Source organism: Pinus tabuliformis, chromosome X (assembly GCF_031772625.1).
Source record: "Pinus tabuliformis cultivar Carrire ecotype Pingquan chromosome X, CPIR1, whole genome shotgun sequence".
Lineage (NCBI taxonomy): Eukaryota > Viridiplantae > Streptophyta > Pinopsida > Pinales > Pinaceae > Pinus > Pinus tabuliformis.
The window spans coordinates 653540530-653612618 of NC_142308.1; the positions used below are offsets into that span (position 1 = coordinate 653540530).

The following is a 72089-nucleotide window of genomic DNA, read 5'->3' on the forward strand; positions in this document are numbered from 1 at the left end:
CAACCCTATTGTTTTATTTCTTCTTATAAGGTTGATCCTTTTTTTTTTTTTCCTTTTTCACTTCAAGATCACCTTTGCTAATATACATGGTCCACATGATGTCCATCCCAATCTAATAGGATGAATGCATTTATATTTTATCATTTAAGCATAACAAATATTATGTAGTGTTGTTTTACATATATTTTATTCAATCTTGAAAAATTGAATCGTATTAATTTTTTGAGAAAGGGTTCCATAGAGAGTTATTTTTGAGTTCATAACTTTTGTGATTTTTGAATTTTATTAAAACATAAGGTCTCGAGTATGTGTCTCCTTTACCTCCCTATGAAATTAGTTGCATGAAATCATTTGAAGTTCTGTGCAAAGGACAATTGTCTTTATTACTATCCTTTTGTATTGCTTCAATTATTTCTTTATAAATGGTCATGATGAAATGGATGAACAAATCTACATTTTCTAGTTAAAATCATTTCTCTATTGTTTGTGGCTTACTTACTAGTCCACTCTTATTCATTGATATTATGAATGGATAAATTTATTATTCCGAATGAAATTTTGTTATTGGATTTAAATAGAGTATCACTTCTATCAAAATGGAGGGGGTATTTATATATCCCATGAGGTTGATTCTCTTTTATTACTAGCAATTTCAGGGAACAACAAGGGAAAAGGAGTGGAAGAGGGATAGGGTTCTACCAAATGATTTGTTCATAATCTAACAATTGAAGATGAAACCAATCATCTATGGTGATATTGTTTACTTCAAGTAGTCCCTTTTATAGATAAACTTCAACACCTATGTATGCACATGCAAACATTTTCATATTTTTCCTTAGTTTTCTCTATATTCTGCTAGGAAAAATCCTATGGATTCCATATATTCATCATCCCAAAAGTGGGGAGCTATATTATGAAGTTAAACCTAGATTAGAATAGTTGAGAGTACATCCATATCTAGGTAAAGTTCTAAGGATCACTAATTCATACACATTTCATGGAGGCGATAAAATATGGTCCACTTCACACTATTACATTTGGGTGCAAATTTCGATGTTATTTTTGAAGAATGATAACAAAAATTGGTTATGTTGTCATAACATTTTGAAATTATTGAAAAATATAATGTTTTCTACTTTTTCCTCTGATATCCATTGTAATTTTGATGATACAAACTTATTGTTGGAATTCAATGATATATCATCATAATTTTGATGATGCTATCTATGGTTTTATTTAGATGTTGCAATTTTTTGACATAGTTGACCCAAAACTAAAGTTAAAATAATTTACTATGCCAACTATCATATGAAATATATTTTAACCCAACGATATAAGGTGACAACTATATGATTCTTTTGGAATTTGTAATAGATTTTTCATACTTTTAAGAATCATATTAACATTTTTCTATTTACTTTCAACACCATTTGCATTCTCTAGATATTCAAAATTATTTTTAGGTAAACAATTTGAAAGCTAAGTTTGAATTATTTGAATATAATTTTATAATGTACTAAATTTCTTAGATGGATGTTGTTGTAAATATAGTTAACAATCCCAATATAAAAAGAGGAACATATCAAGGTTTTTGCTAGGTTAAAGCAGCAACTTGGTGACAATAAAGGTTGGTGCCCTTTCACAAAGTATAGTAGATTACAAAGGATAATAATTTTAATGGTTTCAATTAACAAATGTTGTAGGGATTCTGGGCACTTTGAAGAGGGAATAATTTTGTTTGTTGGTAAGTTATTCAATACATGTTTATTTTTATCATCATTGTAAATGCTTTTATCATTTTATTATTCACTATATAACTAGATATATTTGTTTGTTTCTAATTAAAAGAAAAAGCATCTTAGGATTGAATTACAAACTGAGGATGTGCCAAATATAGCAAAAATATTAGTGAACAATTTGATGGAAATCATAGAGTAGATGGAGATCATGAAGTTAATCCTATGGAAGAAAATGATTATATTGAGCTAATTGAGAATGAAAGGATAAATAGATTGATCCACCACACCTTTTCTTTGATGGATGATAATCTTGATGATGATCATGATGTACCTAAGATTGACTAGGAATGAAAACCCTTATATGAAGGCCCAAGAATAAATCTTATCTCTGCTATTTTTTTTGCTCATGAATGTATTAAATGGTTTGTCAAGCACCTATCTCACATGGATGCTAAGGTAAGAAATGTAATTATTCATACATGAATACCATTTTTTTCTTTTTATCTTTGTTGTTAATTATATAAGGGATGCGATATTGATGGATATTCCCTAGAATTAATGTTTTTTAATGTTATATATAGAAGTTTTTCTTCTACCACTATTTGAATGAATATTTAGGTGCTTTTCTCCTACCACAATCAAACAATTTACCTCAAACTTACTTAGAATTGTATCTCATATGAAAGATATAGGAATGGAATGTGAAACCATTGATGCATGTCCTAATGACAATATTATATATTATGAAAAAAAAGAAAAACAAAAAACAAAAATTTGGAATTCCCTCGATGTGGAATTACTAAATATTGAACCAATCAAATAACAAATAAGGTCCTCTAGTACAAGATACTTCATCATATTCCTATAATTCCATATTTATTTTGATTGTTTAACTGCAAAAACATAGCAAAATTTATGGATTACCATGTTGGAAGAGAAGTGAATGTTGTGTTATGAAAATTCCTGTGGATGGTACTGCATTTGCATCGAGAAATTTTGGACATTTTTTGTAAGTTAGGTTTTCATTGGCAACCAATAATGTCAATCGGTTTCCAACGTAAGGCCCATTTTAATTATGTTGCCTATTGTTTTTATAAACAATAACCTTCCTCCATGGTCGAAAATAAAGAGGGAGCAAATAATGTTGACAATGATTATTTTAGGTATATATTTAAAATAATGTCTTCAAGTAAACATTATTTCAATTGTAATTTAGTTGTTTGTTACATATTAATTTATAATATGATCAGTATAATAAAAATGTGTATTTCAAATAATTGGGTAAGTACCAAGTTAAAGTTAAGGATGTATTTATTGACCCTCTCATTTATCAACTTCTAGAGTTATGGGTTGGCATCATAATGTATGTCATTTCCAAATGAATAATCCTAAAAAAAATCAATTACAGGGAATACTTGCTTGGATAATTCATCATGATCGAGGGAAAACATGTATTTATGGTAAGTAAAGTAGCACATTTTAATAATATATTGTTTTTATCCATATTTTTTCATTTTTTGAATGTTTGTTTTGTATATTAGTATTAACTTGATTATAGATCTTATAGGTCCTTAAAATAAGGGTAAATATCCATGTTCATTATATGGTCCTAGAATGATGTCTTGACATTCAATAAGTTTAGGAAAGGAAGTGTTTAATGTGTATATGCACTTCCTCACTAAGAACAATTCGTATCAAAATACTTGGAAATATATGTTTAATTGGAAGGAAGAGACTAGGAGAAAAATGTGAATAATTACACCTCAATTATAGAAATTAGAATATAGTAAAGACTGACAAGGTAAGAAATTGGTTTCCATATCATATGTAACATTATACAATTTGTATTTGTATTCAATTTTGTTTGTGGTACTTAGCATTGAATTATTTTTCCTTTAAGTTTCAGAAAGGCCATTAATGTATTAGTGAGCTTCTATTGGGAGTGAAAAGATATTGCATGCAATTCAATAGGCTACCCTACTATGAGCACCTACAAGTAGTTGATTTGATGGATACAATTCATATAGAGAAGAATGTTATAGAAACATTATGGATAATCTTAGAAGGAAGGAGTAACAAAGATGAAATTCCCAAAGTTCACAATGACATTTAGGAAGCCATTAATGTAATAATAAATTTGATTAAATATTCTAGCTATGGATATCCACACAGTACTCCATGGTTGTTCACAAAGTAGGAAAGCAATATTGTAAAATATGTCATTCACAATTTCCCATTAATTTTTCTTCAATGATAAAGAACATGTTAATGAAGAAAGGTGAAATTGGTGGGGTAAAAACTCGTGGTTGGAATACCTTTATTAAGTTATTTTGGTAAATCATCATATTACTATTCCTTGTTTTAAGAAATTGAGTATTTTTTTTGAATTTTGGAAAAAAAGATAATGATTCCATCTATGTTTCAATGTGTTTTTCCTCTACCTTTCCCATTCATCTATCATAACAACATAAAACAAGTTATGCATGATCTTAGTAAGAAAATGAGGTAAGTCACAAGTTATAATAAAGAGTTATCTATAGAACTAGCATGCATGTGATTTTCTATTTTGTTTCATAAAAAAAAATTCACATATATTTATAGAGTGAAATATATAGATAAGCAGTTTGAACTAGCTTTGCTCGAGATTGCTCTCCTAAAAAATACTCCATTTTGACTAATAATTAAGGACTCCAATACGTCCTTTACTGACTTTCATATTCAGCAAAAAATACATCCAACAGAACCATACATCTTTAACTAATCATTGATAAAATTGAAAGAAAAAAAAAAGAAAAATACTTTTTAGTTAGAAGGAGAGGTTGGTCCCCATATATTAAACCTCATCCCCATCATATATGACATGATAATTGACTGAGCTAGTCAATATTTCAAGAGCTTCTTTGGACAAATTATCAACCTATGTATTCATCTCATAGAGGATGTGACATAATACAAAGTGCTCAAAAGAGTTGGCATCCTCTTGAATGCCAGCGAATAATGATTCCAGTCCTAAAATTCCTACCTCTGCCTTATCATTTCCCAATCTATAATTAACTTTGAGTCACCCAACACTTGTAGTCATGCTACACTTTTCTCCAAAATCTTCCCCTTTATTTTGTCCTCTTCTAGATGCATATTTACATTTTATCTAATGCTTATGATTGAGGTAAAGAATCACTCCCACCCCACACCTAGGTGAGAGGCCTTTGTTGCTCCATAAAAAAAACCTTGTGGATAACCAAAGTATAAAAGTGGCATTATCAAGTTCCCAGGAAAAGGTTGTTTTGGTTCTGACTTAAAATCCTGTGCTAGTGCCAAAATCTTAGCCACACACAAATCCAAAGGGCCAAGTTTACCTTGAAAGATACTTTGGTTTCTTTCCCACCAAACTTGTGAGATTAGGAGGCAGGGCATATCAACATAAGCCGCTACAAATTTATCCTGTTACCATGTTAAGTTATGGTATGTTCTATGCTTATAACAATTTACTTCTTTTTCTTATTATATTCCACCGATTAGCAATCACATGTACATAAAGTAAAGTGCAGATAGAACATTAAACGATCGACAGAAAACAAGCCAAGACAAGAGACACAAGATGTGGCGACTAGCCAGGGACAAACCCCACAATGTGTGGGGAAACCCTTTGATCAACTCTTCTTTTATCTTCAATAATTCAGCAGAGAGAAATAGTACAATAAATCTGATTCATATCAGCAGTAGCAAACCCTAGATCAGCAACATCAGCATTAGCAACTTCATTATCAAACTAGGGCAGACCATATCTCACAAACCGACAGTCGGATTGACTTCATTCCACCACCAAAAGTTTCAGCTTCGAGAGGAGGTTCAGATGAACCTACAACACAGTTCAGATGAGGATATCTTCTAGGCCACGCAAGTCAATCTTTACTTCTGCAGTTGCAGCTTCAGTTTCAGCAGTTTCCGGCTTCAAACTAGGGCAGTCGATATCTTGCAAACTGTTCGTCGAATTGACTTCATTCCACCACCAAAAGTTGCGGCTTTCAAAGGAGGTTCAGATGAACCTACAACACAGTTCCAAAGAGGAGATCTTCTAGGCCACGCAAGTCAATATTTACTTCTGCAGTTGCAGCTTCAGTTTCAGCAGTTTCCGGCTTCAAAATAGGGCAGTCGATATCTTGCAAACCGTTCGTCGGATTGACTTCATTCCACCACTAAGAGTTGCGGCTTTCAAAGGAGGTTCAGATGAACCTACAACGCAGTTCCAAAGAGGAGATCTTCTATGCCACACAAGTCAATCTTTACTTCTGCAGTTGCAGCTTCAAATTCAACAGCTTCCGGCTTCACATGTGTGAGAGAGAGAGACCCATTTCAGCGCAGTAGAGAAGAGACTCATATCTGCGCAGTAGAGAGAGAGAGATGTGATGAGATGAGTGAGTCCAAATGAGGAAAAGTCCTCTTATATTTATACACAACGTTGGTGGGTGAATAGATGCGACTGTTGGGCTTCTGAGCCTACATGAGTTGTAGGTCGGCTTGATAATAATTCCACAATCAAAATAAATTCATATCTCCATGAATACTTATCAGAATTGGATGATCTTTATATCAATCCTACACCTCTCGACGAGAGGAATCTAATAAAAATATTATTAGCCATGAATAAGATGACCCACATGAAGTTTTGCCTGGTTTCCAATTTTAACACTCCCTCTCAACCATGGAGAACTTCATCTGCAATCTGTCTATCGGTCGTTACTATTCATCCATCAAATGCACTTCCTTGTACAGCCTGACCCTTGCCTTGCTCTACTCTATTTTGCCTGTTCTGCTTTGTCTTGTTCTGCCCTGCACTGATCTGTACTATTTTGTTTTGTTCTGCTCTGCTCTTGCATTGTTCTGTTCTACTCTGCTTTTGTCCGAATTATGAAGAAGAAGAAATGATCGAGGATGTATCATACTGACTCAAAGTCAGTCTCAGAGTATGTACCACTGGTCCCAGACCAGTCTCAACCAACCCAAAGTCAGCGTCATAGTGAGTACAACTCCAATGGTCCCAGACCAATATCATCCTCCACTGACTCAAATTCAGTCTCAGAGTATGTACCACTGATCCCAAACCAGTCTCAACCGACCCGAAGTCAGCGTCATAGTATGGTACAACTCCTAACACTGGTCCCAGACCAGTATCATTGATCCCAGATCAATGGAGGTCATCCTAGCATAGGGAGTATGGTAGTTACAACGATGCGTCCATCAGTACTACTATGGTCCCTACCTTCATTTCCCTGCTCATTGATCAGATGAGAGGTACTTCCCATGAGTCCCAGACTACATGGGTAGGATGCCTCGACAGGAGAACTAATCAATCCTGTCCTCACAGGAGGACACATCAATCCTGCTACAATTGCCATGGAGAACACATCAATCCAGGCCTCACAGGAGAACTAATCATCCTGCTACACAGGAGAGCGAATCATCCTGTTCCACAAGAGAGCGAATCATCTTGTCCCACAAGAGAGCCAATCATCTTGTTCCAGTGAGCACCACTAGGGGAGGGTGAGTCACCTTGTGGTCATATGTTGCTCCAGTAGGAACCGCAAGCCGTCAGAGCTCCCAGAGCTCAATGTATGCAACATGCAGGACCCTTGTACAAGGGTTTCTTGCCGACTCCAAGTCGTTTGGGAAAATCACAGATTAGATCTTTCCTCGGGGCTTTGACAAGGTGTATCAACCTGTACATCATCTTAATGTGATGGAGCTTCCTTGCTCATCGACTTACCATATCCCAGATGATGTCTATCTGCTGGAGCAATTGACGAATACGGGATTCCTCAATAATCGAATCCCACCTCTAGTTGTTACAGAGAATCAGTGGTATCCAATGTAAATCCAAACAGCTCACTGAAGAGCTTTCGCAACCAGACTGCCTCACACAAGGTTATGCTAGCAACAATATATCTTGTTTCGGTGGTGCTCAAACCCACCGACTTCTGCTTCTTGCTCATCCAGGATATAGAAGCAGATCCCAAGGTGAAACAGTACCCGGAAGTGCTCTTATGGTCCACCACACTGCCTGCCCAATCAACATCAGTATATCCAAGTAGTCTCACATCTCCAGCAGTGTATCTTAATCCATGAGAGATTGTGTCCTGAAGACATCTCAGAAGATTCCTGGCACCAATCCAGTGTATGTGGTGGGGTTCAACCATATGCTGGCTCAACGTGTTGACTGCAAAGCATATATCTGGACGAGAGTTCACTAAGAACATTAATGCTCCGACGAGTTGCCGATACTGGGTAGCATTTTGTAAAACAAGTCCAGCAGCACTACCACTTAACTTCTTGAAGTCAAGCTCCATCAAAGTAGTTACAGGCTTGCAGTCCACCATTCCGAATCTTTCCAATATCTTCACCACATATTTTCCTTGAGATAGGAAAATTTCTCCTGGCTTTTGCCACACTTCAAGTCCTAGGAAGTAGTGCATCAGTCGTAGGTCTTTCATTTCAAATTCTGAGGCCATCTCCCTCTTACATTTGTGAATGAGAGGGTCTGCACCTATTAGAAAGAGGTCATCCACATACAACACCAGTATGAGAGGCTTGTCATATTCAACCTTAAAGTAAAGGTTAGGATCGACTTCACTCCTAGTGAATCCCAGCTTCATCAAGTAGCTATCGATCCTCTCATACCATGCTCGGGGTGCTTTCTTCAGCCCATAGAGAGCTTTCTTCAACCTGCATACATGAGATTTTCGATCATAAATTTCAATTCCTTCGGGTTGCTCCACGTAGACCTCTTCTTTGATCGAGCCATGCAAGAACGCAATCTTGACATCCATCTGATGTAGGTTCCATCCTTGTGAAGTGGCAAGGGCTATGATCGAGCGGATGGTCGTATATCTGGCAACAGGTGCAAATATCTCATCATAGTCTATACCTTCCTTTTGGGAGAAACCTCGAGCAGCAAAACGAGCCTTATACTTTTCTGTGCTTCCATCTGCTGCATGCTTTAACTTGTAAAGCCATTTGGAAGTAACAACAGTCTTGTCCTGGGGTCTGGGAACTACTTCCCAAACATCATTCTTTATGATAGACTCATATTCTTCGGTCATAGCATCCTTCCATACTTGATGCTTGACGGCATCTGAGAATGGCGAAGGCTCATTTTGTATGATCGTGCTCATGATGGTCAGGTATCCTTGATACCTATTAGGTTTCTTACTTTCACGAAAGGTTCCTCGGGGTGCAGCATGTCCTTCAGCATCATCAAGTAACCCCTTAAGCCATGAAGGCCTCTTCCTAGAAGAGGAAGGCTCATATGGAGGAGGATCAATCAGATCCATGGGTTCTTCTACATCAGGCATTGATTTATCATCCTTTTCTTTCGGTTCCCTGGTGTCGGCTTCTTGAGAGCTCCTCAAAGTCGGAAGATTGATCACCTTGCTGAGAGCCATATCTTCGTCAAAGGTGACATCATGACTAGTTATGACTTCCCTTTGACCGGCTACATAGATTCTATAGCCTTTAGTATTTTCACCATAGCCCACGAAAATTCCCTTCTTTCCAGATGCTCCCAATTTATTTCTTTTCTCTTTCGGCACATGAAAGTATACAGGGCTTCCAAAAATTTTAAAATGAGAAACATCAGGTTTCTTATCGGTGAATTTTTCTTGAGTCTTGGAACCCAATGCTTGATGAGGGCATCAATTTTGTACATATACGGCAGTGTTTGCAGCTTCAACCCATAGAAACTTAGGAAGACTTTGATCATGTAGCATGGCCCGGACAGCTTCCATAATTGTGCGGTTCTTCCTTTCGGCCACACCATTTTGTTCAGGAGTATATGGTGTAGTAGTCTCCCTCTTAGTGCCAACCTCAGGTATGCCTGAGTAAACCAATTGTAATATATCGGAGGTCTTGCTTTGGCTTGAGGGGAATGGTCCCCTTTTGAGCTTTCCTTTGGCACATTCCGGACATACACCTTCTTTCTCTACTTGGAATTCGGGCATCCCTGTTACCATCTGTCTTACATTGGGTAGAGCTTTGTAATGAAGGTGGGCAAACCTCCGATGCCAAAGTTCGGACTAAAGAGTTATGTCACAAGACATGACACCTAGCGGACTTCCATCAACCTGATATAATGAATCAACACTAAACCCAAGAGTAAAGGCATCTTTAACATTATTTTTCCATATACATACCTTGCCATTGTTGAAGGTTACCTTGTAGCCTCTATCTTCCATTGCCGAGATGGATACTAGGTTCTTTTTGAGATCAGGTGCATTTAATACATCCTAGAATTTCTAGCCTTCTTGAATGCTTGTCCTCTTCCTTGATTCCCAACTCTCCTCTTACCTTTGCTATTGAATTTGTCATTCCTTTGATTGCCATCAGAGGGATTTCGAGTTGCACCACTGCATAGTGTACCATGCTTCTCTAATCATGATTATCATCATGCTGCCCATGTCCATGATTTTATCCATCATAATGCTGCTCAAACTAGTGTGCATCATCATGATGCTATCCTATATGTCCATGATCTCATGTTTCCCTTTATGTCCATGATCCATTCATCATGATGCTCATGATCTCATACATAGTGACTTGCTTTATCGCAAATGTAACATCGTCATTTTCTTCTAGCCTTAGGTCCAGCATTTCCTTTTGATTTAGTCCCGGAATTATTTCTTTTCTTTGCATGAGAAGAAAAGGTAGAGGGAGGACCTTTAGGCATGGAAATTTCTTGCACTTCTTCCCTTGTTTCTTCTTGAATGCATCTAGCCATTAATTCCTTGAAACTAGGAATTACATTATAGTTCAAAAGAGTAGTCCTGAACACATGCCATTCAAATGGCAATCCTCCAAGAGTTGTGAGTGCCATTTCTCTGTCAGTAATAGTTTTCCCAATAGATAGGAGATCGTTCTTGATCTCGGTGATTCTTAAGAAGTATGCTTGCATACTTTCATCTTTACCCTTCTTGATTCCCTCAGCTTATTTCTAAGAAACAAAACTTGATTTGCATCATTAAATTTAAATAAACTCACCAGTCTGTCGTAGATTTCCTTGGAGGTGTCTAGATTAGAGATGTAGGCCACCAAGCGCTTGTCGATAGAGTCCCGGATGATCTTCTTTTTTTTGACTTCTCCATTTTTCCATTTGTTCCAGGAAGCAGCAGATGCATTTGATGAAGGCTCAACAATATTGCCTCTTACATGGTCCAACACTCCTTGATCTTCAAGGGTTAGATCGATAGACATCTTCCATCCGCCGTGATAGTCAACTTTCTCAAGGAGCTTGTCTTCAACAGGAAAAAGTGTTGAGGACCCCATAGTTCTTTTAGGATAGCCTTGCCAATCTTCTCTTCAATGATTGCTCTTGCTCTTGCTCGGGCTTTGTCTTCACCTCAGCTCTGATACCATGTTAAGTTATGGTATGTTCTATGCTTATAATAGTTTACTTCTTTTTCTTATTATATTCCACCGATTAGCAATCACATGTACATAAAGTAAAGTGCAGATAGAACATTAAACGATCGACAAAAAACAAGCCAAGACAAGAGACACAAGATGTGGCGGATAGCCAGGGACAAACCCCACAATGTGTGGGGAAACCCTTTGATCAAATCTTCTTTTATCTTCAATAATTCAACAGAGAGAAATAGTACAATAAATCTGATTCATATCAGCAGTAGCAAACCCTAGATCAGCAGCATCAGCATTAGCGGCTTCATTATCAAACTAGGGCAGACCATATCTCACAAACCGACAGTCGAATTGACTTCATTCCACCACCAAAAGTTTCGGCTTCCAGAGGAGGTTCAAATGAACCTACAGCGTAGTTCAGATGAGGATATCTTCTAGGCCACACAAGTCAATCTTTACTTCTGTAGTTGCAGCTTCAGTTTCAGCAGTTTCCGGCTTCAAACTAGGGCAGTTGATATCTTGCAAACCGTTCGTCGAATTGACTTCATTCCACCACCAAAAGTTGCGGCTTTCAAAGGAGGTTCAGATGAACCTACAGTGCAGTTCCAAAGAGGAGATCTTCTAGGCCACGCAAGTCAATCTTTACTTCTGCAGTTGCAGCTTCAGTTTCAGCAGTTTCCGGCTTCAAACTAGGGCAGTCGATATCTTGCAAACCGTTCGTCGGATTGACTTCATTCCACCACCAAGAGTTGTGACTTTCAAAGGAGGTTCAGATGAACCTACAACGCAGTTCCAAAGAGGAGATCTTCTAGGCCATGCAAGTCAATCTTTACTTCTGCAGTTGCAGCTTCAAATTCAACAGCTTCCGGCTTCACATGTGTGAGAGAGAGAGACCCATTTCAGCGCAGTAGAGAAGAGACTCATATCTGCGCAGTAGAGAGAGAGATGTGATGAGATGAGTGAGTCCAAATGAGGAAAAGTCCTCTTATATTTATACACAACGTTGGTGGGTGAATAGATGCCACTGTTGGGCTTCTGAGCCTACATGAGTTGTAGGTCGGCTTGATAATAATTCCACAATCAAAATAAATTCATATCTCCATGAATACTTATCAGAATTGGATGATCTTTATATCAATCCTACACCTCTCGACGAGAGGAATCTAATAAAAATATTATTAGCCATGAATAAGATGACCCACATGAAGTTTTGCCTGGTTGCCAATTTTAACATACCACCATCTATAAACATCAATTAGTAAGGGGCCCTCTTAGCTACACTTCAGCTTGAAATTAGACCACAAGCTTCTGCAAACCTACTTGGTATACTCAAAATGTATATGTAGGTTTTATGGTCCTCCTCATGTTGTTTACATAGAGAACATTGATTGGGGATGTTCCAACCTCTTCATAACAATTTGGACCAAGTAAAGAGTTTTCCTTTGAATTTCAGGCATAAACATAAATTAGATTTCAATATAGCTTTAATCTTCCATAACACCTTCCACCACCAGTATTTTGTGCTAGTGAAGTGTTCTTCCTACCAAGTGTTATATATGTGGGTTTTTTGTTTGGCATAGAGAGTCATTTATACTGTCCCTTAGATGAATTTGTGTCTCCAATTAACTGTCCATGAATATGTCCCATTCTTCCACCAAATCAACACTAAGGCCCAAGTCCCTGGTTGTTTTCTAACCTTCCCTACCCCTGGTTTGAGGGAGTTGAGCAGTTGCATCAGCCAACACCACAATATTTTGTTGAATCAATTAATGAACGAGGGGAATTCATAGCCTGTAATTATTCCTAGGTCCAAATCAAGGATCACAATCAATTCTAATGGCTCTACCATTCCCAACCTGCCAAGTTGTCCAATGTCCCACCAAAGGGAAATCCTTAACCAAGGATTTCCAAACAATAGATCTTGTATTAGGATTATAAGTAGATCTAAACTAGTTTGAGATTGACATTCCCATATAATATTTAGTTTTCATAACTTTAAACCATAAGGAAGACCCTCTAATTAAGTGCCATAAGTTTATGCTTGCTCAGGCCTTCATAAAGACGTGAGTCTCCTTAAGTCCCCAACCTTTGAGCTTTTTTTGAGCCATGATGCAATACCCCTTTACTGACATTATTCCCTTACAATCATCGGAGCCAAACCAGAGGAATATTAAGGAAATTTTCTGAATTTCATTGATAATTCATTTCAGAATAACTACTATAGAGTTCCAATGTATAGGTATTCTTTCGAGCACTACTTTTACCAATATCAGTCAACCTCCCCTAGATAGACACCGACTTGACCATTCCAATAATGCTCCCTTATATTTTCCTGACAAGTAAAGCTATTCATCTTCATAATATATGAGTGGTTCCAAATGGAATCCTAGATATTTAATGTTGTCCTCCAATGCTTTGATAGGAAAGGAGAAGATTTCTTGAGCCATAGCTTCCATGAGCCATCCATTAAACAAAATGTAAGATTTTAGCCCATTTATAACCACACTTGTAACTTTACGAAATAAATCCATCGTAATCTTCAAAGATGAGAGTTCCCTATGGAAACCGAAGGAACGAGCCAACAAGTCATCCGAAAATATCAAGTGAGATATAGATATAGAGTCCAAGATTTTTACTCCTCTAAAAATCCCCTTATTCCAAGCTTCAATCATTAGGTGATTAAAAGTGTTAGTGATGATAAGGAAAAGAAGAGGTGAAAGGGGGAAACCCCATCTTATACTCCTATAAATTGTGAAGAAACGAGAAGGTGACCCATTGATCATCACCACAAAATAAGTGATTTAAACACATTCCATAATCCAAATTGACAATATTGATACCAAAACCCAATTGAATAAGTATTAATCTAAGAAAAGTCCACAACACCCTATCATAAGCCTTGGACAAGTCCAACTTCAAGATCAACACTTTGGAATTAGCCTTCTTAACCAAGTGGAACACCTCCTAGGCTACAACTACCACATCATGAATGTTTTGTTAGTGGACGAATCCAAAATTTTCTTACAATATAAAAGAACTAAGAATCGTTTTAAATCTAACTACAATTACTTGGGAAAACATTTCAATAAGCAATAGACCTATAAAAGTTGAATGAAGAGCCATCCTGAGACTTCAAAATTAGTCAATGAAGGTCAAATTTAAAGAGGCAAGGATTTTACCCGAGGCTTGGGATTCACACACAACTTCAAGAAGGTCCTCCTTTAACAAATCATAAAATTTTAAATAAAATTACATCAGGAAACCATCAGGGCTAGGGATTTTTCCCCTTGCATCGAGGAAAGAATATCCCATAACCCTCGCTCATGATAACCTTAGAAAGGTGAGCATTCATTTCCTCGTTAACAATTTTAGAGAATTTTTCCAGCACCTACAAGATCTCCATAATTGGGCATCCATGCGCCTTCAAATAAATATTCTGAAAGTATCTTACACATTCCTCGACTTTGTCCCTAAATGACACCTTTTGATCCTCGATGGTCTCTTAGTACTCCATATATTATTGCCCTGTTTTCATCCATTCATGAAGTTATGAAACAATATGGTTTTATTATCCCCATCAAACAACAATAATGATTTTATTTTTAATCTCCACCTCAACCAATAAAGAGAATTCCTTTTTGCTTTGAAAGCCTTCAACCATTTCCATTGCTCACTCAAATTCAAATCTAAGTCTATCAAAGAAGCAAGTTATTTTATGTTTTGTTTAACTTCCAATACCATTTTTTCCCTTCCACTATAGAAATACCTACCCGATTTATGTGATTCCATCTTAACTACATCCAAGTTGTTGGAATATTACTGCATATATGAGGAGGAGTCCAAAGGAGAAAAGTGGCTCCAAACACCTGATACCAAGGAGAATACTTCTCCTCCTCAAGCCAAGCAGGAAGAAATTGAAAAGGAATCCATTTGGCGGGATTCCTATCTGAGACTTGTAGTGTAATAGGTTAGTGGTTCAAAATTCCTCTTGACCCAATCATTGCTTTGAATAACATTACCGAAAAGCCTCTTAAAACAAAAATAATTCCAAACATTTAGAAACCTATGATCCTTCTAAGTTCCCATTGAACCAATTCAGAAGGAGCTTAACTGGCTGCAAATCCACCAAGTGATTATTGGAGATAAATTCATAGAAAAAGCCATAAGTCGGATCCATGCAAGAATGATGCCCCCAAACTTCTTTCAGTCCTATAGTAAAATTGAGGCCACAACTAACAATTACATAATTGTTTGAAAAAGCACATGCATTAGACAATCCTTCCCAATACAATTCTCTATCAACATAGGGGCCATAAACATTAAGCAGGTAGAAACAATTGACATCATCCTTGAAAACAAGCTTCACCAATATAGAAAATGGGATAGAGAGGAAGAAAGGGATTTATAATCCCTATTCCACATAGTAACTAAACATCCTGAAAAAACCATAGAGTCCAAATGATAGTAGGTCCAATATTTTTGGATGATTTCCAAAAAAAATTGGGTTTTTGAGCCCTCATATATAGTTTGTTTAATCATCAGGACCTTTGGTCAATATAATTCCAACAAATGCTTGAGGGGATACTTTTTGGGGAGCTCCCCATAGCCCCCTTGCATTAAAGAAAAGAATTATCATGGATTCCCTATGGATATGACTTCCTTTTTTGTAAGTGCCCTAGCTATACAAACTTACTTGCTAATGGGAATCCAAATTAGGTATATCATAAGGCCCATATGACCTTTCCTAGGAACATTAGATCTCTCCTTCTATACTTAAATATGTTTCCTTAGCTTAAATAAGTTCTTAGGAAGGCTGGATATGTTTATCATACTTTGTGTGCATAATGTGCTTATGATGCAGGATATTGAGCAGATTTGGCATAGTTCACGAGGATATCTAGTCATAAATTTATGGAACATGACCCTTGCTGTAAGATTATCAAAATCGTCTCGATTAAACAACTAATTGCTCCTCCTTGTAGTTGCGACTTCATTTAAGGAGCATGATCTTGTTTCTTAGGGATTTTGGAGGAAAGTAGTACTACGTTCAAGGAGGTTTCCCCTCATTCATATTTTATAAATAGAGGGCTCAAGAATCCTATTAAAGTCAATTATAAGGTGAGAATAAGCTAGTGGTAGTTTAGTTAGTGGAGACTCTAGCTTAGAGGTTCCAATTCTGCAAGTTCTTATGTACTAGCACTTTTTCTTATCAATGGAATACTTTCTTGGTTCTTAGGATGTTGTTCCTTTAGGGATTTGAGCCTCCTTAGGTTAGGGCCCACCCCAGGTGTTGAATACCCCTCTTGTATTATTATTTTTCCATGCATTTGTTTATTTACTTATTTCTGTAATTTCGTTTTTGAGTATTGTTAATTTGTACAAAGTTAATCAACTTATCTCTTACAATATTTTGTTGTACAACAATATACATTAAATGGTAGATTTTTTACAGTAATATTTTGGATGGTTTAATATCTATCTTTATGCATTAGAAATTACTTTGGTTTTTGATCTTTCATTGTTGGTTATCATTTTTGTGTGTTGTAGTTGTATAATTTCCTATTTTGTAGAGTTGCATGAGACTTTATAGCCATCCACTCATTGAATAAACCTTATTTCCAGTGATCCAATGACATGGAAATGAATTTTGTATCATTCCATAGCTTTCATTAGCCTAATTCCACCTTCAAACCACATCCTCAATGCATTTTTCTACTCATTGGACTGTCTTCTATAGCAACTTGTATTTTGCATTTGAAAATCATCCAAATTTGCATATAATGAATGGTTAGTCTTCATTAATGTGTTACAACGTCCCCAACACCTTGAAGATTAAGTTTAGAAGCCAAGAGACCAAGTATATCCCTTAAACTAGTTTCTATGGAAATTTTCCTTTTTCTTGCAAAACTTGGGTTTGATATTTACATGTTTTGTTTCAATTATGAGCTTGCTTTTTTTGCACAATAGAATATGAATATATATATATATATATATATATATATATATATATATATATATATATATAATCTTATCATGGTTTAAATGGTTTGATTTTTTTTTTCTTCAATTAAGGTATATTTTCTTACTGTCCTTTACTTCCTGCAATTTTGAATTTTACCTATAACATAAACAATAGAATGATCTCTCACTGAACCTCATCTCATTGTTTTCACCTGCATAGAATCAACAAAATAAGAAGACACATGTTGCACACATAGTGTTGACCCCTCTTAAGTTTTTACAAATCTCGAGTTGAAAATTAAAGTCGATACCCTTGGGAGCTTCAATATTCTTGCTGCAATATTGAGGGCCATCACTTTTTTGCATCGTTTCCAGGGAGGTGTCAAAGTATGCACTATCTTCTTCTCTAGTTGATTTATTCTTTCACTCGTTTTCTATAAAAATAAACAAAATTTGCATTAGGCATTCTTTATTTCAAAAATAGAAAATTTCATTGCATTAGCATTCTCATCCAAAAAATTACAAAAACAGAAGAAAAAAATATTTCTTTCTCTGTACCTTGTAGGATCAGGGATAACATGATATTTTTTTTATTATCAAAAGCCCCCACTTCCACAAACAACCAACCTTCTCTTGTTGACTGTGAGCCCCTTACCCTATCCATAGAGGATATTGAGGCATTTTTAGGTGAGCAAGTGAGGATTTATGAGGTGCTTGCAGAAGGAGAAATACCTACTGTTGGTATCATCCCAAGACCCTTTTTCCTTCCCAAAAACATATCATTTATCCATACATTTTCATCATATATCCCTCAAAATCCTTGAATATTGATTATTAATCATTTTATAGTTATTAAATTGCATAGAAATTAATTTAGGGGTTTTATGTTCAAGAATTGGAAGTTTTTGATGACATGGTTACAGGAAGTACCCACATCCTGTAATGAGCTTATCGTTTGACATGTGGCGCAATAGATGAGCTAGAACGAAAGGCATGGGCGAAAAGCAGAATGTCCAAGCATGGACAAACACCTATCTCCCAGCCAAATCGAACCTCCTATGTATGCGGTCAACTCAAGTCAAAGCAGGGCACTCTAGCAGATAAAAGCAGCAACAGCATCGTTCCATTTTCATTTTAGTTTTTGTTCTTTTTGAAACACTTAGCATGGAAACATTTTGAAAAGGCTTATGTAATAAAAGCGGCAACAGCCGAATGTACATTCATTGTATCGATGACATGGCTGTGCGTACGCATATGTAAATACAGTCAAGTTAATGTTTGAAGGGTTAATCGTTGAATCGTTTTCTCAGAACAGAGTTTTAAGTTAATACAAAGACCTATTCACAGTCACGACGTGTGTATACCTCTTGCATTGATTTGATAGTTGATCGGTTATAGCCAGTGTACCCTTAGGACGCGGACGGGCCCTGCGTTCTTCGATTGGTATACTGTTCATTTGTTTTGTTACATTTCGGTTATCACATGTTCGCACAGTATTTATATTGGATTTGATTTATATAGCATATGGTTTGCATCACAGTTACGATTACATAGCTTTCGATTTACACAGCCTATGGTTTGCATAGCAGTTACATAGCTTTCGATTTCCATAGCCTTTGATTTTCATTGCATGTATATGGTGTGCGCTTATGAATGGTTTATGGTTATGTTGAATGGTCAGCACTAGGATCTGGAAGGGAGTCTTGTAAGGGATTCGATCCCTGTGTGACTTATAGAGACATTATCATAAACTCTGTTTTGTTTCACAGTTCATTTATGTTCTCTTTATATAGTTTGATAGTGTAAATATCTTTGCATGCTGTGTGTGTTTACCAAACAAGGGTTTTCTGGGTGATATCTCTGTAAGGAGGTTAAAATCATTGTTACAGTCATACATAGTACTTAGGTTCACGGTTTGATTTGATAGATGCATCTCATAACAAGCACTGTAATCAAGCATATCAGTAGGGTAATCTAGGTGTGTGAATGATAGGCTACATATTCCGGTCTTCCGTAAAGAAGCCTTGTAACCTACATCATAATCACTTGGCCAGAGATTCTTTATGTCTATATATTTTAGACCACGCCTCTAAGCTTATGCACCTCGGTCGATATTAAATATAGAGTCTAGTCTAGTACCCTAGCTGGAACCACTACATTTTGGCGCCGTTGCCGGGGAGGCGTACGTAAAGGATTCAAACAAAAAGAAAAAAATTTCAATACACAAAAACAAACAAAAACACAGTTAGAAATCATGTTCATTTATGCCTAGACTTAGGGACAATCAAGGGAGATTTGTAAGAACCCCCCACCATCTCAAAACTAACCCATCATCATCAGGAGCAGACTCTCCAGGGAATACAACACCATCTGAGGAGGATATTCAAACATTGGCAGAAAGATTTTATTCAGGACAGCACATTACTCTTGCTGAGAGGGAAACTCTATTTGCACATAAATCACAGCAGCAACCCTTTCCTAAATCTTCTACACAAGGGAAAAGTATACCATTACCAAGCAATCTTCCTTTCTCTCTTTTCCACCAAGAGACACCAAGAGACCAATTAGAATGGCTGAGGAGGGATCTAGATCAGTTCCCCATCAAGAGGAGGAGGAATCAACTTTTAAATTCCCTATACAAGAACCACAGGAGGATGAGGAGATCAAAATGAAAAATATACCCCCATCCGTGCTACCCAATTTCTATGGTATGGCTTCAGAGGATCCGGACTCATTCTTATTCGAGTTTGACATTGTATGTCGAACTTATGGCTATACGGATTGTTATCACTGAAAATTCTGTTGCCAAAATTGCTCAGACTAGCTTAAGGACAAAGTGCTTTCGTAGCGCATAAATCCTTTTTAGCAGTTTCGCAGCGCTACATGTTTAGGTGGTTTCGTAGCGCGCTACGAAATCGGGGATTTGTCCTAATCCATAGCAGACCTTACCCAGCTGTCATGTTTATGTCCACTGGTGAATGCAAGGCTAAGGTAACTGCAGCTCGCTTGTCATATTTTGATGGTGATTATTGGCCAGGCGCTGCAAAAGATATGATAATGCAACTTCAACAAGCGAAAGGAAAGACCAAGAAAACTGCAACCAAAAGAGCATCAGAAGCTGCATCACAAGCTGAGCTTGCAAGCAATGCCTCAAAGGATGCTTTATTAATGCAGAAACTTGGGGAGTCCATATCTCCAATGAAAAAAGACTTTATTATGGTTCATTTGCAATATGCATGTTCTCATTACTGTCATTTCATTGTTTCTGGCAAACGCTGGGCTTGCAGCCAATGTAAGAGTTGACAATTATGTGATATTTGTTACGAGGTACAACAAAAGCTTGATGAAAGGGAGTGGCATCCTGTCAACAGTAAGGAAAAAGCATTTATTTAATTCTGTTGAAGTGACAGATGTTCCTGCAGATACTAGGGATAAAGATGAAATTTTGGAGAGTGAATTCTTTGATACCCGTCAGGCCTTTCTTAGCTTTTGTCAAGGAAATCACTACCAATGTGATACTTTGCCACGTGCCAAGCATTCTTCCATGATGATTCTTTATCACTTACATAATCCTACAGCACCTGCATTTGTAACCGCATGCAATACCTGTCATCATGATATTGAAACAGAGGATGGGAAGCTACGGGTGAATGATAAGCCAACCCATACTTATCCTATACTAAAGCATTGCAAGGTTGGAGCAACTAGGAAAGCTGTGGCAGTAGCAAAAGACTAAAGATGCTTGACGGAGAATACAAAGATCCTTGAAGAATTGATCCAATTAAGGCATAAGATGGCACGCTTGCTGGGATATTCTAATTATGCAGAATATGCACTAGAGAATCAGATGGCTAAAACACCTTTTAAGGTTATGGAGTTTCTAGTGGATATATCAGAGAATATATCAAATTCAGCTACTAAGGAACTGCAAAGACTTAAGGATTTGAAGAGAGAGGAGGAAGGAGAAGCTGTATTGGGAATGGAGGATTTACAATACTATATGCACAAAGCAGAAGAACTAGAGTTTGAAATAGATTATGCGACTGTGAAACAATATTTTCCAGTGGATTCTGTTACATCAGGGATTCTGAAAATTTATGAACAGTTTTTTTTTGCCTAAAATTTGAGACAGTACAAGCAATCGAAGTTTGGCATCCTGATGTGTCACTATACTCAGTTTTTGATTCGTCTTGTAATCAGCTTTTGGGTTTCTTCTACCTTGATGTGTATATTAGAAATGGAAAGTTTTCCCATGCATGTGTTATCCTTCTTCAGGATGGCTGCTTGATGCAAAATGGCACTCGCCAGTTACCAGTAGCTACGTTGATTGCAAACTTCACAAAGCCTACGGCAGATAATCCTGCAGTTCTGCGATTTGCAGAAGTGGTTACATATTTTCAACATTTTGTCCATGTGGTACATCATATTTGCAACCATGTATCATTAGCAAAATTTTCGGGGATTAGAGTGGAAACTGATTTTGTTGAACCTTCTAGCCAGCTGCTAGAGAATTTGTGTCATGAAAGTGCAATCCTAAAAATGATGAGCGGATTCTATAAGGATATCCATAAACCAGTTCCAGATGAAGTTTGCAGGGCTTTAAAGAAGAAACGAAAATCTTTCTCTGGGCTGAAAACTAAACAAAAGATAGTCTTATGCCTTTTGATCAGATTATTCATACCAATGAAGTGGTGGATACAAAGGCACTTCTTCGAGATCTTTATCCAAAGGATAGCCCTTACAGTGTTGACAATTTGGTTTCACAGGTTTTGTAAAAGTTGTTTTGAGCCTGCTTTCCGAAGATATCCACTGGAGGAAACCAGGGCAAAGGATACTTTAGAACAGTTGAAAGAATTTTTCTAAAGAGGGTGGAAAGGATTGTTCTAAAAATAGAGGGCACAACATGTTATTGAACACATGTTTTTCACCTGTTAGATCTCCAGCAAAAGACGGAAAGAGAGCAAAGGAGCAGAGTGATATCCAAGAATTCAACAAGCATGATAAGGACTTTTTCAATTTACTTGAACAAGTTTTTGGCAATGGTAGCTGTGTCACTTCTGATTCAGATATTAAAAGACAAGACAAATCTGGCGCTCCTTTTTCAGGCAATGAAATTGAAGATAAGGTATACAAACAGAGGAAAGTCAAAGACTGTGTTTTTGAAATTACACAGCAGTTTCGTAGCGCGCTACGAAACTGCTGTAGGTGCTGTTTTTAACGCAGACAAACAGTTTGATGGAATAATCAGAAATTGGCAAAGAGAACACCTAGGTGACATGAAAGAGATCAAAGGAGGCTGCTACAGCCATTCAAAATATGCCAGGTGTACTTTTAACAAAAGGTGAAATATTTTAACCTAAGTTTAAATTTTTGGTTATAAAGCCACTTTATTCTCGGTGATTAGGGTTTTAAGGGAGCTGCATACGAGAAGTTTTGGTTGGCACACCTGTCCATCAGAGAAGCCTCCAGAATATCAGGAACATGGTGATGCCCTTTATTCTTGGGCTATTAAAGACTTAAAGTTCATGCTGCTGCATATTCGAAGTGATGGGGGACCAGAACCGAAAATTTAGGGATATTCTCAGCCAACACGGAGCAGATCAAAGCCTTCAGTATCCAAAGCCAACATGGGACATTAATTGCTCATCTCATGCCATCTCAGCCAAACGAAGAGGAAGCCAAGTGCCAAAGCTGCAAGGAGGAATCAATTTATGAAGAAGATAGAGTTAGAGTTATAACCAAATTAGAACTCTTTAGAACTTCTGTTAGTGGTTGTTGTATTAAATAGTTTGTTAAAAGCAGATAGGTGTCATTAGTGGCAGTCATCGAGCTCCCCTCATGCTGGAGGAGGAAGCTCCAAGTAGTTAGAGTCATGTTTCTATATATAGCTGAATCATCTATGTAACAAGGGTTGGATGTTTTTGGAGAAGACTGTTTTGGTTTATGTATAGCAGATTTCAGTAATGCAAATGACTGTTGTTTCTTCTCAGGATTCACAATAGATCTTATTGTTCAAATGTATGATGGTTTATTCTCTTTAATGTTCTTTTACAGTTTGGTTAATGCATAATCACTCAGAACTCATGAATCATGCTCTGACTTCCTATATGCCTAGGCAAACTGTGTTTCATGTAAGTTATGTTTGAACATTAGATGTAAAGTGCCCTGATTTCTATGAAAGGATAGTGTTATTGTTTACTGAGATATTAGTGACTCCATAAGCCCAATGGGAAGCAATTCTGTCCAGCCAGTACATTTTTCATGTGTCTTGTAAGAGTTAGCCATCTTGTTCAATATCAATAACCTATGAGAGAGCCCTCTCAGACTAAGGAGGCTAAGCCTTAGTTAAAAGCCTGGTTTGAAACAGTTACACAGAGTCTTGCTGATTAGCAGCCTTCAGTACCTGATTTTGTGATAACACGGATGATGCTCATAGACTCAGATTGTTTCCAGCCACATTAAAGGCAGCAGCCTTGAAATGGTTTATGGGGCTAGGTGAGCATGCCATAGTAGATTGGGATGGCATGAGGAGAATATTTCTGAGGAAATATCAGCCTTATTGCAGATCCAAAGACTCTAAAGATGACATCTTTAGAATGAGTCAGCAGGAGGATGAAACCTTAGAAGAATATCTAGAACGGTTTGTCTATAACTTGCAAAAATCTAAACACCGAACAATGCCTCCTGATCTAGTCCGCACAATATTCTTGAAAGGTATCCGGGAGAATACATGGATGATCTCAACTTAATGGGCAAAGGTGACATCTCTGCCTTACCCTTTGAAGAAATAGCTGAACTGTGTGAAAAATATTCAAGAAGTAAAGCCAAAATGGGAAAGAGAACCTTGTCATCTAGGGTCACAAAAACTGCCTCTGCTAGTGTCACCCGGGCTGAAATTGGTAATCTTTTAGAAGAGTTCAAAACAGATTTGTTGAGCACTCTAGGAAACCAAATTGATACCTTAAAAGCCAAAAAGAAACAGGAGGAAGAAGACAATATCATGGCTATTTTCTGCCCCAAGTGTCGCAAGAAACATGCATTAAAAGACTGCCCTCTAGAGAATATCCAAGTATGTGCTTTCTGTACTGAGCATCATGATATGTTTAACTGTCCTAAAGTTAAAATTTTGCAGAACTGTAACATGGCAGCCAGCACAAAGATGGAGAACGTGTACTACATGGGTGCAAAGCGACCATGGCAGCCAAGGCAAGCACCCCAAGGTATGTTTCCTAATCAAAATATGCAATTTCCTATGAATGATCAGATGTATGCACAAAACTCATGGAATATACCTATGCCATGGCAGCATGGAAACCAACAACAAAATCAATGGAGACCGTCTCAACAGTATTCCCAATCCTACCATCCATATCCTCAATCATACCCACCTTACTCACAGTCATATCAGCAGTACCAACAGCCATATCCATCACATTCACAGCCATATCAGCAGCACCCTCAGCAAGTTGTTTATCAGCCCCAACCTGCTCAACAAACACTGCCTGCTCCTCCACAAATAAATGTACCACAACTTCAATTTCCAACTAACCCACAACCTCCCAGACCCACACAAATACCTGCTCAAACTGTCCCAAATCCGAACAATAGAGCAGAGAGGCCAGCCTATAATGTAGAGGAAGGAACCTCCTACTCCACACTGCCTTTGCAAAACATTAATCTGAGGTCTGGTAGGGTGCTTCAAAAGGATTCTCCAATAACAGATCAGCAAGAAAAAAACTTAGAAAAAGAAAATGAAATGACAACTCAAACAAAACCAAGCAGTGAAACCAAGGACAAACAGATGCAATCACTGCACCCACCTTTTCCAGACCGTTTGGTCCAAGTAAAACCACCACTGCCTCCACCACAATTTGATGTCTTGGATGAACTTAAAAATGTCTACATAAAAATCCCTTTGCTGCAAGCTATAAAGGACATTCCTATCTACACCAAAGCCATCAAAGACATGTGTCTCAAGAAACCTGCTAGAAAGAGGATTGATCCTCAGACCATTCATGTTTTAGGAAATTTAGCAGGCCTTATGACCAATACCATCTCCATGGAGAAGTATGTTGATCTGGGCATTCCAAAAGTGACCACCATCATTAACAACATACGGATTCCAAACACCTTGATAGATCTAGGAGCCGCAATCAATGTCATGACCCTTGAAACCATGAGAACACTCCAGCTTATGAATTTGCAACATACCACGATTGTTCTTGAACTAGCTGATAGGTCCAAAGTCATTCCTGAGGGGATTTTGGAAGATATCATTGTCTCACTGGACTCTTGGGAGTATCCAGTGGATTTCCTAGTCCTTCAACCCAAATCCAATCTAGGAGGACATCCTATCATTCTAGGTAGACCATGGTTAGCGACTGCTGATGCATTTATTGGATGCCGATCAGGTAACATGATTATCTCTAGAGGGACCGAAAGGAAACAACTCACCCTCTATCCATCGGCACAATCACCTGCAGTAACACATAACTTGTGGCTTGATGATAAATTTAATGACAAAGAGGAAGTACAATCTATTTTTAGCATTGACCAGATCTATGATTTCCACGAAGACAATAATGATTTGGTAGAACTATTTTTTTCTCAACCTGATGTATCTGAAAATTTGAGAAATGAACAATATAATGCTGCAGATGTACTTCTGGCTCAAAACTTTCAAGAAACATGCACTATCCACTCCTTGCAATCTACATTTCATGACATCTTTCCAGTTCAATCCATCACCAATACACAGAGTCAAGTCATAGAGATCAGTCCAGGGAAAACTTTGAACATAGGCAACCACCTAGACTCATCTCAACAAGAGAAATTGATTAGACTCTTGACGAAGTACCAAAAAGCCTTCGCTTGGGATTACACTGACATGCATGGGATTCACCCCGACACATGCACTCACCACATCTACACCGATAGCACCATTAAACCGGTGAGGCAACCACAAAGAAGAATGAACCCCATGCTCCAAGACATTGTCAGAGAGGAGTTGCAAAAACTTTTGAGAGTCAACTTTATATATCCTATTTCTGACAGTCAGTGGGTATCCCCATTGGTTATTGTGCCCAAGAAAAATGGCAAGTGGCACATCTGTGTTGATTACAGACAGCTGAACAAAGCAACGCTCAAAGACTACTTCCCACTGCCATTCATTGATCAAGTGTTAGACACCCTAGCCGGAAAATCATCATTTTCCTTTCTTGACGGTTTCAGTGGCTACAACCAGATCCGGATTGCCTCTGAAGACCAGGACAAAACCACCTTCACCTGTCCTTGGGGCACCTATGCCTACAATGTTTTGCCATTTGGACTTTGTAACGCTCCAGCTACATTTCAGCGAGCTGCGTTAGCTATTTTTGCTGATTTGATTCATGATTGTGTTGAAGTGTATATGGATGATTTTTTAGTATATGGCAATTCGTTTGAACATGCATTAGAAAATCTAGAGAGAGTTTTGAAAAGGTGTATTGAAGCTAACCTGTCCCTCAGCAACGAAAAGTGCTTCATGATGTTAAATGAAGGGATAGTGTTGGGCCATTATATCTCTTTTCAAGGCATCCAGGTTGACCCAGCCAAGATCCAGATTATTGCCGATTTGCCTATTCCACAGAATCAGAGAGAGGTAAGAAGTTTTCTTGGGTATGCTAGTTATTACCGCAGATTCATTGAACATTTTAGCAAGATAGCCTTACCTTTGTTTAAACTTCTAGCCAAAGATGTACTTTTCAATTGGACTGAGAACTGCCAACATGCATTTGAACAACTCAAAAACAAACTATCTACCGCACCAGTCCTGAGAGGGCCTAATTGGAGTTTACCATTTCATATTTTTACCGATGCATCTAACACTGCAATAGGTGCATCCTTAGGCCAAAAAGAAGAATCTTGTACATATGCAATTTATTTCATTAGTAAAAATCTCACACCTGCCGAGCTAAACTATACAGTTACAGAAAAGGAAACACTTGCCATCATTTATGCTGTGAATAAATTCCGCCATTACATAACTAGTTATGAAGTCTTTGTACATACTGATCATTCTGCCATTCGACATCTCATGAATAAACCAATAACTAGTGGCAGAGTTACCAGATGGTTACTATTGTTACAGGAATTTAACATCACAGTGTTAGATAGACCAGGCAAAGAAAACCAGGTGGTAGATTTTCTGTCTAGACTGCAAAATCCAGGTGAGATTGTTCCTGTTGAGGATTCTTTTCCGGATGAGCACTTATTTGCAATTTCCATAGTAACTCCTTGGTTTTCTGATTTAGCTAATTACTTGTCTACAGGTAGAACACCTCCACATTTCACTGCAAAGGAAAGGAAAAGACTGATCAAACAAAGTGCTAGATATTCATGGCTTAATGGCGATCTCTTTTACACTGGTTTTGATATGATCATTAGGAGATGTGTACGAAATGATGAGGTAATTGACATTTTAAAATCTTGCCATGATGAACCATGTGGTGGGCATTTTGCAGCGAAGCGGACAACCTTCAAAGTTCTTACTCTTGGATACTATTGGCCATCCATTTTCAAGGATGCCAAGAAGTATGTAAAGAGTTGTGACAGCTGCCAAAGAATGGGCAGACCAACAGCTACCGATCATATGCCCCTTCAGCCCCAAGTTCACTTAGAACCATTTGATAAGTGGGCTCTGGACTTCATAGGACCTATCAACCCAGCCTCTAATGGTAAGAAGTACATCCTAGTATGTACTGATTACGTCACAAAGTGGGCAGAAGCAAAAGCACTGGTAAGAGCAACCGAACACACAATAGTCAATTTCCTTTTTGAGGAGAACTTTGTGAGGTATGGAGTGCCAAGAGAAATTGTCACTGATCAAGGTACTCAATTCACCTCAAAGGTCATGAAGGACATCACAGACAAGTACCAAATAAAGCATAGGAAAAGTACCCCCTACCATCCACAGGCCAATGGGCAGGTGGAATCAACCAACAAGACTTTGGAGGGGATCATTACCAAAACTGTTGCAATGAACTGGAAAAACTGGGAAGAAAAGCTCAAAGAGGCACTCTGGGCTTACCGGATTACTTGGAAAGATACCACCGGATTTACACCATACCAATTGGTGTACGGTAAGGATGTCATGCTTCCTATTGAATTCCAAATTCACACTTTTAAATTAGCTGCAGATTTACTAATTGATTTGGATCAAGCACAAAAAGAGAGAATCCAGCAGTTGAACCAGCTGGATGAGATGAGGCAGCAAGCAGAACAAACCACCATCCTCATGCAAAAGCACAGGAAGCAATGGCATGATTCACACATTAAGAAGAAGCACTTCAAGGAAGGTGACTGGGCTCTGCTTTTTGATTCAAAATTCAAGGATCATAAAGCTAAGTTCACCACCCATTGGATGGGCCCCTATGAAATTGTTCAGGCTTATGACAATGGTTCAGTAAAGCTCCAAACTATTGATGGCGAAGGTCATTCCTTCATAGTCAATGGTCATCGCCTGAAGCTGTACAACAAGCCCATCAGCAAGCAAGATTTTCTCCATACACTATCTCAGCAAGAAGAGGTTGAGATACAGCCCTCAGCTGCAGTATCACTGCCTTAGTTTCATTTCCTTTCAATTTCAAAATCAAAAAGAAAAATAAAAAGAAAAAAAAAAAAAAAAAAAAACAAAAAACAAAACAAAAACTACAAAATAATAATGGGTTAGATGTGAAAACCAGTATCTGGCACAATCTAACCCCGAATTCCTACCTGAAAACCAATTTATTGGCGGGTATGAATTCTCTTTCTTTTGTTCATTGTTTCATTTCTCAGTTGAATCATGACTTGAGGACAAGTCAAACTTTAAGTCGGGGAGAGAGGCATCTGTTTTGTTACTTTTATCTCTCCCTTGTAAATTCTTCAGATTTCTTATTCTATATTTCACTGTAAATTTCCAATAGCAGCTTGTTACCAGCAATAATTCCAGACTTTAACAAATAAGCTGTTCTGTCATGATTTTATTTTAGAGGGACCTGGTTATAAAAATTTTGCAGGGGGACCTGTTCTGTTTAGACATCTATGCTACCAACACCAGTATTCCAACACCAGCAGTCATGGGACCTGTTTAAGATTTTCAGAAGGGACCTGTTAAAGCAATTGACACCTGTTAAGACATTCCAACCAGCAGTAATGGGACCTGTTAAAAAAAAAAAAAGTTTTTGACACCAAAGGCTACTTCAACAGACTTCCACCAAGCTTTTACAAGGATTTGGGCACCAACACTTCAGCAAATGGCAAGCTCAGTGAACCTATAACAATACAAAGAGCTGCATGAACATCTTCAGTTTTCTCAAAGGACCTGTTACATTCAGTTTTCTCAAGTGACCTGTACATTCAAATTTTCTTAAGGGACCTATTACATCTTCAGTTCTCTAAGGGACCTGTACATTCAAATTTTTCAAAGGGACCTGTTACATCTTCAAAAAATTTTCTCAAAAGACCTGTGCATTCAATCTCCCTCAGAGGACCTGTCAAAAAGAACAATAAAAAAGGATTAGCAACTCAGCATGTCAAATGATCAACAAAGGAGTAATGTATTTCTGTTCTTAAACATTTAATTTCCTAGATTGGTTTTTAATGTAACTTTGGTGACTATAAGCTGTTGTAATTGATTTCAAGGACACCTATATACATCAATCTATCACCCTTATCCCACCAATTCTCATCATTCCCCTACATTAACCTATTCATATCCCTAAAACCCATTACCAACACATCCACCTTGTCATATACCCTACAGGCATACCAACATTCTCTATATGACCGAATACTAATTGAAAAGGGCATGTGGTGAGCTGTGTATTTTTAAATACAAAGGATGAGATAGATGTGGAAGTGGCCTATATATATATTTCACTCCATACAGTCAAATCATAATAAGCGGCCTATATATATTTTACTCCACACACAGCCGAATCATAACTTCGCCACCCAGCATTATAGCCCAGCACTATGGGTACGCTCTCAGCGTTCTTGTGGTAACATGCATGCAATCGTACAACACTCTGTTTTTTAAATGAATGATTACATTGTGAAGTGAGTACAGGGTTATTTCACCATCCTTTCCACCCTCGATTCCCATAACTTCCAAGGTGAGAATCAGAAGCAAGGAGCGCGAGGAGATTATTATCATTTGGGTGGAGTTACAAAGTGAAAATCTGAAGCAAGGAGCGCCGAGGAGAGTATCACCATTTGGGGTCGGTTTACACAGTGAAACCAGTGAGCGCCGAAAAAGGAAAGCATCACCATTCTATTTCTAACTCCCATCACAGTCATATCGATCAGCCAAGCACCATATTGAAGACTGAAGGAAGCGATATATACCAGGTAACCAACTCGACATTTCTGTGTTTAAATTTTAAAGAGTATAGACAGAGAAGGGTTAGAGGCACAACCCTCTGCCATCACCATGACTAATAGGGTCGAACCTAGTATATTCGACAGCTCACAATACCATGAGGATTGCATTGAGATTCTTAGAGAAACACAGTGGTTACCTTTTCTGGAAAAATTCCATGGGAGTAATGAGGAAATCACCAAGCAATTTGCCTTCACCTTTAATGGAGAAAAGGCCCTAATAGGCAACTTCTCCTTCAGAATCTCAGAGGATACTATAGCTCAAGCAATTGGAATTAGTCCTGAAGGAGAGAAGTACTTTAAAACCAAACAATTTAAGGAGAAATCATGGACACAGTTCATGTCCAGATCTAGAGTTTCCTCAGTAAACTAGAAGAAGGGTGTTCCAAGAAGCTGGTTAGTTCATCCTTGGGATGAAATGGTTTACATTCTTCAAAAGTTCATAACCTGTGAAGGTAGGTATAGTATTGTTTATCTATACCACATCAAGCTACTCCTCCATTTAAAGAAACAATGTGTAATCAGTGTGCCATATTTTCTGCTGCAAAGTTTAACAAAGATGGCCAAAACTATCCAGAAGCAAAAGGGGAATGAAGACAAAAGCCTGTACCATTTTGGCCTAATTAAAATCCTCATTGAACATGAGTTGCAGAAGCGAGGGAAGCCATGGAAAGAATTCTTAGCTGTCAATCAAATCAGAGATGAGGAGGAAAAAGAGGAAGTGCAAGAAGATTCAGGGTTTATGAAGGAAATTGATGAGGAAATTCCAGTGTCCAAAGCCAGCAGAGCACCTCTACCTGTGGGCAGCATAAGGACTAGGAACATGCAAAAAGAGGATGCCAAGAGGGCTGAGAAAGACAAAATTTTTACCACCTACTCACGAAGAACAAGGAAGACACCAAAAACTCAGTTGCAAGAAGACCAGTTTGAATCTCATGCACCTACACAAATGGATGTTGAGAGTGGTGACCATTCACTACCAGCACCAGAAGTTGACATGGAGGTAGAGAGCCGTAACAAACAGGAAAAATGTTCACCACCTCCCACCAAAAGACAGAAGAAATTAGAAAAACAAATTGAAGAATTGAAGGAAGAGCTCATGGAAGCTAACATGTTGGAAAAAGTTATTAAAAGGGAAAATGAAATGCTCAGGGCGCAAAGCAAAGAAACACAGAAAACAAATGAAAAGCTAAAGGAAAGAATCAGTGAGTTGGAGACTGAGCAAACTGAGATTTCCAACTGGGCCACTAAGTGGTACAATCAGAAGAAGGCTCTTAAAGAAAAATATAAAAAGTTAAAGCAGGAGCTCAAGGGACAAAAAGATCACCAGGTGAAGAAGAATGTAGATACCTTGCTCAAGGCAGCAGAGATCCATGCAGGGACAGAGTTCAAGGGGAGTACTTCTGGGGTAGCATGAGGACATGCTAAGTCCTTAAGTCGGGGAGAGATGTTGGTATCATCCCAAGACCCTTTTTCCTTCCCAAAAACATATCATTTATCCATACATTTTCATCATATATCCCTCAAAATCCTTGAATATTGATTATTAATCGTTTTATAGTTATTAAATTGCATAGAAATTAATTTAGGGGTTTTATGTTCAAGAATTGGAAGTTTTTGATGACATGGTTACAGGAAGTACCCACATCCTGTAATGAGCTTATCGTTTGACATGTGGCGCAGCAGATGAGCTAGAACGAAAGGCATGGGCGAAAAGCAGAATGTCCAAGCATGGACAAACACCTATCTCCCAGCCAAATCGAACCTCCTATGTATGCAACCAACTCAAGTCAAAGCAGGGCACTCTGGCAGATAAAAGCAGCAACAGCATCGTTCCATTTTCATTTTAGTTTTTGTTCTTTTTGAAACACTTAGCATGGAAACATTTTGAAAAGGCTTATGTAATAAAAGCGGCAACAGCCGAATGTACATTCATTGTATCGATGACATGGCTGTGCGTACGCATATGTAAATACAGTCAGGTTAATGTTTGAAGGGTTAATCGTTGAATCGTTTTCTCAGAACAGAGTTTTAAGTTAATACAAAGACCTATTCATAGTCACGACGTGTGTATACCTCTTGCATTGATTTGATAGCTGATCGGTTATAGCCAGTGTACCCTTAGGACGCGGACGGGCCCTGCGTTCTTCGATTGGTATACTGTTCATTTGTTTTGTTACATTTCGGTTATCACATGTTCGCACAGTATTTATATTGGATTCGATTTATATAGCATATGGTTTGCATCACAGTTACGATTACATAGCTTTCGATTTACACAGCCTATGGTTTGCATAGCAGTTACATAGCTTTCGATTTCCATAGCCTTTGATTTTCATTGCATGTATATGGTGTGTGCTTATGAATGGTTTATGGTTATGTTGAATGGTCAGCACTAGGATCTGGAAGGGAGTCTTGTAAGGGATTCGATCCCTGTGTGAATTATAGAGACATTATCATAAACTCTGTTTTGTTTCACAGTTCATTTATGTTCTCTTTATATAGTTTGATAGTGTAAATATCTTTGCATGCTATGTGTGTTTACCAAACAAGGGTTTTCTGGGTGATATCTCTGTAAGGAGGTTAAAATCATTGTTACAGTCATACACAGTACTTAGGTTCACGGTTTGATTTGATAGATGCATCTCATAACAAGCACTATAATCAAGCATATCAGTAGGGTAATCTAGGTGTGTGAATGATAGGCTACATATTCCGGTCTTCCGTAAAGAAGCCTTGTAACCTACATCATAATCACTTGGCCAGAGATTCTTTATGTCTATATATTTTAGACCACGCCTCTAAGCTTACGCACCTCGGTCGATATTAAATATAGAGTCTAGTCTAGTACCCTAGCTGGAACCACTACACCTACACAACCCATTTATACCATGGATGGAAATAGAAAACTTGAAGTATTTATATTCTTGGGTGTTTTAATCCATTCATAGGCGGGTTAAGCATTATGTAAGGAGCCTGGTGGTTCACATATAAAATAGGTGATTAAAGGCCTGTGTCATTCAGGTGAAAGGTCTGAGAGGGTTCGACCATTGATTATTCATTATTGAGGCAAATGGAGAAGCCAAAATGAAAAACATCAGCCCAAATTCTCTCCCAAAATTCTATGGTTTGACTACTGAGGACCTTGAAACTTTCATGTTTAAGTTTGTTGTGGTTTGCAACACATATGATTACACAATAGATGAGTGGAAGCTCAAACTATTCCCTTCTACTCTCAAGGATGCATCCTTTCATTGGTTCATAAGCCTATAAGGGGCTAGCATCACTTCCTAGGGTCAGATGCAGTAAGGCTTCAACACTAAGTACCAAGACTATTGCATAGCAAGAGACACCTAAGATGAGACATTTAGAATGTCTCAAGGAGTGGATGAATCCCTAAAAGATTTCAAGGAAATATTTTAGTTGAGATACAAAATAGCACACAATTTCACCCTAGACCCAAACTCCTTGAAGTTAGTCTTGCTACGAGGGGTTAGAGAAGAAATAATGGAAACACCCAACCTTCTGACCAATGGAAACATTTATCAGCTCTGTTATGATGACATCAAAATGGTATTCAGAAATCATTCTAGAGTTGCTAGGAAAAGAGATAGGGTGAATAAAGGTTTGGCAAGTCCCTCTTCCTAATCTACAATTACTAAAAATGAGATAGGAGGTATCTTAAAGGAACTAAAAACCAAGATCTTACACACCTTTTCCATGTAGATAGATACACTATAAATCCAGATAAAATAAGAAGAAGCAAAAAAATCATTAGCTATATTCTACCCTAGATGCACTAACATACATCCTAGGAATAAGTGTACTTTAGATGTCACTGATATATATTTTATAAGTGAAGAAAATAACTCTATTAACAAATTTCCATCTTTTCTAGGCTTTAAGTTTTTATACCAAGGAACATAAGCGAGCATGGAGTAGCTCTGCTTGGTCAATCAAAAGAGGCCACAAGGCCCCAATCAGTATCAACAAGGTATGAACTTCCCCCTCATTTCAATACAAATTACAATGCACATTCTAAACCTGGGCATCCTCCTAAAACTCCACCCTAGTCTATGCCCACTCAATGGTCTTATCCACCCCAAAATTCCATTCCTCCTTTTCATCCATATCAACACCAACCTCCTCAATGGGGTAATCCATCTTCTGGATGGAGGCCTCAGGAAATCGAACCACCTACCTTGATTCCTTCTCCTCCTCAACCACTAGTACCCCAAAATAATCCCCCAAAACAACCTTAGATGCCTACCCAACCAAACCCAAATCCTAATAACAAGCAAGCTCAACCAATGTATAGGGAAGAAACCTCCTATCCAACTTATACTGTAGAAATTCAAGAAATAAACTTTAGGTTGGGGAAGGTCCTTCTTGATGCTCATCCAACTTATCCAACAAAAAATTTAAAATAAGAGACGGAAGATCATGTACCTCAAGCCACCAAACCTCTCTATCCTAAAAGTTGACCACTCATAAAACACACACCCTAGAAGAAGATGTAGCTATGGGAGAATTGAAAATTTTGTGTGTAAAAATTCCTCTCCTTCAGACAATCAAGGATGTTCTTATAAATAAAAAATTCATCAAAGAAGAATGTATTAGAAGGCCATAAAGACGAAAAAGAGACGCCCCTACTATTAATGTCATAGGGAAGCTAGCCGATCTTATGCTTACAAAGGTCATCATCCCCAAGTATTTAGATCATTGTAGTTCAATAGTAGATGTCCACATCAATGATATTGTAGTTGCTAACACTCTCATTGACTTAGCAGCTACAACAAATATCATGACTAAGGAGACTATGCTTAAACTCAATCTCCAAGAATCCCTAAGGAAGATCACCACAATGCTACAACTTGTTGATAGATCTAGAGTAACACTTGAGAGCATCATTAAGGATGTCATAGTCTCTATTTATTCTTGGGAATATCCTACTAATTTCCCTTTTCTACAGCCCAATACCAAGTTTAATGGATACCCTCTTATTTTAGAAGACCTTGCTTGACCACTGTTGATGCTTACCTCAATTGTAGGGATAAAAATATGACTATCACTAATGGGAAATCTAAAAAATGATTGTTTACTTCCACATTCCCAACCCCTCATCGAGCATGATTTTGCTGTGTTGGTAGAAGAATAATAAGAAGATCTATATCTATCATCACCCTACCCCATATGTACATTAGAAACCACCATTGGCAACATACAAATGGATGAGGATAATATTATTGATAAGTTTCTACAAAATAAGAACCCTACTACTATGAATGTTGATGGCTTGAAAGATGAATCCATAGGACATCCTGGCTATTATGAAGACAATTCATAAGAAGTTATTAGAACCATTGGTTCTAAAGAAAATAATATGAAAATTGTAGAAATCAACTGCTGCAAAACCTTGAAAATCAACCCCTTTCTTTCTGTTGAATAAGAGGATAAATTGCTCACTATTTTGAGACAACATGTTGATGCATTTGTGTGGGAATATAAGGAAATGAAGGGATTCCATCCTTCTGTATGTACTTGTCATATCTATATCAAGGAGGATCATAAACATGTTCATCAACCTCGGATGCAAAGGAACCCTGCACTAAAGAACATTGTGAAAGATGACTTGCAAAAAATGTTGGATGTAGGATTCATTTATCCAATCTCAGATAGTGAATGTGTGTCTCCCTTATTCATTGTCCCAAAAAATAATGGAAAATGGAGAATCTGTGTTGATTACAAAGAAGTCAAAAAAGCCACCAGAAAGGATGATTTTCCATTTCCATTTATTTACCAAGTTTTGGATGTTCTTGCAGGGAAAAGGTTCTTCTCATTTTTGGATGGGGAACCTTTGCTTACATGTTTATTCCATTTGGTCTAGCAATGCCCTTGCTACCCTCCAGTGGGTTTTTCTTAGCATTGCGCATGATTTGGTGGAAATCTACATGGATGATTTTACACCCTACAGGGATGATTTCCAAGAGGCTCCCTCCAACCTATGCAGAGATGCAAAGAAATGAACCACTCCATAAGCCATGAAAAGTGTTTGCTTTTTATGAATGAAGTAATTATTTTAGGGAACTTTCTCTCTGAAAAAATAATCCAAGTAGATCCTAACAAAATTTCCATCATAAAAAAGGTTCCTACTCCTAAAAAATAGAAAGATGTTAGGAGTTTTCTAGGTCTTGTTGGATATTATCAAAGATTCATCAAATATTTTAGCAATATTTCTTCACATTTTTTTCTTTACTAACTGTGATGCAGGAAAGTGTTCCCTTTGTGGACAGAGGCAACCCCTCTAGCCCTAGAGTGGGTCTAGTCACAAACAAGGACGAATCAACAACAATTCTACTTAAATAGTTCAAGTTGGAGGCCTACCTCAACCGATGGTCGATGGAGTTCCGTTGCGCTGCACCAACTTCAGCTTCCTTCTCCTAATGAGTGATCAACCTGAAACAAAGCAAAGCAAATACATCAAAGCATGTAACCGAAACAACATGATCTATTTACTCATAAAGTCAAGAAGTCATGAGCTATCTAGTACATTGCATACAAGACATAGGAAAACATCATTGATTGCATTAAATATGAAATAGAGTAAGCTTACAACCAAGGTCTTGACTTCACAAGCCTTCTCAGGAGGGTCCAGCCAGCATGTTCTTCAAGCATTCACTCTTGAAGATGGATCTCCCAATACAGAAGTCTCTCTCACTCACAAGTTTTACACAAGATCAAAGGTACTTCACAACCTTCCTCAAGCTCTCAACAAACCCACACTTGTCACACTCACACCAACTATCTAGCAAACTCACAATACTATCAACAACACTCCAAAAACTAAGAATTCCAAAAACTAGCAGCCCATAGCAATGGTGAGAGTTTAAATAGGAGAAGGAGTCTCCATGAATGGTGGGAGGATGAGCTTATCTCCAAGGAAAGTAGCACAGATGATGAAACGGCCATGCCAGAGAAAGGAGGGCGACATAAACAAGGCCAACAACCAGGTCTGGAGTCATCTGGAAGGCCGACTATTGGAACAACTCACCCAAACTGGATCATCGCGGCCACATAACTGGTCTGCTGCATTGACATCGCTATTACATAACAGAGATAGTCATGTCATCGCAGGAAACTACAATCAATAGTAGTGCTGGCACATGAAATTCGACCATCGCGGGAATCACGTGTACTTCCACGATGGCAACACTTCTGGACTATTTTGGAGCGCTCATCAGCGCGTTTATTTAGCCAATAGACGCGATGAGGCAGAAACTTTGGCAAAGTGGGTCATTTGGCAACATTAGAGAGCATGAGAATGAATGATTTTGGACTCATGACACAATAGGAAGACTGGAGTGAAGACAGTGACAAATTACTGTGTAACAGATGCCCCCTAAAGTATGAAGCCCGAGAGAGAGGGAGGGGTGAAATGCTTTATGAACTGACTGAACTGGAACACCATCCGGAAGGACCTGCACGCAAGTACAATTGATATCTCTGATAATAAATTACATGTAGTCTAGGCATGGGCGCAGCCATCCAAAAGACATATGAAATAGGTCTGTGGTATGGACGCAACCATCCAACTAATGAGACCATGATGATGATAAAGGTATGGTCACAGCCATCCGTGAAGACTCAGGTATGGTCGCAGCCATCCATCAATGAGTCATGTAATCATAAAAAAAATCCACACAGCCCAAACATGTGTAATCTGAGTTCGGGGTCTTGAACCCATCTGATCAAAGTAAAAATTCTAAAATGCGAATAGATGTGTTGAGGTCGAGCATGATAGAAAATCACTTGATTACCGGTCAATGATGAAAACCGTTAACAAGCGCGAGAGAAACCACCAATAATGCCAATGGCTCTCAAGGTACTGGCCAGCACAATCCACGAAGTGTGAAAAAGGAGCTGAAGTCGAACACCCATGGAATCACCCAATCGCTGACCAATGATGAAATTCGACCGTTAGGTGCGAAGAACTTGCCATTGAGGCATGCAAGCTCTAAGGTACCAAAAGGGATATCTTGGTCAATCTCCTGGATAATGAGCTGATGTCGACAGGAGACGACCCATCGCAGGAGGGCCATAATGTTTCCCCCGTCAACGACACGAGATAAGGAACAAGAGGCAAATGGCGAAACAGAGTATCAGAGGAGAAGATGAGGGCGTAAATTGCAGAAGGATTATACTCTTGAACATGTCGGCGACACGACTCCGGAGGGGGGGAGTGGCAGCATTTAGGCACCAAGGGATCAGAGGCTCGATGGAAACGGCATGAATCATATGGAATGAGGCTAGAATGATAACCCAACCCGCGAAAGGCCAAATTACGATGTATGGATGTCCCAACCCAACAAGAAGCAAAAGTGTCGATGTTCAAGAGTGACTAGCTGCCATAGACAATCAATGATAAACCTATTGTTAAGTCCAACCTAGTAATAGTTTAACAATCCCTAGGAAGGAGAAGCTCAAGTCTCGTCATGGTGATGAGTCCAATGTCGTCAGGGTTTAATGAGTTCAACATAGGTAAAACTCAGAGTCTTTTTCATGTTTAGAGAGTTTGAAAAAGACACGGAAAAGAAAACTCCAGGGGGGTCCTTTTTCGTAGAGTTGTGTCTCTCGAGCCTGAAAAAGTATAAAACCATACTCAAAAGAACCGCCTGACCATTACGATTGAGGAGTACTTTTTGTAAGTAGTAACTTCGACCTAAAAAAGTAGAAAAGCGATCAAAAGCACGTCGTTTCGCAACCAATAACGAGCCTGAAACGACAAAAGCCCGACGATCTTTTTGTGTTTAAATGGTCGGAAAAAGAGCTTGAAGGCGACCGCCTCCCGTTTCTTTTAACGAGCCAAGAGGAAAACTCGGCTATATTTTCATGTTTCAAGTCGGAAAAGAGCTTAAAGACGACTGTCTCGGATCAAGTTTATATGAAATTGTTGTAATTCCGCTCCCTGAAGCTCTGCACAAGAAACACATCGCATGTAAACCCGTTCGAGATAAAATGAACAATATTCATAAAAACATAGTTAAAAACATGTTTTGACTCTGCATATGGTAAAACTATGAGAAAAAACTCACATTTATAAAAAGTAACTTTTTAATTTTGCAAAAATCACTATAAAAAGAAATTAACCCATTCATTTTTACCATAGCACTGTTCAATTCACCGTGGAGAAACTTGGAGCACTAAAGTTGGCGAGCGAAATTCGGCCCCGTCCGTGCATCATTCATCCCGAAACTTGTTCCAGGTAGACACACGTTGCCTTGTGCTTCATTTTAATGCTTTTTTCATGTGTTTTGATCGTTCCAAGTGTTAGTTTAGGCGGATTTTCAAACCGCATTCCGCCACTCGGTCATCGTGGGTTTACCTTATCGGGTCCGCGATGGCTGATAATTTTTTTCACTAGGCGCGCCCCGATCATCATGGAAGAGTGACGTACTTCCGTGATGACCGCGGAAAAAATAAACTAAACACTTCGCGTCATCGCGTCTATTTTTAAAACAGATGCGATGAGGACGCAAACTCATGTTTTTTGCAAATTACGCGTTAAAAATTTCAAACGAGGTACTAATTCAATTTTCCTCATCCTGCAGGGTATAATGGCATTCGTTTGGCAAGAACGAATGCATGATAACAACGATATAGAAGCTTTTGCCGATGCAGGGTGTCGAAACGCATTACGAGCATGCGGATTGCTCAAATTCTTCCTAACTCCACTCTTGCGGTCGCAGCCTGACTTGCTAGAGCTACTGATCAGGGCCTAGAATCCCACAGATGGGAAATTTATCATCTGAGGCTGGGATATTGAGTTTGATTTTACAGACATCTATTTTTTGACCGGGCTGTCTCGTCGAGGTGAGAGGCCCATTCTAGAGGGGCAACGATGCGGGGGTGATTCCCTAGATATGTTGATGGCTCAAGTGTGCCCAGGGGCACGCAAGACAAGGAGTGGGAAGTGGAAATCCCAATAGTGAATGATGTAGTCCTTCGTGCTATGCTTTTCATGGTGACACGGGCAGCGGGCTCCTTAGCCCAACATGAGGCTTCGAAGACTCAGCTCCGGCTGGCTCTCAAGTGTCTCAATCCCACCATGTTTAACTGGGCGGAGACGGTGACGACAAACATAAAGAGGCAACTCACCAACTGCCATCAAGGAGAGACGAAGCAATTTGGTTATGGATCCATCTTACTCCTGCTCATGCTGGAGCAGGTGCCGGCATTACAGTTGCAAGACATGGATTTGGACTTACCCAGGCCACGTGAGACGAGGGCCACGTGATGGGCTCACGTCATGCCACGAGGAGGTGGCGGACGACCAGTGGCGTGGGGGAAATTTTTCTGAGAGTGGCTGGAGTGACAGATGATCTTCGTGGAGGATTGGCCATATGCCGGCGTGGACTTCCATGAAGATCCTGACATGCAACTGCCCGCTGGAGAGCATTGGGATGATGGTTTTAAGACATTTGATCACATTTTTTTATTTTTATTTTTATGATGTTTTTGATTTTTTCATGTACATGTCTTAATGACGAACGCTATGGTATGCAGATGTAGGACCAGTGAGACCCCTTAGACTGGCTCCAGAGGCGCGGAGGGACGCGCAGGGCATTGCAGCACTAGCCCTGGCTCCTTCGGAAGATGATATGATGGAGACAGTGATCCAGAACCTTGAGGGCCTACTAGCAGGGATTCCAGATTACATGGGGATCGAGGAGGTCCCCAGAGCATCCCAGATCCACACAGTAGGAGTGGAACCCAGGATGCACCGCCTGTTAAGGCGGTGGCACGAGCGGCGGTGTACTATAGGGAGCACAACCCACCGCAATAGACACCTAGGTTTTTATTTCCTGCTGGTGATTTTTGAGAGACATGTGTCTCAGATGTACAGAGAACACAGACTCTATTTGGACATGTACACTTATTTTTGAGCGCCTCGGTGCACCACACGATATATATATATATATATATATATATATATATATATATATATATATATATATATATATATAGATATATATATACATATTCCTATGGTCTATTATTGTGCTTTAAATGCTTTCTTGTATGACGTTTTGATTATATGTTACGCAAATGTCTGTCTAATACATGATTAGCCAATGCATCAGTTAACGTGTTGAATCGTCGTGGAATATGCTAATATGTAATGAAATCAAAATTCCTCTCTAACAATTTAACACGTAAATACAACCTTAAAATGCAATGGTCTCTGACGGAATATCGCCCATTGAGCTGGTGGACGACAAGTTGAGAGTCCAAGTTCACAACCAATGCACGAATACCGAGATTAATCGCCTCGGCCAGTAACTCAATCACAACACTATATTCAGCGACATTGTTTGTGGTACAACCTAAACACACACCTTGAAGATCTATCAACTCACCATGAGGATCGTAGATCACCCACGCCACAGAGGACAAATTGCGGGTACTGTGGCAGGCACCATCAGCGAAACCAACGTAAGGTGCACTAGACATCTGCACAAGAAGCAAAAGACACAATAAGCGGCAATCACGCCTTCACACCAAGCCAAAAACATGAAAACACACACACACAACACACCTGCTAAAACACACGTATGTACAAAGCAAAGTGCATGGAATTCACGCATAATACTTTTTCAAGTACAGCCCGTTCCGGGGCTAATCCCTTTGTGCCGCTGTATGATCGTCCTAGATAATGTAGGTGTCGTCTCAGCCCATTGTGTAAAATAATCAACATCACCGATGATATGCCCATGCCCCCCTGCCAAGCGAGGGTTACAGGCTATATAATCAATGCCCCGTTTAACAAAAGGGCCGATCGTGTCAACAAGGTGCAGGGGGGAACTAGAAGCAAAGGGTTCAAAACAAGGAGCAAACCGCTCGAGATAGGTAAGCAATTTCCGATGGGCAGGGAGGGATGAGGAACGATGGTGATGATTAGACCAAGGAGGTTCTTCGAGAGACATGGTCTCGATAATGGCTTCATCAGAAGGAAATGTTTCCTTTAAAGGATCCGGAGAAGCGTCATCTCCAAGACAAGGGGGATGAGTGTATGAGTTGGGAGCCCTGCTCGAAAGAGCAGGTTCAGAAGGGGAAGCCGATGCAGAAACAATTTCGACGTAGTTGAGCTCGGAAGGACTCAACGGCATCTCATCGCCCCAAGATTCTACCTGATCAGCGGGGGGAAGAACCCACGGATCAGAGAAAACGGAAATCATATTGATAGGAGCGACGTTAGGAGGTGGGAGTGAAAAAAAACCCATCAGAGCAGGAACTTTAAAAAGCCCAGCTCCCACACTCTCATATGGTTTGGAGGTATGCTCCACAAAAGGCACGTTGCCTTCAGAAGAGGAGGCGAAGAAGGACAACTGGTCTACAGTGACAATCTTCCCTTGATCAGGGAAACGAATGACACAAAATAGAGATGAAGCGACGGCTCACATGGCGTATGTCCAGCTACGTCCCAGAAGGAGGTTGTAGGTAAGATTAGCATCAACAACTTCAACTTCCACTTCAACCGTCTTTCCTTCCAAAGAAATGGGCAAATGTTGGAGTATATGTTGGGTCCCTATAATACTAGTGATTACCCCATTACTATTGTAGTTATACCCCCTATTTATATTGTTGTGCCCCTATTACCCCCATATTGTTATTTCTGTGCCCCATAGAATCCCTCTATTGTTATTTTTGTGGCTTTATATTATTATTGTTAGGCCGGCTGGATTATATTGTGACTCCTTAGACTCCTATATATAGAAAGGAGGTTTTGTCATTTGTATCATCCAAGAATTGTTCATTTATGTAATGTAAAGGAGGTTGCCCCCTCGAAGAGGCTGAATTATAAGGCGTGGATCTCTCTTTTCTATCTTTTTGTGAGCTGGTTTCATAACATTTGGTATCAGAGCTTTGGATTCTAGGGTTTCGCTGCTCCAAACAGGTCATCGTGGCATTTTCGCTATAACTTTTTTTCTGTGATGTTTCAGAAGTCTAAAAAAAAACCCATTTGAGAAGAAATCGCGCTGAACCTTGGGTCCGAATTTCAGAGCTTTTTGCGCGATATTTGCGGAGATATGATCTGAGTAAGTTGGTCTTTTTGCAGACTCCTGAATTACATTCAAAACAGTGACCTGGGGAAAATCGTCATAACTTTCTCTCTGGGGATCGGATTGAAATTTCGTAAGAAGGTACAGAAAGAGGACAGACTGTAGTTTCTTGTATGTGTGTTTCAGATTCAAAGGTTGAAACAGAGACTCGTGGCACGTCGTACAAGTTCGCTCTACTGAACCAGTCTTAAAGCAAGTCACTGTGGGAGATTTCACATAACTCTTCCTTGGAGAATCCAATTTGGCTCAGACTTGTGGCATTGGAAAGAGGACACAGAAGGCTACTACAAGTAGCAATTTTAGAATTGGATGATCCGAAATTACAGAGATACATCAGATTCAATATCAGGCTTCTATAAAGTGAAAAAAGGTGTGTAGTTTTTTTTCTTAATTTTTGTGTAAGCTTGGTTTAACGGAATTCAAAGGGCATAGTAAAGCATTATTATCGGTAACTGATGCCTCGAGGAAAGAAAATGCAAACACCTAGTAAGGAACCTGAAAGCTCTAGCATGACTCATGAAGAAGAGGAAGAAATGCTACATGATATATCAAAATTACAAGAACAAGTGCAACAAATGTCACGCTCACAAAAGCTAACAGAAGCTAAGGTAAATGGCGTGGAATCTAAGATAAAGGGCATGGAAGCTAAGATGGAGGATTTGATGGCAAATTTGAAGATAGATTTGAAGACAGACATGGAAGAATTGAAGAAGTTGCTACAAGAAAGGGTCACTAATGGTGAAAAGGTAGTAAAGGAAACTCATGATGAGAACAAAAGAAATGTTAATCATGATTCCATAGACTCTAATGTTGGATCGAAGACTCACCATGTTCCAAAAATCGATATGAGGAAGTTTGATGGCAAGGATCCTGCCACATGGATATTACAGATGGAGCAATTCTTCGATCTCAATAATGTGCAAAACACACAAAAGGTACGTATGGCAACTTTATATTTGGAACCAAATCAGTTTGTATGGTATCAATGGCTTTGTTCTCGTAAACAATTTATCACTTGGGCAATTTTTACGGAAGAATTGATAGCACATTATGAGGATACAAAAAGCAACACTTTTTTTAGCCAATTGATAAGTCTCAAACAAAAGGGTTCAATAATGGAGCACATTGAGGAGTTCCAAAAATTGAACATAAGGGTAAAAGATATTCCAGAGGAGCATAGGATTGATGTGTTCATAGGGTCTTTAAAGGATAATATCCAACATGATGTGCGCCTTTGGGAACCTGATTCATTAGAGAAGGCATTCAGGTTAGCAAGAAAAATGGAAAGCAAAATTATGGCAACTAGGAAGCATACCATTCACAACTATAAAGACGGAAGTGTTGTTGCCCATAGTCTTCCACAACCTACAAGGTTGACACCACAACAATTGGAAGAAAAAAGAGCAAAAGGGCTTTGTTACAATTGTGATAGCAAATACACAAAAGGTCATAAGTGTGCTGAGAAGAAATTATTCTACATAGATTGTGAAGAGGAAGAAGAAAAGGAGCAAGAAAGGTCAAAAGAAGAGGATATATTCCAGGAACAAAGCCTAGATGAAGAACAAATAAATCCGACCATATCTTGTAATGCATTGGCGGGAATTACCACTCCTCAAACCATCAAGATAGAAGGACAAATCAAGAAGAAAAAGGTAATAGTGTTGATTGATTCAGGAAGCACCCACAATTTTATTCATTGTAGGGTAGCAAAAGAATTGAATTGCTTCCTATATCCAGCACCAGAGTGTCAAGTGATGATTGCAAATGGAGGAACAATAAATTGTTCTGGAAAGTGCCATAATATCAAGCTATCCATGGGAGAATATGTATTGACTAGCCCAATGCTTTCCATTCCAATGGGAGGTGCTGATGTTGTACTAGGAGTCCAATGGCTACAATCCTTGGGTACAATAGCTTTTAATTTTCAAGAACTTTTCATGAAATTTTCTGTGGAAGGAAAGGAAGTTGAATTAAGGGGTATTGCAGGGAAACCAGGAAAGATAATCAGCTCTAATGGCATGACAAAGCTTCTAAAAAAGGAGCAAAGAGGTGTAATTGCACAATTATGTTCGCTAGATGTTTCCACATTGGAATCATCTATTTCTCCAGATCTCCAAAAAGTCCTGGACAATCATTCCAAGGTATTTGAGACTCCCAAAGGTCTCCCACCTATGCGTGATCATGATCATGCTATTCATCTGATTCCAGGAAGTGTTCCTCCAAACATCAGGCCGTACAGATATCCATATGTCCAAAAAAGTGAAATTGAACGTATGGTTGCAGAAATGCTAGAGGCTGGTATAATTCAACCGAGTCAAAGTTCTTTCTCAGCTCCAGTAGTATTGGTGCACAAGAAGGATGGATCATGGCGCATGTGTCCAGATTATAGGGAGCTCAACAAGCTCACTATTAAAGATAAGTTCCCCATTCCTGTTATTGATGAATTACTGGATGAATTGCATGGATCAATTTACTTCACCAAGTTGGATCTTCGTTCGGGATATCATCAAATCAGAATGAAGATTGAAGACATTCCGAAAACGGCATTTAGAACTCATGAGGGTCATTATGAATTTTTGGTCATGCCTTTTGGCCTTACCAATGCACCTTCAACATTTCAAGGTTTGATGAATTCAATTTTCAAACCATTCCTTAGAAAATTTGTGTTAGTATTTTTTGATGATATACTAATCTACAGCAAGTCTTGGAAGGATCATGTTGAACATGTTGACAGGGTGCTACAACTATTGGAGGAGAAACAATTATATGCAAAAAGATCCAAATGTTTCTTTGGAGTCCAGGAGGTGGAATATTTGGGTCATATTGTATCTCATGAAGGAGTTAAGGTAGACCCTAGCAAAATTAAAGCCATTAAGGAATGGAAAATCCCCACATCCATAAAGCATCTGCGAGGATTTCTTGGGTTGACAGGGTATTATCGCAAGTTTGTTAAGAATTATGGGAGAATAGCAGCACCTCTAACAACATTATTGAAGAAAGATTCATTTTCATGGACTTCGGAAGCAACAAAGGCCTTTGAACATCTTAAAGAGGCAATGTGCCAAGCACCGGTCTTAGCTACACCGGACTTCACAAAAACCTTTATTGTGGAATGTGATGCTTCAGGAAATGGAATTGGTGCTGTTCTAATGCAAGATGAAAGACCCATTGCTTTTGAAAGTCGTCCAATCAAGGGAAAGTTTTTAAGCAAAGCTATTTATGAGAAGGAAATGTTGGCAATACTCCATGCACTTAAGAAATGGCGACCCTACCTAATGGGAAGACACTTCAAGGTAAAAACGGATCATGATAGCCTTAAATACTTTTTAGAACAAAGATTATCCTCTGAAGAGCAACAAAAGTGGGTCACAAAGATGTTGGGTTATGACTTTGAAATCATCTACAAAAAAGGGAAGCAAAATGTGGTGGCAGATGCACTCTCAAGAAAGGATGAGGATGTGGAAGCATTGTTGTGTGCCATTTCTATTATCCAACCAGATTGGATAAACGAAGCAAGGGAGGAATGGAAGAATGACGAAGAAGTGTGGGCACTTATTCAAAAGCTACAACAAGATTCCAGTACTTCTGATACATTTAGCTGGCAAAATGATTCGTTATGGTACAAAGATCGCTTATACCTCTGTAAGAATTCCCAGCTAAAACAAAAGATTCTTATGGAATTGCACACTTCTCCCTTAGGAGGGCACTCAGGATTTTTAAAAACTTACCACAGGGTTAAGAAGGAATTTTTTTGGGATGGCCTTAAATCAGATATTCAAAAGTTTGTGGCGGAATGTTTGGTTTGCCAGCAAAATAAAGTTGAAACAATTAAGACACCAGGTCTATTACAACCTTTATCCATTCCAAGCCAACGTTGGGAGGAGGTTTCAATGGATTTTATCACAGGTTTACCCAAGTCTGAGGGAAAGAGTGTCATCATGGTGGTAGTTGACAGACTTACCAAGTATGCACACTTTTGTGCATTATCACATCCATTTAAAGCCAGTACAGTTTCTACTGCATTTATGGAAACAGTTCAAAAGCTACATGGAAACCCAAAGATTATTGTAAGTGACAGAGATCCCATTTTCACTGGAAATTTTTGGACAGAATTATTTTCTTGTCTTGGTACTCAGTTAGCTCATAGCTCATCTTATCATCCTCAATCTGATGGGCAAACTGAGATAGTAAACAAATGTTTGGAAGGATATCTTCGTTGCTTTGTATCTGATAAACAGACACAATGGGTCAAATGGTTGCCTCTGGCTGAATGGTGGTATAACACTTCCTTCCATACAGCAACAAAAATGACCCCATTTATGGCACTTTATGGGTATCAACCACCATCCATCACATCATATTTAAGAGAAAATTCTAAGGTTCAGGCAGTGGAACATCACATCGAACATCAACAACAAGTCCTCCAACTCTTAAAGGATAACCTCGTGTTGGCACAAAATAGAATGAAACAACAGGCAGATCAACATCGCAGTGAAAGAAGTTTTGATGTAGGTGATTGGGTATTCCTACGGCTACAACCATATAAGCAAATGTCCCTAAAGCAAGCTAAGAAGGATAATAAATTATCACCAAAGTATTATGGTCCGTACAAGGTGTTGGAAAAGATTGGTACTATGGCATACAAATTGGAGCTTCCTGCAGCTTCTCGATTGCACCCAGTTTTCCATGTTTCATGTTTAAAGAAGGTTATAGGTGACAAGCTCCCAATTCAAACAATATTGCCAGAACTTGACGAGGAAGGAAAAATTATATTGGAACCGGAAGCAATCACAGAAACAAGAACTCGACAGCTACGAAATCGATCAATTTCAGAGTATCTTATCAAGTGGAAGAACTTATCCGCTGAAGATTCCACATGGGAGGATGAGAATTTTATGCAGAAGTATCCAGAACTGCTCAAGCGTTGAGGACAACACTTTTTTGAAGGAGAGGGGCATGTTGGGTCCCTATAATACTAGTGATTACCCCATTACTATTGTAGTTATACCCCCTATTTATATTGTTGTGCCCCTATTACCCCCATATTGTTATTTCTGTGCCCCATAGAATCCCTCTATTGTTATTTTTGTGGCTTTATATTATTATTGTTAGGTCGGCTGGATTATATTGTGACTCCTTAGACTCCTATATATAGAAAGGAGGTTTTGTCATTTGTATCATCCAAGAATTGTTCATTTATGTAATGTAAAGGAGGTTGCCCCCTCGAAGAGGCTGAATCCTAAGGCGTGGATCTCTCTTTTCTATCTTTTTGTGAGCTGGTTTCATAACAGTATACCATAAGGACGAGATTCTCTCCCATCAAAGGCTTCCAAGGTTGTAGGAGACTGGCTCAGAGTTGGAGAACCAATAGCCTTCCAACAGGCAACAGAGATGATGCAAGTTGAAGCACCTTCATCAATGACTGTACGATGAATCGTTTTGGAATTAATAATGACCTGTATGAGGAAGGTAATTTGGTGAGGCAGTCTCGGTATATGGCTCTCAAGGTCAAAAGTAATCAGATCCGAGTCAGCCAGGTCTATGCCACCGATGGCCGATAGCAAGGACTTCCTCTAAGAGGGGCAGCTCTAGAGTACTTCTAAGGCAGACATAGCTGACGGAGCCTGGGCTAAGTCCTCAACAATGTTGTAGTGCTGGGCAGCACGAGCATTAGGGTTGTAAGAAGATTTCTGGAGTACACCTTTCGGAGGGGGTCGGATGGGCGTCTCAGTGCTAGGTCTCTCGATATGGAGCAGACCAGAGCTGGACGGAGAAGCGCTAGAAGGGACCTTAGGGTCTTTCCCGGAAGGCGATGGATACTCTTTTGCCTGAGTACTGATGTGGACGGGAATCGTCCCAACCATAAATACTTGAGAACCAAAGGAAGAAGAGGGTTGAGATGGATTAGCCACCATTCGGGTTTGCTGTGAGGGGAAAGGTTCTTTGAGCACAGCAGGAGTCCCAAGAGCACCTTTAAACAAACGACTAACTTCAGACTGCCTTGGGCAGTCTTTGGTATAGTGATCCCTATCACAGATAAGACAAGGGTACTTGGGCTTGCGTTTGGCGCCTTCCTCAGGCGGAAGTTTAGGGGAATCTTGCTTAGGTTGATCCGCTTTATTCTTTCCTTTTCCCTTTTTCTTTCCTTTCGAGGCTTTGTCCACCATGGTGGATTGGATAGCGTTAACCTCTGAAGTATTACCGGAATTGGATACAGCCTGAGAAGTATTTTCATACGGAGCATTCGACTTTTGCTTCCCAGGGTTCGTGGAAGTTTTCTTTGAGGGCGGATTAACAGAACTAATGATACCGTCAATAGATGGTGTTGGCGGGGCTTTGGAAGTTCCTGGTCTAAGGGCATCAGGAAAATAATCATATAACATACCAGACTGGGAGTAAACCAAGTCAAGGTACTAAGCACGTGCAATAGCTTTCTCTTCAGTTACACATGCCCCCATAGAAATGTCACATGCTATCGGACCGACGAATGAAGTCGTGAACTAGTCAATAAGAAGCTGATCGAGAATCCAAAACTTAATCAAATGATGATGCCATCTCCATTCATGGATATGATCAGAGATATGCATAGCTGTTGTCTGTTTTAAGGATGTCAGGAGGTATGTGCCCGTTTCATATCGAATCGGCAACTGAAAATGAGTTAAAAATGCCATAGCCAACGAGTTAAAATCCTGAAAAGATCCGCGAGATAACTCAATATACTATTTAGCAGCAGAGCCAGTGAGAGTCCTTTGAAAGAGGCGGAGCCGGATTGAATCATCAAGCCACGAATTTGATGAACACCATAGATGATAAGTCATGATGTGAGCTTGGGGATCTTCTCTAGCTTTACCATCGAATTTGGGACAATCACCGAGAATCTTAGTTGGAATCGGTGGCCAATACAGATTATGAAGAATAGGATCATTGGTCAGTTTGGACACATCTGGTAATTCCAAAGTCGCTAAAAAGGGTTATTGAGGATTAAAGGACATCTGGGGCTACGGGTAGGAAGGGGTTCTAGAGAGCTGGCGATTGCCGCCATTGATTTTGTCCAGACGGATTTGGCCTCGGAGGGTTTTGTCCGTAAGGATTTTGTCCATAGGGGTTATAGGATGGCTATCCCTGGACTTTCCCCCCAGCATTCCATTGATTACCAACTTGGCCTGCAGGAGCAACATAAGGTTGCTGGTAATTTTTATAAGGACTTACCTGCAGTTGTTGATAGTTTTGATACGGGGAAAATTGAGTTTGCCCTTGGGATTACTGGAAACCATAAGGCGGCTAGGCTCCAAACTAAGCCTGAGAGGCAGGCTGCGTTTGATAGGCTGGTTGGGATCGAGATCCAACCTACATTTGAAGACCGGATTGGGTCTGGGGCCCAGCCTGGGGCTAAAAACTGAGTTGAGCTTGAGAAGAAACAATCATTTGAGTACCCGGTTGAGCAGGCCCAGAAGGATGTCCTTGAGAGTACTGAGGCTGAGCCATCTGGCCAGACGGTTGACCCAGTTGAGATTGAGATTGGCCCATCTGCCTAAAAGGTTGAACTTGTTGGGTGTTGGGTTGTCATTGCACAACTGAGGGTTGTCCTAACCGACTGGATGGCTGAGCGGAATGGACATTTGGTTGACCTGATTGGATTTGAGGTTGAACGACCTATCCAGATGTTTGACCATACTGGACGGTAGGTTGGCCTTGCTGAACATAAGGTTGACTAGCTTGCCCAGAAGGATAACCTTGTTGGACACCAGGTCGACCTTGTTGCATGTAAGGTTGTCCCGGATTACCAGAAGGTTGCACAAAATAGGTAAAAGATGACCACCAGTGGCCAATGGTTTTCCCTGAAAGGGTTGTCCTTGTAGGCCTCCAGGTTGCCCTGGATAAGACTGCCCGTAATACTGCTGCCCTTGAGAGGTTTGCATGTAAGACGGTTGGCCTTGATTAGGTGTTCCTTGAAGATGTGCAGGCGATACTTGGCCACCACCGTAACGAGTGGGGGTCCAAGCAATGGATAACGGGACGGTGACCTCAACCGCAGGCTGAGGTGGAAGAGGTTCGCGGTAATAGATATGAGCTCCTCTAGAATCATAATAATGAAACGGATTTTGAGGGTCCGCATTCTGAAGAGCATGCAAATATTCATCATATGCCCCCCTACTGGGATAGAACTAGAAGAAGGTGGGGCACCTAGTGTAGGGTCAACAAATCCGGGTACAGATGCCGATGGGCCACTATAAGCTATCCCTGAAGAAGGTCCAGCAGCAGTGGTCACAACTGAGGATGCAGTAACGACACCGACAATGGGGGTTGAAGAAGCCACACAAACAGTTGGAATAGTCGGGACGGAAGTGACAGGCACATTGTGAATTTGAGGAATAAAGGACTCCGAGGTTGGAGTGATGGTGTGTGACCACATAGAACTCGTAGAGGGAGTCCTAGAAGACATAACATCCCTTAACGCCTTGTAGCGTAAAGGCAACGTAACACCAAGAGGGGTGATACGAAAAGGTGGAGTTTCCGTTGAGGTGGGAATTTCACCACTCGTCGCAACGGACTCTTCACTTGTGACGGGGGATGTGTCTTCCATATCCGAAGAAGACATTGGGACCGAAACACCAGGAGGAGTAGGAGGGATATCTTCTTCAGAAGGCTCCCAAACGGGGTTCCAGTGAAGCTCGTAAGTCTCGTCATCTGGAGCACGAGAGTTAATTGGTTGGATACTTGGAATAACAGGGAGAATATCACTCACAACCGGTACCTCGTGAGCAACAGAAGAAGGAGACCCTTGGTCACTTGGAACGAGGGACGGGATCGGTGATTCCGCTAGGATGACAACTTCAAAAGATCCTAGGGAAACTAATGAGAAAGGACCCTACTCAAGCTAACGCAAACAAGATCTAACCAGGTAAATGTGAATCATGGCCGAATAAATTTTAAGACACAGGAACAAAACTTGACCTTTTCATCTTTAAAAAGTCGAGAAAAGGAAAAAAGATGGCTCTAGTCGCCTTCGAATATTTAATGAGCTTGAATTGACAAGTGCTCAGATGGACCTTTTCTTTTAGGGACCCCAAAAAGGAACGAAAGTGACTACTCTAGAGAACTAGGCAAAAAGGCTTATCAAACAAATCCGTAAAACTGCATATACACCTTGGCAGTCATATGAAAACCAAAAACTTTCCGTATGGCAATCAATCTTCCCGAATGTTGTGTTTGGTGCGTTACGGCTTGTAAGGTGGCAAACATGGCTTCCTATGGATAAAGGATGATAACCTAGTGGGGTCTCCCCATATACTCGACGGTACGTGGGAGCACAATTCCGTACTAGACCACTATTGAGTCACAAAAGGAGGAATCACCCAACCTTGAGTGGAAACAAAAGTGACTAGGTTTAACGACGTCGGAGCACGTCTCTAGCCTAGACCTCTAAATGTGTGCGTTATGTTCCAATGCATTGTTAGATTTATTCAGTTCATTTTAAAGTTGATCTTGGATTATGTTTCAATTTTCAGGCCTTACCATATGTATATAACAAAAACCTAGGATGCAGCTAGAATGAGTGAAATATCCTTTTTCTTCGATGAACACCTACCTATGGGAGGGTAGAGAGATCATTCCCAAACCAAGAAAACCAAGGCAACAAACAATCACTCAATGCAAGCAGGCATCAATTCTTAAAGTGCACGGATGCTACTAATGAGAGATCTAATCATTCGCTTTTCAATATGCAACTTGAAATGCAAATTTACTTTCACTTTTGCATGCTAAAATGAAATGCAATATTTTTTATTTGATGCCTCTAATCTAAAGAAACCAATAAGCAACAAACAAATGTGGAAGAACGATTGATCCAAACAATTGTAATCTATGTCCGGGTAGTGAAGAGAAATCGAAACAATACCAAGATTGGTCCAATAACGATCACTAAACAATCAACCAAAAGTAAGCAAAGGGGAAGGTTCAATCAAACCAACAGCAAGCAGCAAACGAATCTTTGCAAACAAGCAACCAAGAAAAACTGATCCAAAGAACTTGAAACAATAAAACTAGGTCACAAAGCAAGAAAAGACAAGATTCGCTCAACAAAGCTCACAAGAGAGTGCTTCAACCTTTAAACAGTGAAAAACAAGTCATCAAACAAGTGAGAACAGCAAGGGGCTAGCAACACTGACAGATTCAGGAGGAAAATTTGAAAAAAATTCAATTCTATAGCAATCAGCGCGGGCAACACACTGGCAATAAAGTGCTGATAAAGAACAATATGCAGCAACAAAGCGATGTCAGCACGGAAGTACATGCCTTTTCCACGATGGTCCGATTTACAGAACCATCGCGACTATTAAGCATAATAACGCGATGGATAGAATATTACAAAAAGGGTGACGCGATGACAACGCGACTGTTTAATTAAAAAACACGATGATGTTCAAAACAGCAACAGGCGAGCTAAAAACTCCCAAATCAAAAACAATCAATCTTTAAGCAAATAAGGACATTTCCCAGATCAGGCCAGGAAACTTAGAAAACAGATAACTAATCCCCAAAATATCAAAAGAGACCAAAATAAAAAATCAAGGCAAGAGTAAACAAGAAAAGAACAAAGGCCAGCTCCCCAGCGGAGTCGCCAATTTGTAATGCAGTAAAGTGTTCCTTCTGCGGACAGAGGCAACCCCTCTAGCCCTAGAGTGGGTCTAGTCACAAACAAGGACAAATCAACAACAATTCTCCTTAAATAGTTCAAGTTGGAGGCCTACCTCAACCAGTGGTCGATGGAGTTCCGTTGTGCTGCTCCAGCTTCAACTTCCTTCTCCTAACGAGTGATCAACCTAAAACAAAGCAAAGGAAATACAACAAAGCACGTAATCGGAACAACAATGATCTATTTACTCATAAAGTCAAGAAGTCATGAGCTATCTAGTACATTACATACAAGACATAGGAAAACATCATTGATTGCATTAAATATGAAATAGAGTAAGGTTACAACCAAGGTCTTGACGTCACAAGCCTTCTCAGGAGGGTCCAGCCAGCATGTTCTTCAAGCATTCACTCTTGAAGATGGATCTCCCAATACACAAGTCTCCCTCACTCACAAGTTTTACACAAGATCAAAGGTACTTCACAACCTTCCTCAAGCTCTCAACAAACCCACACTTGTCACACTCACACCAGCTATCTAGCAAACTCACAATACTATCAGCAACACTCCAAAAACTAAGAATTCCAAAAACTAGCAGCCCATAGCAATGGTGAGAGTTTAAATAGGAGAAGGAGTCTCCATGAATAGTGGGAGGATGAGCTTATCTCCAAGGAAGGTAGAACAAATGACGGAACAACCATGCTAGAGAAAGGAGGGCGACATAAACAAGGCCAACAACCAGGTCTAGAGTCATCTGGAAGGCCGACTATTGGAACAACTCACCCAAATTGGATCATCGTGGGCACATAACTGGTCTGTCGCGCTGACATCGCTATTACATAACGGAGATAGTCATGTCATCGCGGGAAACTACAATCAATAGTAGCGCTAACACATGAAATTCGACCATCGCAGGAATCACGTCTACTTCTGCGATGGCAGTGCTTCTGGACTGTTTTGGAGCGCTCATCAGCGCGTTTATTTAGCCAACATACGCGATGAGGCAGAAACTTTGGCAAAGTGGATCATTTGGAAACATCAAAGAGCATGAGCATGAATGATTTTGGATTCATGACACAGTAGGAAGACTGGAGTGAACACAATGACAAATTACTGTGTAACACTAACAAAAGATTCAAAGTTTTGTTGGATAGATCTATGTCATAAGGAATTTGAGGAAATTAAAGAGAAACTAATGACTACACCAGTCCTTAGAGTTTAAAATTGGAATTTTCCCTTCCATATCTACACAGATGCATTAGATAAAGCAATTAGGGTATCACGAGGGCAACTTGGAGATGAATTTCACTATGCCATTTATTTTATTAGAAAGAATCTATCCAAAGTTGAGCTTAACTATATTCTTATCGAGAAAGGACTCTTAGTTGTTGCACATTCTTTGAAACAATTTAGGCATTAAATTATTGGATAACAAGTCTTTATACATATTGATCATGCAACAATTAAATATTTAATGAACAAATTAGATGTGAACGTTCGCATAATTAGGTGGTTACTGTTACTACAACAATTTGATCTAACTATTGTTAACAAACTAGGAAAAGAGAATGTTATTGCAGACTTTCTTTCAAGACTAACCTTGTCTAAAGAAGATGAAGAAATGGTAGATGAAAGGCTCCTTGATGAACATATTTTTTCCATATCAATCTTATCTCCATGGTTTGTTGACATAGCCAATTAATTAGTTGTTGGCTAGTTTCCTTCTCACCTATCCTCAAAGGATAGAAGAAAAATTATCAGAAAGAGTGCCTCTTACACTTGGATTGGGGGTAACCTCTTCAAGTTGGAGTTTAATCAGATCCTAAGAAGACATGTGAGCGAGGATGAGGTCTTTGACATCCTTTCATATTCTCATGATGGACACTATGGGGACCATTTTTGTGGCCAAGAGTATTACGTACAAAATCCTGCAAGGAGGATATTATTGACCAGCCCTTCACAAGGATGCCCAGAGATACACAACACATTGTGGTGAATTCCAAAGGATGGGGAAACCTACTTAGAGGTATAAAATTCCTTTACATCCTCAAGTGAATTTTGAACCATTTGAGAAGAGGGGAATGAACTTAATTGGTTATATGGATCCTCCATATGGACAAAAGAGATACTTCATTGTGTGTATGGACTACCTAACTAACTGTGTTGAGGTAAAAGTAGTAAAATCAACAACCAATAAAAAGCTGGTTGATTTATTGACAAAAAACATATTCTATAAGTTTGGATTCCCAAGAGAATTAGTGACAGACCAAGGCTCCTAGTTCACATCCAATATGATCGAGGGGATCATGAAGCAACCTCATATCTGACACCAGAAGTCTACTACATGGGAAAGTAGAGGAGACTAATAGATCATTGGAAAGAACACTGACCAAGGTGATTAGCAATAGTAAAATGGGTTGGGCAGATAGACTTGTTGAGGTCACTTGGGTCTACAACACCACCTGGAAGACCATTATTGGGTTCACCCCCTTTGAGCTAGTATATGGAAAGAAAGCCTTGACATGGATCTTACTAATCATAGGAAGAAAGGATGTGACAATTAAATTCTTTTGATGAATACAAGATGCAAACCTTCTTGCATAATGAAGTGGTTTAGCTACAAAAGAAAATTTGGCATAATAACCATATCAAAACTAGAGCCTTCCAAGAGGGATATTGTGCCCTCTTGTATGAATCTAGGTTTAAATAATTTAAAGGGAATTTCATGAATAGATGGATGGGATCTTATCTGGTTGAAATTTTTTAAGATAATGGATTAGTTAAGATCAAAACAATAGTTGAAGAGCATATTCCAATTTCGGTAAATGGGCATCGATTGAAACTCTACAAGAAATCCATCTCCAAGGCCAAATTTACTGATTCAATAGGAAAGTATTTAAATGTGATTGAGAGCATCAAATCTCCCAATCCATTCAGGCTCTCAAAAAAAACAAAAAAATAAAAACTCAAGTGAAAACCTCCTCCAAGGCACTTGAGGTGGGTTGATTAGCTGAAAACCTCTCTGAGGTATCCTGTGAGCCTGAGAAAAACAAAATTAATAAATATCTCCAAGTGAAAACCTCCTATGAGGCACCTAGGCTAGACCTACTGGCTGAAAACCTCTGTGAGGCAGCTAGTAGGCCTCAAGAAAAAAAGAAAAAAGAGAGAAAAAAGATGAATAAAATGCTTAATGAAAAAAGAAAAAAGAAAATGTTTTATCTCACCTTGATGTATGTGAAGGTATCATAGAAGGAAAACAACAAAACAAATTAGGGAGGTCAACCTGCACATCTTCCCAAAATCAACAAATAAGTACTTTTAGATGGATTAGAAAAGCACCCCTACACCATTCTCATCATAATGTGTCATCCACAACATCATATCAACATTTCCAACTCATTTCCATGTGTTTTTGTCCACTTCCTTGAGTTGCTATAGGAAAGTCCTATAATGCTACAGGATAGCCCATATTTGACAAGAAGACACATATCAAATATTTCCTCTACATACAAGAAAAAGTCATCAAAATATTCTTGGCACTCATCCATTCCACCAACATGTCTCACCCCTCAGTTTTTCCTCCATTGTTCATCATTTTCTATCCACAACAGCTCAGAATCCTCATATTTTCCATCTCAGTCACCATCAACACCTTTTCTTACTTCACCACTAGATTCTACTTGAATTATCAAAGCTCCTTGATGTCTCGAAAGAATGAACTAATGAGCATGATGATTTTTTATGGCTATTACAAGAGACTACATAGTCCCATAACAACCTTCAGAAACTACAAGCTCAAGTCTCAAACAATGTTGAAGAAGGTCACTACATGGCACAAATTTCCACATCTTCAAAAGAACCTTTGAAAATCCAAACACAACTCTCAACTCAATAAAATCACCCTAAGTAGCTAATGGATCTCCTATCCAGCAACAACAACATCAAAGTCACTTATAGCAACATCAAAATCACCTGCAGAACCATTGAAAGGTAAGGCACAAGGTTTGAACCTCCTAAACTTACCCTTAAAACTTAGTCCAAGCATTATAAAACATTTAAAAGTGCAAACGGTAGAGGGATTATAGCTAAATTAGTCTCATATGGTGCCTCAACCACACTTAGCAGAAGAATTCACTTTTTCTCCAAGTCACCCATATGTGTGAAAGAGAATAATACAAAATAGGAATAAATTGAAAAGTAAGTCGTTATCACTTACTGATGGAAAAATACGTGGGTATAATGGATGATAGGGAGTAGGTGGTGGCCAACTCAACTATTGAGCGTTGAGCCCCATCACATCAATCAACAACAAGAAGTCACCACTTAGCTCAGGAGCACTCCAAGTTTATCACTTTGTGTTTTGCATGAAACCTTGATTAAAAATTTCATCAACGAAACTTGCTACCACCATGGTAGTGAGATACAACTCTAAACCTACAAATTTTCTACTACATGAACCTACACGCAAAGCTACAAGATAACATGAGCACCACTATAGGATACAAACAAACTACTACAAGGTACCAATTTTTGGCCCAGAACATCAACATAAGCCTCTAATGAGTTAAGAAGCAAGGGAATGCTTAAGAAAAAGTAAGTACAATTCCCTTATTGACATTTTTCATGAGATTCAATGCTCAATCGGTCAACAAAAGTTCTATGTATTAGACAGTCTAGATTAAAGTAGACAGGTAGATTGATGTTTCCAAAAGTTCAAATTGGAAAAATCATTTGAGATAATGATTTGAATGGAGTAATAAGTTAACAAGCCCTCCCGATTTTAATTTGAAGACTATATACTTCCTTTTTTAGCTACAGGATCCCTATCGCCATAGGAAACCCTTATTCTTGTAGCAACATAGAACTAATACTCCCTTATATACAATTTTTTTTGCCAAATCTGTGAAGAATTTTGTCATACCATTGGAGGGTGATTTAATAAAAGGGAACTCACAAATACAACCAGGATTCATCAAAACCCTAAGGTCAAAGATATATCAGAAAACTATAATTGGCTAGGTTTCTTTGAGAGATTAAGGGGTTATGATTATGATATTGCCTTAGAATTTTCCCTAAACCAACAACATTCTAAAGTCCATGAAATAGTTATTACAAACCAAGGGTTTGATCATATATGTCAATGAAGATCTCATTAGTAGAGTCACTACCCTTCCCAAGGGGACTGAATTGAGTAAGGAAGCAAGACACGAGGCAATCAATGCAAAAATAAGATTTTTCCTCCCTAATGAGCAACCTGAAGAAGATGAGATTGGGATCAGGAGGGAAAGCCTACTACCTCCATGGGATGAGGTTGCATATCACATCCTTAAATACATTTCTTGTGAAGGGATATTAACCATTGTATATGCCTACCAGTTCAGGCTCCTATATTAACTCAGATTCCAAGCCAACTTACCAGTCCATGAAAGGATTAGTATACCACATTTTCTCCTTCAATCCATGAAAGAAATAAGGACAAAATTGAAGGAGGGGACACATAATTACTCAGCTCATCATGGCTTCATCAAGCTAATAGTCATGGGTGCCTTGGAACACTTGCAATACCCTATCTCCTAGGTATATTTTATTGACATGGAGAGATAATATTTCTTATAATCCTAAGTTCAACCTCAGATAAAGTTGGAAGAGGTAGAAGCAAAGGTAGAATCAGGGTCAACATAGTAGTAGACAGATTTATCAGAGCCACCAATTGCAACATAATTGGTTGTTAAATTAAGCAAGGATAGAAACCTAGGTTGAAGTACCAACGCCACAAACAAAGTCTCAAACAAATACATAGAGGCTTAGGAGGACATTAAAATGCCAAGGAGTCCAGCTAAAAAGAGAGAGAAGAAAAGAGGAAGTAGAAAGAACTGAAGAACAAGAAGGAGGGGAAGAAAATTTAAAGGAAGAAGAAAAAGAGTTTGCTGCTACATTGGTAGCCTTAAGCACTCCAACAAAACCCAAGGAAAGTATACTGAGAGAAACTCCTATTTATTTCAAAAGAAGAAAGAGTAATAGACTACGATTTATTAGTAATCCTAAGCCCCCATATCCCATTCCTATAACCATCCAAGAAACTCCTAGCCTTGAGAAATAGGGCCTTAAAAGGAAGAAGGTAGGAGACCAATGACATCAATGGTACAACCAGTAGTAACACCCATACCTCCTAAAGGAAACGATTCACAATTACAAATATAAGGATGAAGCACTCAATCTACAAGGCTACAAGAGAAAACAATAGAGCTACGGGAGCAACCTGCAGGGCTACAGGAACACACAACAGAGGCACAGGAAGCTCCAACAGGATCATATTCCTATTATTCTTGGATTAATGTAGGAAAAGTTCTCCCTAACTTAGAATCTTTATAATTCTTCGAGGTTGAAGAAGAAAAGGCTAGAAATCATAGATGGAAGCAAATTACAAAATCTAAGGGAGTTGTTGATGTTGGAAGGATGGAGGAAGAAATGAAAAAGATGAGAGAGGAGATGACACTCCTAAGGTTTGATGAGGTAAATTAAATGGAACAACTGCAAAGAGAAAACAAGAATATAAGGGCCCAACTATAGCAAACCCAAGGAATTTTGTAAGATAAAGAAACTCAAGTTACAACTCTTCAAACCAACCTAGGAATCATGGCACACCTTTCCATGGAAGTAGTGAGTTGTAGGCAACCATTCAAAACTTACTCCTTGTTTTTAAAGGAGTAGTAGTTCTAATTTAAAATTAAGATGCTTGCACAAAGAGGATTCGCCCCTCTATAGGACATTAAATAATTTACTAACTTTTTACTGCAGTGCAACACAAAAGACAAGGCCAAGATTTTTGAGTTTTACATTCACAAATTGTTGATTCCTAATATGACCATATGGGATCCAAATCCATATTTGGGAGATACTAAGTTGATGGCCATAGCATATTGCTAAGGCATGAGGATATTAGGGTAGGGGAAAGAAAGATATCCCTAGACACAAAGTTGAGAGAACCACTTTGGATCACACCAGATCACCCTAAGCTATCCATACTCACTTCTACCCATGCAATCATAGTAGAGGACCCTAAAATGGTGAATATTTGCAAACAAATGCAAGTAGAGGCCATCCTCCACTTTGAGGATACCTTTAGACTATTGCGAGAAGGGATTTCATAAGCTTGTAAGGGGAGATGGCAGAACTTTCCCTACAACATGAAGATCAAGGAATATCATCCCCCTGACAGGCTATAGGATGCACCAGCAAAAACCCTTTTATATAAAAAAAATATTCATCCAAAAAATTGAGACCCAATGGATCTAACTCAAATTTAATCCTACTTTACTACCAGGAGTTCAGGAACATGAAAGCCAAGAGAAAGAGTAAAGGGAGTGGCAAAACATTGAGACAAATGGATAATTTTATCTGGCATCGACAACCAGCTCTAGCAAAATTAACCAAGTCAATAGGGAAATGAATGAGGAAAAACAGAGAAAGGAAGCAGAATAGTTTGCTCAAAGGATGGGAAAAATTTTTAGTAGGGGGTATTAAGGGGCTCCAAATTATTTATATCTTAAGGCCCATCTAACCTTTCCCAGGCACATTAGACCTCACCTTCTGCACTTAAATATGTTTTCTTAGCTTAAATAAGTTATTAGGAAGGTTAGAGATGTTTATCATACTTTGTGTGCTTATGATGCAAGATATTTAATAGATTTGGCATAGATCATGAGGATATCCAATCAAATAAATTTATGGAACTTGCACCCTACTATGGGATGATCAAACTCAACTGGATTGAAGCACCAATTACTCCTCTATAAATATAAGGTCACTCAAGGAGCATGATCCTGTTTTTTAGGGGTTATGGAGGGAAAGTAGTCCTCCTTTCAAGGAGGGTTCCCTTCATCCATATTGTATAAATAGAGGGGTATTAGAGTAAGTTAGAAAGTGAGAATAAGCTAGCAGTAGTCGAGTTAGTGGAGGCTTTAGCCTAGAGGTTCGAGTTCTTGCAACTTCGTATGTATCCACACTTTTTCTAATCAATGATTAACATTATTGGTTTTTATATTTTTATTACTTTAGGGATCTAAGTCTTCTTGGGTTAGGGCCCACCCCAAGTGCTTAAGACCCCTCCTGTATTGTTATTTTAACATACATTTGTTCATTCACTTATTACTGCAATTTCATTTTTGAGTACTATTAATTTTTGCAGGGTTAAAAAACTTATCTCTTATAGTCTTTTCTTATGCAATAATAAACATTAGACCATATATTTTTTTTATAGTAATCATTTATCTTATTTAATATTTCTCTTTATGCATTAGAAATTACTTTGGTTGTTGATCATTCATTATTGGTTATCATTTTTGTGTGTCATAAATGTATACTTTCCTCTTTTGTTGAGCTATAAGAGATTCTACAACCATCCACTCATTGAATAAAACTTCCTTCCGACGATCTAATGACATCGAAATGGATGCTTTATAATTACTTAGATTCAATTAGTCTCATTCCACCTTCAAACTGCATCCTCAATGCATTTTTCTACTCACTGGATTATCTCTTATAACAAAATAGGGACTCTTGTAGGAGCGTGTATTTTGCATTCGAAACACGTCCAAATTTGCATCCAATGCATGGTTGGTCTTCCTTAATGTTTTACAAGGTCCCCAAGACCCTAAATATGAATTTTAGAAGCTAAGAGACTAAGTAGATTCTCATGAACTTTGTGCAAATTTGACTTCCTACCAATAACATTTGGCACAAGAACGTTCAAATAAATGCCTCTTGAAGATAAGGGGGATACCAAGAGTGGTTTTTCTTGGTATGAGAACCTATCTCTTCAAGGTATCCCTAGCGCAAGGCCATTAAGGCCATGGGAGGGGATCTTTACTGGGGGGAAGGGGACCAAAAAGAGTAGGAAATGCATGATCAGAGACCTAAGGGAAGGCCAGGGGATCGGGGATAAGGGCTAGGGGATGATCCTTGACCAAAAAAGGATCATTCTCAATTGAAGAGGACAAAGGACATAAAACAAAAATACATGGAATGGTAGGAGACTTACCTGATAGGACATGCCCTATCTCGACACCTTATGAAGGAAGAGGCACTTCTTGAGCCACAACATTAGATTTTGAACATGTAGCTGGCTTGGCTTGGTAGTTTTTCTTAAATGAGTCCTCCTCCTGATTCGTAAGCCTAGTAGTATCCTTTGTTGCCCCAAGGGGACCTTGCTTGAAGCAATATTTCATTAAGTGATCGATTTTTTTTCACGTATAGCATCTAAAGGGAAATTTCCAATAGTACACCCTTTGATGCCATGATCTCCCATCTAATAGGAGCTCCACCTTAGCTATTAGGAAAGGTCTAAGATGAATATTGACTTGAATCCATGAAATACAATTGTCCCCTTTCCCCTGCTAGCCCTCCTCCACACTAAAAAAAGTTCCTAGGCTATTGCAATGGTTATGAAAGTATCCATCCATAAAAAATGAAGTGACGGGATAGGAAGAATAGCCCAAACACTCAATGTGTCCATCTGCTTATTCTCAAGGTCAAATTCAATGGATTGTGGCTTTAGAAGCAAGTCCTCCTTGCCCTAGTTCTAATTCTGCTTAAAAATTAAGTTGCAGTCCCCCTCTACCCTAAACACAAAGGTCATCCATCCACGAACCAAAGTATGAATCACATGGTCATATCCTAAGAGAGCGTGCCATGAGGAAGAAAATGATTTTAGTGCTAGACCTGCAATTTTTATAACCCCAAATTGACCTACCAAGTTTCTTCACTCAAAATCCTTTTTGCAATAGGGAAATATCTTTTCCAACTATGAGGCTTACCACCTCTCACCATTGCCTGATTGCCCTATTTCTCCTACGATGGTGAGGGGGGGCACAAGTTCAGAGATAGTCTTAGTACCTACTACATCCTATGAAGGGAAAGGCATATGATCGACATATAGGGCCTTAACACAGGGTGGTGAAGCCGAGGCCACTATAGCCATGTGTTGAGATGAGGGAACTATGCATGAGGCAAACTAAATCATTTTTTCCTTCTGTTGTAAATTTTGATCCCGACTTGGCACCTCTATGGAAGGCAAGTCCGAGAGGGTTTTCAACGAAGTGCTCCTCCATCTATATTTTGACTGCTCATAGAAGATGTGTCCACATAGCGATCTCAACTCGTAATCCATGAGCTCCTCCATGACTGAATCCATTCCTCTTTCCGCTTATCCGCAATACAAGTGTGGCTTGACAACTTTCAAAAAAAGCCATAGTCCATTCACATAAAACTCCAAAAAACTTCAAAATCCTAAGGTTCCTTCTTTTCCAACTAAAATACATGTGATTTACTTGCATTGTAAGTATAATTATTATTATTTTGAATCATTTGATTTTTATGCATCCTGTGCAAGTCATTTTCATCTAAATGAATTCATAAATAAGATATAAGGTATTGGTAAAAATAAATTACTTGGCTAATGTGTGAACTGCAAAAGTATCTTTGTCTAACCTTTTTCAGTGCACAATAACACTACCTTAGACACCAAGTTGATGATATTGAAATGTGTATACTTTTATACACAATATTAATGTGGATGGTGGGGAGGAACTTGAAGGCACTAAAAGATTTTGTTAGACAAAGACCATGTATTGATGGATATATGGTAAATCAGTCATTGGTGGATATTAGTGGACATCTTCTTGAAGTAGTAGCACTAGATATCAATGTACCTAACATTTGAGATGTTGATTCCATCAACAAATATGAAGGGAATGTTTTGTTAGGATGAGGCAGAATGAGGAAAGCTAAAGGTGATTAGATAGTAGAGAGTTATAATAGTTTATATTACCTTCAACAATTTCATAGCTATTTATTTATTTTATTCATCCATCATTTCTTAAGATTTACTAGTAGCTAATTATTCAAGGTGATCGAGAGTGGGATGCACTATATTTATACATTGTAGATCATCTTGATTGGATAAAGCTATGAATATAACAATGTAAAAATGTTTATGGAAAATTGTTATGGCATGGCGTGGAAAAGTTGATCATAAGAGATCATTATTCTCGAAATATCAATATGCACAGGGAGATTTATTTAGCATATGATGCAAAAGATAGATAACACCTAGTTAATATTTTGAGGACAAATGAACACAAGCACATACAATATTTAATTTTTAACATATCAAGCATATTGTTTTAAGTGAAATAACACAAGGCTATTTGGAACAATGGCAAGAAATTTTGCATCAAACAATTGGATGATAACAAGGAAATCTATAATTGTGATATAAGTACAATTTTCTAGGTACTAATGTTTCCTTTAGAAGTGATAGGCATCCAAAAGTATTTAAAAATAGATATTATGGCTAATTGGAGGATACAATTCATTAAGACTTGAAATCATTCAAAGTAGTTATCTTCAAGGTCTATCGGTATAGGTTGCAGATAAATGATGTGATCTTAATAAAGTTATTGCTAAGCATGCTAATGGATTTAATATGATTAGTGAAAAGGTTATTTGAGCTAGGTATCGAGCCTCGTGTCCTTCCAAGTCAACATAAGCAAGTCTTCTATTTATAGGTTCCAAATAAAGTAGTTTGGTCCTATTTTATTAGGTATAAGTCAAGAGGAAGGCCCATAAGTTGTATAGTACTAGAAGAAAATGATATGGAAGAAAATGCAAGAGGATACAAAGGAGTAGTTAGATGTGTCAAACAAAAAGTTAAAGATGATTCAGATCAGGTGTAGGTAAATGTGTTAAATGAAGAAGTTGAAGTTTATGATGATGTTGTTATGGATAGTCATTTTAGTTATACAGATCCTAATAATTTATATATTGATTTAGATGAAGAACGTGAATATTAATGAATATATTGGATGGTTGAAATGTAGGAGGTGATTATTTTTTATACTTTGCTTTATTCTCTATTATTTTTTACTTATATGATTTATGTTTTGCTATGTTTTATGACACTTTATATGCTGGTTTATATTATGTTAATTTAATTTCTTTTAAAATATATAGATTGGGGGAGGAGGGTCGTATGAGCTTCCAACTTCACATGGTTGACCATGTTTAGTAGAGAATATTTTTTTCTTGAAACCAAGAGATGCTCATTTAGAGTTTTAAAATTACTTTGTGGTAGAACGTAGATGAAAATATTTTTAGATAGCCTACTATAACACACATGACATGTTTAGGGTAGGTATTAAGGCCATTGTGCCCAACAATATCTTGTTGATACATATTTGGATCAATTTAAGCTTTTTGTTTTATTTCAAGCACCTTATTATTTTTTGAGATGTTCTTGGTTGTTTAAGAAATATGCCAAGGAATATTTAAACCAACCTTTGACTACAATATGGCCCTTGGGTTAGGCAGGTTTGCATTAACTATTGATAGCAACTGACTACTTACTCTCATCAGGTAGCAACCCACAATCTAAAGCTAAGTGGCCATATTTAAATGATAATGAATAGGATAACAAGGTTAAGGAGAAAAACGCAGGAGATTGGAATTCAAAGTTTTTAAACCTCTTAGACTAGAGGCCTTTCCATTGGGCATGGAGTCTTATCTAATAGAGTGCACTAGTTGATAATGGAAGGTGGAAGAAAGGAGAAGAACATAAGATCTCAAATTTAACAGTGAGTAAGGAATTCATTGTTAATCTGAGATGAAGAAGGATGGTTTATTGGGCATAAAATATTGAATCCAACAAATGAGAAGTGTTTCTTATATTGGGCATGAGCTAAGCATAATATAGTGAATTCATTTGATAAACACTTCAATGTGTAATTTATAGATATATATTGAAGATACACATATAGTGGTGGAAGTAGTACCAAGTTATTCCCTTCAAAATCTATAAATTAACTACAAATTACAATGATAAAGCAAAAAGTGATGATATTTAAAGAAGCTTAATAGAAGAAAACTGAGAAAACAAGGCTCCCTTTATACAAGATGTGAATCCAATGTATGATTCCCTCAATCATGAAGATTTACAAATGAAACCTCTTTGGGTGTGGTGGCTCCTGGCATGCATAAGGATATCAATGTAGTGGAAGGTGGCAGACTTATTATGTTAAGGCTTGAGTTCAGCAGCAAGTGTTACGAGAGGTTTGTAGGTTGTTTCCGCACCCAAACGATTGAAGTGAAGCGATTCTGAAGGAGGGACTCTGCGATCAATGAAGCGTAGCGATTCCAGAAGAGACGATGGACTCTTCAGCTCCATGCAAGGGTAATCTGGTATGTAAACTACTTTTTCTCCCCCTCATCCATGCATCTGAGTGTCTGGTTTTGGGATTGGGTTCTGCATGGGGACAATTTGTCTGTGGGTGGGGGTAAAATGGGTTGGTTGAAGTGTCAGGCACTGGTAGTCTGGCAGCAGTATGTTATCCTCACCAGAATAACCGCGGTGTCGGTTTTCTATGAAATTTCCCTCTCCCGAATTTGGTTATTTGGGATGTGGGACAACGGTGTCAACCCTAGGGAATGTTGTTGTCAGGCTCAGTTCGAAGACCATGGGTTCTCGGATTGGGTTACTGCCAATTTTACATTTAGGGTCTGCTTTACTATTTTTTATGGGATTGAATGAAAGCTTGCATCCCTGCATAACAGGTGGTACCAACATGGTAATGAATTGACTAGCTAGCTTTCTGGGCTTCACACCCACGGCTTGTGTCGTAGCGTCTACGGGGTCATTGTTGAGGTTTTGCGTCACCCTAGGTTTGGGAATTTTTATAATGTTGCTAAAGCTGGTTGTGATGGGATTGTAAATTTTTTTCTTATTGCTAAGAAAATGGGCCTAGGGGTCAAGAGATTAAATGTCTAGGTGGGTTGGAGGACTTCGATTGGCTGCAAGGTCTGCGAGTGGCAGAGAAACAAAGTTTAATTTTAAGTCAATTTCAGTTTCTTTCTCCCATGGCAGGTGCACAGAGAGGTAGGTTCTCTTGGGCGTGAAGGGCTTATGGGCTCGCACCCTCACCTGCATAGGGACCTGCCAACACCCATTTCATTACCAAGTATCAGGATTGTGTTGTAATGGCAAGGAAGTGAAGGCTACGGGCCGATGTAGGAGGCGTCGGGCGATTGAGCAAAAGGAAGAGCATAGTTCCTCAAGCAAGAGACATGGCAAGAAACTGGTCTCCAACCTCATTAATGAAGTGGCCAATGTATACCAAGCGAGGACCAATGAAGAGATTAGAAGTTTGATTGAGGAATGGGAAGCTGACTTGAACCGGCAGGCGAGTGCGACAAAGATAGAGATGAAGGATTGATGCACGATGGTGCCGGACCCTAGGAATACTCAAGGGTGAGTGAACCAGTTCAATCAAACCCTGTATCTATATTGGATTATGAAAAGCCTCCTGAGAAATGACCTAGAGAAAATTTCAGTGAGCATGGCGAAAATAGTGCAGGATTTGCCTAATTACAAACAATATTTCCAGAAGGTGCAATTCCAAAAGAAAAAATAGGATGGATGCCTCTACCGCACCAAGAAACACTTCCCATGTCTTTACTCACAAACAGTGTTGCCTGGTTCCAATGCCAAAGACCTAACTTCGGTTGAATCCACCTCTATTGAGCAAGATGATTAGAATGTTAGCTGGCTTTTAATTTTTTATTAGTACTTATGCGGATAGCTTTTACTTTTCAGTTTTTTTTTTTTTTTTGGTAAGCTTGGTAGATCTCCTTTTCTATTAATATTTCATAAACATATTGTCTTTGGTTTCAAAATTCTGCTGGTGGCCTCAACCTGCCCGCACGAAACCAGGTCAGTTGGCCACCAGTCCGCATCAAACACTCTCCAAAATTTAAACAAAGTAATTATAATCATCCATGCTACATTGGCTACCTTATCTTCTATATGCTTCATGCTTGAAAAGTAAATGCTAACTGTCATAAAAACAAAATTTAACTAACTAGACTACTTCATTCATCTGAAGAATCAACTGGGGCCAGGGCTTTTGCACTTGACCCCAATAATTCACTTTGCATCATGTTCTGAAGCTATTGTTCGACTCTATTCAGGTAGAGATTGTTATTGTATAGCTACATTTGGACTGACTGTATCTCCTTCTGAAGATCCTTTAGATTTGGTTCTGTTGGTCTGTCCTCTTTCGGTTCTTCTCTTTCCTTGTAGGTGGTCATTGCTTTCACCAGGGTGTTTTTCATAATCCAATACTATTGGATGGTTTGCTGAAACAATGTTTAGCGGCCTCAGGTATTGCCTAGATCCTTAATTATTGTCTCCCATTCTTCTGCCTGAATCTATTCATTCTCAATATTAGCATTTAGCTCTCTTTCCCATTCAAAAATAATTGTTTTCACCTCAGCTATGGTTCCTACGTAGTAAGCGTTGATGAGATTTTGCATACTATCCTTTCCTGTTTTCCTTCCTCTTTTCCTCGGAGGTTTGCTTGCGGATGGCTCCAGGCCTTTCATCTTTTTCTCTGTCTTTCTCATTCTTCAGTTCTCTTTCCTTCCCTATTGGTTGCCTTCCTTCACCATATGTGTCTTCTCATTTCTCCTTTCTTTCCTGCCCAAACGACATGCCTAGACTGGGACCTAGTAAGCACTAGCATGGTGCAAATGTCGTGTCATCAGAGCCTTCTGAACACTAGCGTTTATGCTACCTATAATAGAAACCAAAGTTAGGACATTATAAACTGGAATGAAATTATCCATAGTGTACACATAGTAATTTATGATCTAGGTTTTGGTTTTTGTTTTGTCAAGATTCCTTATGTTCATGCTTTGATTCATGGCCTAAGAATTGGCCTTGTTCCTTCTCGAATTCCCAACATTCTTCCCCATAATTTCAAGTTGAGACTGCTCCGTGCAGTCTCTTTCATCCACTCCATGCCTTCTTTGTTGCTCTTTCCCTAGCCAACTCCACGGTGCCCCTCTCTTCCCTCAAAGGTTTGAATGATAGAGGAACCTCCATCTTTTGGGTTGATACCCTTGAGAAATAGAATTTCCCCCTGCTCGAATCCATCAAGACCACCCTGAGCCTCCAACATCCTATCCTACCAACCCTACCATGAGACTCCCAAAAGTCTTTCTCTCCTGGTTTTCTCCAACCCAGAGAGCAAGAAATTACTTTTTCCTTTCCCACCGGTTGACAAAACTGTCACTAGGCCACAAGATTCCTACCCTTTGCTAGGAAATCCCCCCGATGAAACTTAGCCAAATTTTGGTTTGGGCTTTCTCCCCTCCCCGGTCATGGGGCCGACTGTTGATCCAGCTTCTGCCAGCCTGTTCTAGGTCTTGCTTCGACCCTGTACTGAGGGGGTGAACCCAGACCAGTGGACCAGAGGTTGCACTAGGGTCTGGTTTCACTCCAAGCCTCACATAGTTCTCTTTATGTCCCTCCCCCCTAATCCAAATACCCTTCCTTAATTGCCATAGGAAGTTTTGCTAACAAATACAGAGAAAAACGCTCAGAATGACGCTACTATCGGAGTCAAAATGGCCTGGAAGTCTCCTTCTTCCCAGGGGCCTTACTACCATTAGACAAGGTTCATATTTCCCTTCCCCCCATCCCCAGATAGCTAGTAGGTCTATCCCACCCCAGGTTGACAGGCCAATAACCCAAGGGATTGAGAAAACTTAATTTCTATATTCAACTGGGGAAACCATAATAATTAACCAACAATCTTCAGTAGGAATCACTACTGTTCCTCTTATAGTCGAAATTCACATCAAATTCAAATTCTTAATTTCCTTACCGATGCAAAGGAGGGCTGAAGACACATACCAAGTTTTACAGGCGAAGGCTAAATGCTGGTCGACGTCCCCCAACTCTCAGCGCTTGCCGACTCCGACTGCACATTCAACCTTCACTTCTTACATGCAAATTCCCCTCAACCTGCCACCTTTTCCTTTAATTTTCTCTCCCACCTAGCCAACCTCACTCCCAAGAAACCCCCCACTTGCTTTGCTTCATTGGTCGCCTCCCTTCCCTTCATGTGTGGGTCTCGAAATGAGCACCCACTTACCTTCCAATTAATATCCTTCATAATTTCCTTCCCACTTCCGGCTGCTCCTGCCATCCTATATTGCCTGGTTCTCTGCATCCACTTGCCAGCTCCCGTGCCATCTATTCAACCTCGCTTCCCTCTACCCGGTAGGCCATCTGACCAGCCTCTCTTCCCTCTGCCCACCGTTGCCCCTGCCGTCCTATATTTCCCATTTCTCTGCATCCACTTGCCAGCTCCTGTGACCTCTGTCTAGCCTCGCGTCCCTCTGCCCGTTGTGCCATCTATCCAGCCTCTCTTCTCTCTACCCACAATTTCCTGCCACACCCCGATCAGGGTTTATCTCCTTTTTTGTTATCTATTCTCAATATTTCCACAAGACTGCTCATTCCTTCGATTCGACTTAACTTGTCACCCCTTATATCAAGGTTGCTGCCAGTTTGTCCACATCCCCAGTTGGCTAAACAGTCTGCTACCACATTCTCCTCTCTGGGGACATGTGTTGGGATAATGTAGTCTATCCTTTATATTAAATTTCCTATTTCCTGAACCAGTCTCGTCGTCCTCCAACTTTGAGTTATATTCTCCCATATAGTTCCTTGCTGGAGTTTTTTTACTATCTCTATTACCAGTCTCAAGTCTCCTTCCACCTCTAGTCTCTGAAACATTTCTATCCAAGCTATTTCTAGCCCTCACTTTATCACATAGAGATCTACTTCATTTTTTCTCACTATCTAAAATCCATGGTGTATAAGCAAATGGTGTTACCTTGATGGTCTTGGAACACCCCTCCTAAGCTTGCAACCCCCAGATTCCCTTTCGCTACTCCATCAAAGTTTAGTTTTATGAACTC

General features: G+C 39.1%; 1 pseudogene; it reads left to right on the forward strand.

The window, feature by feature from the left end:
* The first annotated feature begins 20066 nt into the window (after positions 1 to 20066).
* On the forward strand, positions 20067 to 51030 carry LOC149141675 (putative thimet oligopeptidase; annotated as a pseudogene).
* The last annotated feature ends 21059 nt before the right edge of the window (positions 51031 to 72089 follow it).